Here is a 72,089-nt window from a genome sequence, read left to right on the forward strand (position 1 = left end):
GACATAGTATAAAAACAGGGAGGGGGACAAAACAGAAGAGAGTCATAAAAAGGAGAACAAACTGAGGGTTACGGGAGGGGTTGTGGGAAGGGGATGGGATAAATGGGTTAAGGGCACTAAGGAATCTACTCCTGAAATCATTGTTGCACTATATGCCAACTAATTTGGATGTAAATTTAAAAGAATAAAAAAAAAAAGAAATGACATAGTAAATTAGGTGATGAATGAGCTGTATCTTTAAAGGCATGCAAACCTGAACAGAACTAAATGGGGAAAGGATATTCTAAAGGAATCACCATGTGTGAAAGTACAGAGCTGGAAGTGAGCATCATGTGTTTGTTATACTGCAGGTAGCTCTGTAGGCCTCTAGAAGAGTGATGGATACTGGATACTGATGGCTAATAAGTCTAGAAAAGTAGAGACCGAAGCTTGGTCTCAGTCATGGTGCCAACTGAATTTTGATTTTATAGCCTAAGCTATTGTAAAGTCTAAGGGCAGGCCACTCCAAGATGAGCCACTTTGACATGAAGATTATTCTGGACTGAAGGCAAAGGAAGCTCTGTAGGCTCGAGAAAAAATTTTGCCCCTCACTTGATCAATAGAAGAATCTGAATTGCAAATCTTTCCCAGAATGAAGGTTATTAGCAGAAATAACTTTTATCAGAGTAATGTGTCTATGTGGCAGGGCAAATATCTTATCTAATTACCAAACATCTGTTCTTCAATTTATTGCCCTGTTAATTGCATTCCATTCCTCTGACGTCCCAGACTTCTACTCCTTTAATTCAGAATGACATTTATATCTCATTTTGCCTGTTTTTTGGAGTTTCCATGTCTGTGTGTATTCTCCATATGTAAGCTACTAAATCTGATTTTCTCCTGCTAATCTGTCTCATGCCAATTTGATTCTTAGTTCATCTAGAAGGACCCTTGAATGTGACCAGGAGTTGTTACTCTCTGACATCATGGAGACATATAGAGTATGACATGATCAAATTGGTATTGAAACACACACACACACACACACACACACACACACACAGCAATGTGGGGGAAAGAATGAAACAATTCATGAGATTGGAGGCAAGATAATGACCCAGACTCCCAAATGAGTACAGATCATTCAAAACCAAAGTAACATCTGAAACTAAAGATACATATTTGTAAAGATCACATTTGGTAAATAAATTATGTAATATATTTCTTATATTTTACCTTTTCCTATTTATTTTTCTTTATCTTCAATCAATTCTCCTTGATTCCATCCACAATCATTTCTGTAACATATTACATGTTCACATTTTATAATTCCTCGTTCAACTTTCAAATGGAAAATTTATAAACGTGGATGCCATAGTTTTGCTAAACAATTGACTCAGAAAATAGGAATACTAAGATGTGTCTCACCAGATTTATGGTGAATATATCTTTAGATACTATGTTTCCTAAATAATGGTTCTTGTATTTCACTGTCAAAATATAACATTCAGAGGAACATGTCATATCTCTAACTTTTAAATATGATTTCTGGTGCATAAATTCTATATTTGAAATACCAATAGTAATAAAGAAGCTCTACATAGAAGTAGATCATAACTACAACTATTAAAATATTAAAAGCACCAAATAAACTCAAAATTATACTAATTGACTCTTCTAAAGAGCTTCATTCCTGGACACATTATTGAATATTTCTGTTAAAATCTAAGAAAATTATAATTACATTGTCAACATAGCAATTTACTTAATTACAAAATAAAAATCTGTATCACATTGGTACTATATCAATGTTTAATTTGTATGATATAACCTGAATGGGTAATCCTTTATCAATGAGTGCATTTATTTTTTTTATTTTTTAATTTTTGTAATGTTTATTTTTGAGAGAGAGAGAGAGAGAGAGAGAATGCAAACAAGGGAGGGGCAGAGAGAGATGGAGACACAGAATCTGAAGCAGGCTCCAGGCTCTGAGCTGACAGGCAGGACTTAAACCCATGAGCCATAAAATTATGACCTGAGCTGAAGCTGGACACCCAACTGACGGAGCCACCCAGGTGCCCCTATGAGTACATTTCTAATTATTTTTATATTATAGTCCCAAGATTATTAGCCTTTTTAAAGTACGTTTTTATTAGGATGGAGGCAAAAAGCTAACGAGGTAATATTTTCTACGATTACTACATTAGCATTTCAGATTTGAAAAAAAAATTCTTGTGGTATGGTAAAGAAGATTACTTTACTGATTATTTCTGTGATATTAGGCAAGTTATTAAACTTATCTCTTTCTCAGTACCTTCCTCAGGGAAAAGAATATAATTTAAGTATATTTGGATTCCTTTTTAATTAGGATTTCATATGAATTTCTGAAATTTATTGTAATATTTAAATATTTATTGTATTCAAAATTACATAAGGAGGTTTACAAGAAAAAAAAAAGAAACAGTTCCTTTAATAAAAGCTCAGAGTGGAACTTAAATTTTCGTGGTTTTCAGTTATTCATGTTTTAAAAAGATGACTCTGGCAGTACTGTTAAAGTTGGGTGAGATTTTGGAAATGCAAGCTGGCGCAGCCACTCTGGAAAACAGTATGGAGGTTCCTCAAAAAACTAAAAATACAACTACCCTACAACCCAGCAATTGCACTACTAGGCATTTATCCATGGGATACAGGTGTGCTGTTTCAAAGGGGCACATGCACCCCAATGTTAATGGTGGCACTATCGACAATAGCCAAAGTATGGAAAGAGCTCAAATGTCCATCGATGGACGAACGGATAAAGAAGATGTGGTATATATATACAATGGAGTATTACTCGGCAATCAAAAAGAATGAAATCTTGTCATTTGCAACTACGTGGATGGAACTGGAGGGTATTATGCTAAGTGAAATTAGAGAAAGACAACTATCATATGACTTCACTCATATGAGGACTTTAAGGGACAAAACAGATGAACATAAGGCAAGGGAAACAAAAATAATATAAAAACATGGAGGGGACAAAACAGAAGAGACTCATAAATATGGAGAACAAACTGAGGGTTACTGAAGATGTTGTGGGAGGGGGGATGGGATAAATGGGTAAGGGGCATTAAGGAATCTACTCCTGAAATAATTGTTTCACTATATGCTAACTAACTTGGATGTAAATTTTTAAAAATAAAATAATAAAATAAAATAAAAAGTTGGGTGAAATTTGGGATACCTAGTGGTTGAAAGACTAGAGACAAAAAGGATGATGGATGTTATGCCTAATCATGACTTACTCACCCATGATATATAATCTGAAGAAAAGTAAGGAGAAACAGACATCAAATTTAAGAATATTTTTTAAAAAACCACAACAGCTAAGAATAATAGTTGAGAATTGCATAAGGAAATCTTTGGCCTAGTTGAAAAACATACCAAATTCTAATCCAATAGCAGTTTGGGTCCCAGAATGAAACTGATGGCAAAGTCAAGCTGGATTACTTTGGCGAATTTTAAAAACTGATTATTTTCAAATATTGGGGAGGTGAAGGAAGTAATCATAAAATAAGAGCATTGCTCCCAGTCTAGAAACATGGGTAGAAATCCATTACCAGAATTCAGAGTGAGAGCTGTATAGATCGTGGGACATAGGGATCCTCGTGGAAAAAAAAATAAAGAGAATAAATATCCCAGTCTCACTTTCTTCTTGTTTCTTTTGAACTCATTCTGATACCTAACTGACTGAATTTTAGTAGAAGCTAGATGGCAAAGAGGTCTGATATTGTCCTTAACGGTCAAAAACCTAGGGCACATAATGTAGTAAGAAAGGTAGATAAAATGTATTAAGGGTTAAATGGAAAACATTCAACAAAAATCACATAAAATGGTTACAGAAAGGGGATATCATCAGGAACACAGCCCTCTGGTAATTAGGGAATCATGTGCAATTGTACACATTATATTGCAGTTTTAAGATCATAGCCATCAATAAATCAGGCTACCATTGAATTCCAAATGCCAAATGTTTAGGAAGTATACAGTGAAGGCTTCATGAATGAATTAATGGAACAATGAGGGATTCAACTTACTTTTATCTTCTTACCATGCCCCATCTCTCATTTATGTCTACACTGTTATCTTGTGTACTTGGTGTGTGTGTATATATATATATATATATATATATATATATGTATATATACACCAAGTGCATATATATATATATAAAATGTTGAACACATGATATATTAATGTTGAACATATATGTTATACATGTGTGTATATATAGTGTTTGTGTGTGTGCATTTCTTTTAGTTCTGACTTGCAGCTTTACGTGAACATTGTCTGACCCTTCTGTCTCCCTCTCTCTGATTGCTTTATGTTAAAAAAAAAAAAGTCCCTATCGAATTCTGGTGCTGTAATCTCTGTTTTCATCTCAGTACTCACCTGAAAAGCATCATTTAGATAGAGTTAGACTCACATTAGAGCAGTGGGAGATAATGATCAAGAAATAGAATGATTTTAAGCTATTTAACAGGTAGAATCAATAAGATTTGACAACTAATGGAATTAGGGTATAAGGGAGACATAGAGCCATAGTGAATGCCATGTAAAAGGGGGCACAAATTGAAACTGCAAAATATAACTCTTTGACATAAAGATTATCTGGAAGTGATTATTTTTTAAGAAATAGTAAGCATAGGAAAAGTTCTAAAAACTGCGAAGTTACCCTTTTACAAAGGACATTTACATCTCTAAGGGAAATCTCCATTTGTGTTTTGCTCTCTCCTCTCTTCTTTCCCTCTGTATCAAGAAAAGGAGGGGAAAGTGGGTGATGGGCATTGAGGAGGGCACCTGTTGGGATGAGCACTGGGTGTTGTATGGAAACCAATTTGACAATGAATTTCATATTAAAAAATAAATAAAACAAAAAAAAAGAAGAGAAGGATGACTCTAAATCTTTAGAACCTTATCAAGGGAAAGACAATAACTTAAGTCTGCATAACAACCTTACTCTTATGCACTGCGCCTTCCCTGGGAACTTCGCATAATTTCTGCCCCCATCACCACCCCCCCCCCCGCAAGAAAAACCTTATTTTGTCTTTAGCTGGAGATGGTATTTAGGGTGATGGCTTAGGCCACTTTAGAGATTTACTCAGTTTTCTTGGGTCTCTCCCATGCATACAGGGGGCATACATATCAGTAAGCTTCTGTTTTTCTCCTGTTTATCTTTTATTATCAGAGGTGTCTCAGCCAAGAAGCTAGAAGGGTAGAGGGAAAATTATTTTTCCTCCCCTAAACATGGATTGTGACTTAATTAAACATTTTTATTGGTTGTTTGGAGCCCTATCTTAAACAAGCAAACAAACAACAGCAGCAGCAATAACAACACCAATAGCAAAAAACAGTTCGAATGTGTTTTTAACAAAACTACTTAGTAGTTTCAAAAAGACATTGTTGCCTCCTAAGTAGTCTGCATGAGAATTGCCATCAGAGCCCCATGGAGAAAATTGCATGACTGTAGAGAGTGTGCTGTGCACAGTCATGTTATTTAAGGGTACCCAACCAATTCTGGAGCTCCTGATGGTTAGCTCCTGCAAAATGAGATTGTAATCACTGGAGAAAGTGATGCACATGTTGTGATTTAAAGGACTCTACAATGTTCTAAATACAATCTTCCCTATTTGAACATCTTTTGTAACATTTCTCCGCTTTGGATTATAGTAGTAATGGTCAGTGTCTTATCTACCCCTTTGTCTTGGTCTAGGAGCACCCTGATGTCAAAGGCAATGTATTTATTTATATCTGAATCTTGTTTAGTAATGACCATGGAACCTCACATAATCTGCCATATATTCTTATGTCTATTCTTAAGGCAGCAATGTAAATTCAGTTCTTTTCCATCTTTGAAATGGATTTTAGAAATGGCCTCCTAAGTACTGTTCCTGACCTTCATCTTTTATCATTATAAGTCTCCTTTATGATATTTAATGCCTCATTATTATCCCCAAACCCACCGTTCTAGCCTTATCATCTTGTGTTTTGTCCAACCAAAGCTGGTATAAGCACCAATAACAATGACACTTGTTATTCTCTGAATATCCCTGCATTCTTGCCTTTGACTGTAGTCATGATTTTTCAAAAGCCTAGTCTCACAGTTATCATTTTTTACCCTCAATCTATTAAAATCTTCCTGGTCCTCAAGAACTATATCAAATAAAACTCCTATCAACTTTTAATCACATAGCATGTTGGTAATAATTAGACTACAGCTCGGGGCACCTGGGTGGCTCAGTTTGTTTAGTGTCTGACGTTGGCTCAGGTCACGATCTCACAGTCTGTGGGTTTGAGACCCGCGTTGGGCTCTGTGCTGACAGCTCAGAGTCTGGAGCCTGTTATGGATTCTGTGTCTCCCTCTCTCTTTGCCCTCTCCCGCTTGTGCTCTGTCTCTGTCTCTCTCTCTCTCTCAAAAAAAAAAAAAAGTTAAAAAAATAAAAAAATAATAATTATACTACAGCTTAATACATGGGATATATTGGATGTTCAATAAATACTGGTTGTACTAAATCGAGTTGCAGTATACATTTCATTTAGATTTGTTCAATAGATAGGTCTATATTTGCCACTGAATTACATGACTGTGGTCAAGGACCAGGTCTAAATCATATTTGCACATAAGACAATGTTATATATGTAACAGTCTTGAGATAAATTCTTGTTACTAATTGTACTAAATTTAAATATTTATTAAGTGCAAGGAAGGACATGTCCTTCCAAAGACTACCAGAAATACATCTTTAGCTTCATTAATTGGGTTTTGTGTTTTGTTTAATGAGGGAAAATTCACAGCTTGAGGAATGGTGGGGGTGTCTCACTAAGAGTGTGTCATAAAAGGCATGATTTGAACTTGTGTTTTAAGCTGTTCTGTGGATTGATGCTGGCAGAAAGGAGGAATAATTCTATGATTTGATACCTTTATAATTCTAGTCTAGGTTTAAAGAAGAATGAAGTAAATTTAAAGCTGTAATTTGTAAGGAAACAGCAGTTACTCATATCAGTAATGATATATGGAGGTTTGTTTGTTGGTTTTCGGTTTAGACAATGTTCCTGTTTTTGTCGGTATTCGTACGTGATCACCTAAGTAATCTTATTTTTTTCCTACTTTATCATGGGCACAAGTAGTCTTGTCTGATGTGGTATCTTTGGCAATTTTATGTGCAGCAGTAGTCCTTGGTCTGGCTTGTTCACCAGACCAAGTCCCGGCTGTCAGAAGCTACTTTTATTCTCACTAGTGAGTGGGAAAGCCAAATCTAATCTATGCCTCTATGGAGTAGCTGGTAATAAAGGAATGCTGGGCATAGATATGAACATCAGCAACACCACCTGCTGTTGCCAATATCATCATCTCTGGTAGAGATTAGTATTGCATATGTACTATGTGCCTAGCAAAGTACACAGAGGTCTGCAATCATCACCCCCATGTAATGCTCACAGAGACACTATGGACAAGATGCTACTAACCACGTTTACTTTACAGACCAAGAAATTACCCAGGTCAACCACATTGTAATAACTTGCACTTCTTTCCCTCAGTCACCTAATTTACTTCCTCTCCTGTCTTCAAACCCCTCAACCACCAGCTGTGTAAAACACTGAAGAGCTGTAATTTCTCTGAAATTTCACAAGTGTCAGAAGGTTAAGTCACCTTTAAGATATTTAGGAAATATAGAAGATTTGAAAACAGAACTCACAATACACTGATTCACTTTCTTTTCCCTCTAATACAGAATATGTGCAGTCATGCTGAGCATTTACACTTTCTTAACACGTAACACCTCCTACTGAACGTTATAAAATTAAAATAGTGAAACCCACTAATATCAATAATACACACTTTTTTCAGGGAGTAATTTATTCAATACTTTGTCTTTCCTGAGGCTATCTGAGTCCACTGGTAGACTTCAGGAAAGATGAATTCTTTTAAAAGCAAAACGCAGAAAACTCCCTGCCATCCATAATACTGAAGTACTTAAATTATCTCGGCCTGTTGGGACTGTGACCCTGAACCCATTTCTACTCTCCAGTCTCCCTCTAGAGTCTTTTTTTAGTCTCTTTAGAAAAGCAGTATCTGTATCACTAGCATACTGTTTTCAAATCAGCTGTAAAAACAGATTGTAGCATTTTTCAAATACAAATAACACAAGGAGGAAACTGGAGATGAATTATTTAAAATCATTTACAGCTTTTAAAACATAGTTAATTCATACTTGACTAAGTAAAGAAAGCGGGAGGGGAGACGTAGGCAAAATATTCCGGGTAGCAACTATGTTGTGAGTTACCACTTTTATTAATGCTTCTAGCCTTCACAACACCTAATATGATGCTTAACACATAGGAGCACTCAATAAAAACACTTGCAGAGGGGTTATAGCAGTTAGACCAGTAAATTGGATTCTGTTGTTCTGTATCACAATCTCAACTCACTGATCATCATTCAGGGTGACTTTGGGGATATTACTTTAACTCCCTGTGCTTCATTTTCCATACAGTATAATACTACTTGGGTTTTGTCTTGCCTGCTGTGAGGGTGTCAGAATGTTATAAAGACCAAGCTTTATTGTCAATTACATTTGTATTCAATCTTAGTCAAAAGTTTGTTCAATCAGTTCTTTTCAAAGAGACGCAGTCCCCATTTGAAACTTTGGATTTTTCTGTGAATGGCTGCGGTGTCAGTATAACTCCAGGTAGCTGTTTGTGGGCAGATTGATTTCCTTAGACAGCATGGAAATAAAGTACAGTGGATGTAATAGTAAGACATATAATCAAATAAAAATGATACAGACCTGATTTAGATACAGACTTATATGGTACATGGCTTTTACAGTCCCTTGACAGACTACCATACCATAAAAGGAAATGTGCCTTTGATCATTCAATGAGGCAATGCAGGGAAATATACAAAATCCCAATATTTATTATCTGAAACTGAACATCATAAAGATGAAAAATAAACTACAAGACAAGACTTAGTGTGGAATTGAACTTTGAAGACTCATTTAATCGAATGAACCCAAGGTTTGCCAAAGAGTGAAATCACACGTTATAAAGAGAGGAGGAAAAATTAAATGGACCAGACAGCTGCCGTCACTTTCACAGAAGCCAGAAAGAATAAAGTAAAATGGAATTTCAAATGTGCTCTGGAAAGTCCTCAGAGGTTGACGGGATATTTTATGTGTACTTTTGTACTATAAATCTATACACACACTATCTCTTTCGATCCTGATAAAAGGCTGTGCTTGACTCTAACTTTGTGACTTGAGAGAGAATATGGCAATCGACCAGGCTTGAGGCAAGTGTGTACCTATAAAAATTGGGTGTGTTTAACTCCATTTAAACACAAGAGGATCTACTGGACAGCACGATGATTATAGTTAGTATTGTATATTTGGAATTTTCTAAGAGAGTAGATCTTAGGGTATTCTCACCAAGCACATAATGGTAACTACATGAGTTGATGGGTATGTTAATTAACTCGATTGTTGTAATCATTTCACAATGTATATGTATATAAAAGCATGCTCTACACCTTGAAAAACTCACATTTGAAACTTAAATATATAGAATTTCTGTTTGTCAATCATACCTCAATAAAACTGAAAACAAATAAAAAAATAAGCAAACACACACAGGATTAAGAAAGACGAGGATTTTTTTTTTCTCAAAGGAAAATCAGTTTTTATTTTAGAAGTGATATAATGGAGATTGGATGGGCAAAAGATATTTTAGGTGATTATTTCTATTTATATTGTATTTGTATGTATGTTTTTGCATACATGTACTTAGAGTGTATTTATATATTATGATGTATAAATAAATATATGAATATGCATGTTTACTTATATATGTATGTATGCATACACACACACACACACATACACTACAATAACTCACTTCTTTTCTACTCAACTAAAACTATTTAAGTACCAGGTATTTATTGATAATGCTATTTGTGTGAGGGCAACTTTGGGTGGGATTTTGCCTGAGATTTCAGTTTTGATTTTACAAAATAGTTTGTTCAGAGGCACATTTGGGTGATCTGATTTCATGAGTCAGATAACCTGCAGTATAATTAAGACCCCTGACATTTCTTGGAGTAAAGGCCACAAAGATCTAACACAAATTATTTTATTCTAGGTTTTGCAGATGAATTTCAAAAAGTATTGGAGCAATTTTATAGCTCAATCTATCAGTGGAGACTTGACATAGTGAATATTAATGTCTTCTTTAATGTTGTTCTAATACTGCAGGTTTTCTGAGTGAGTAAATTAAAACAAAACAAAATAAAGCACAGGATAGTGTCTTCAGTAAAACATAAAAATTGGCAATTTTAAAGATGGTGAAATGCCATATCAACATATTTCACTGCAAAAGTGTTAAATTTGAAGAGCTTAAGGTAAGCTTAATGTCTTGATTGTGTAGCTTTCTTGTTAGCAACAGGTACTATAACTCTAATACAAGGCACTCTCAATAGTTGGTGAACATTAATATGATTAAGAACCTTAAAGAAATAAAAGAAGAAGTATAGCAAAACCAGGGCCAAACTTAATTATGCACTCAGACATTCCCCAAATTAAATCATAATCCCAACTGAATTATTTACACTGAAACCCTGATTGATGTAAACGTCTCCCAGTCCCATTAGACTATGGAGGGTGGGCTGTCAGTGTAAATTTTGGATTTTCCTGAAATCATTTTTTCTGGGTACCGGGGCAGAAAAATTTTCCCTTCTTCCCTTCTAGATTCTTTGGCTGGTCTAATAATTAAATTTACATGAGACAGATTAATAGGAGAAAAAAAACAAACTTAATTTTGTAGATACAGGAGACTTAAAGATAGGAAACTCCCAGAAGTGACCAAAGTGGACCATTTTAATACTTGTTAGACAAGGAAATAATATACTTGTGAAGAATTGACAAAACAATAGGGCTTGAGATTGGGGTAGCAAATTAGTGAAAAAGTATCAAAGTTTGTTTATACAGCCTTCTTATTCCTGAATTCGCTATCTCTGGCACAGAGAGGGTACCTTCACACGGGAAACTCATTTCCTGCTTTCATGGGGACAAAAAAGAGGTCATAGTGTCCTTCATGTACTGGCTGTTTCTTCAATAACTTTGATTCATATATATATTCAAATATATATATTTACCATAGAGACCTACTTCTGTTTTATATTTCATTTTTACTTTTTTATTTTGAAATAATTATATTTTCATGTTGACTGGAAAGATACTACAGAAAGGTCCTGTGTGCCCATCACCCAATTTTTCCTAATGGCTTTATCTCATGTAATCATTGTACAATATCACAACTAGGAATTTGACATCGCTCCAATGTGTGTGCAGGGTTCTGTGGTGGGTTTTTAAAAATGGCTTCCGGAAGACATAGTCAATTCCTGATCCCAAGAATCTGAAAATAGTACTTTATATTGAAAAAGGGCTGACTATTAACTTATAATGTAAAAGATCTGATGAAGTTAAGGATCTTGAATTATGGCAATCATCCTGGATTATCCAGTTGGGCCCTAAATGATATCACAGAGAAGCTGTGCTTGATTGTTTACAAACATAGAAGAGAAGGCATTGGTGAAAAGAAGCAAGAGAGATGTAATCACAAGCCAAGGAATGTCTCTAAGTCACTAGAAACTGGAAGAGGCAATTAAGGAATTCTCTAGAAGCTGTGGAGGGAGAGCAGACTTGCCAATATCTTGATTTTGGCATAGTGGTACTGATTTGGGACTTCTGTCCTCCAGCATTGTAAGAGAATAAATTCCTGTTGTTTAAGGCATCCTGGTTGCTGATGATTTGTTTCTCATTTGAATTATATGGAGAGATTGGATAACTGCAAATGCAATCAAGATACAGAACTATTTCATCATGCAAAGATCTCCCTTATGATGACCCTTATAGTTGCTGCCCTTAAGAATCTTTTTTATAATTTTTTTTATTTTTTAAAGTTTATTTACTTATTTCCAGATCGAGAGAGAGAGAGAGAGAGAGAGAGAGAGAGCGCACAAGCAGGGGAGGGTCAGAGAAAAGGAGAGACAAAATCCCAAGCAGACACCACACCATCAGCGCAGAGCCCTATGCGGGGCTTGAACTCACCAACAGCGAGATCATGACCTGAGCCAAAGTCAGAGGCTTAACTGACCAAGCCATCCAGGCACCCCAAGAATCTTTTTATGATTTTTTATATAATGTTTCATTTGTATCTAATGAGAAGAAAAGAGAAAATTACATCTAAATGTAATTTTAAATGTAAATGTAAATAAGGATGAAAGTATCCATCTTTCCTGGAAATAGAAGTCTCCAGAGTCTGTTGTTAACAAAGGGTGCTGTGGTTTTCCTCCCAAATAACATGGAAATCACATGAGTCCATTTGTGTATGCCTAGTTATATCTGTTGTGAATTCTACTGTTACCCAAAGGCAAGTACCCAGCTTGCACAACTACTCATATATTTTAATGGCTATTAAAGTCATTACGTCTGTTCTGTATTTATGTTTTAAGCTTAAATCTCATTAAAAGAAGACAATGGGTTAGGAAAACTGTTTCTCTTCAAAATAAAACTTTGAATAGGAGATGATATGCATGTGTTCCAACAAATAGCAAGTTGAATTTTTTTTTAAAGGAAATGAGATTTTTTTTTCAAAATAAAAATCGTTGAGGGCTGCATTTTTATAGGAAATTTGAAACAAATAAAAAAAAATACAAAGAATAATACCCCCAGTACTGCAACCCAACCTCTGTGAGTTATTTTTTATTTGATTATTTTTTATTTTTTATTTGATTATTTTTTATTTGATTATTTTTTATTTGATTTTTATTTGATTATTCCTGTGTGATGAGTCTCACCAGAGGAGAGGAGTCCAAATATGGAGTTGGCAAATGCCACTTGGCCTCAGTGTACATTTCTGGATGTTGTTCCCTCCTGCTCCCTAAATCCCTCAGAGTCTGTCTCAGATTACCACGCCTTTTTAATCAAAACAATATTTTAAATACTCTCTTTAGAACACTGTTCTTCCAAACACTGTGTACTCAGGTGAGGGACACCTGCCTGGGACTAAGCGTCTGATAGTCCTGCCCAGTGAATTCGGTGCCCTCTCCTGCGAAGTACTCAGGTTCCACTACTCGCAGATTGGATTTCTCTTCCCCACCCTGACTGACCGTCCCCATCCCTGACAGCAACAGGAATGAACGATCGGCCTCATTGGGTGTGCAGCCGGGTGACCGGAGCGCGCAGGGCCAACGCTGGGCTTCCCCTCCCTCTCCGGCTGCAGACACAACGCACCCTCGGGCCTGGGGAGCAGCGGCAGGCGCCCAACAATCCCGGGCAGGGCTCTCGTAGGCCCCCAATGACATCACTGGCAAAGCGGATTCTAGACGCCAGGCTCCTGGTTCCATCCACTAATCTATCCCTGTCGGCCGCTGGAGAGGGCTCAAGGTAGGCTCGGCACCAGGAGTGACAGAATGTGGAGGAGGGAGAGCAAAGGCAGCGAGGGAAGGAGAACCCAGGCAGGCGACAGCGTGCAGCTCAACCCGGCGGGTGCACTCCTTTGCTCCCTCTTCTGCTGGCGCTGGGCCTCAGCCCAGCTGGACCAGGTGAGTCCAGGAACGTGAGTGAACCGAGCGGACAGGAGGGGTGTTGCCGGTGCGAGGCTGGTCCTACTGAAGTCACTTACGGGAGCTGAAGGCACCCAGTTTGGCTCTATGCATCTCCTTCCTCTGCTGGAGAGTTGCTAGGATCAGGATTCTGATCTACTGGGGCAGCAGAGGCCTTTTGGGAGAAGCCTCAGGACTGCTTCCTGTTAGGGACAAAGCTTTTTCTAACCAGACATGTTTCTCTCCAGCTGTAAGAGCAGTGCTACTATCTAGGAGTTACGGAGAGCAAAGAAGTGGAATACAATCAAGATACAAGGAGGAAACTGTTACCAGAGGAGGTCCCTGTAACAACTTCCTAATGCAGGTGTCTGGTTTTAGGATGTAGAGAACCAGAGAAAGCAGATTGGTTCTAGGATACCTGAAACCTTGTACAAAAAGAGAGACAGAGAAGCAAGCAAGCAAGCAAGAAAGAAAGAAAGAGGGAAAGAGGAAGGGAGACGAAGGAAGGAAGGAAGGAAGGAAGGAAGGAAGGAAGGAAGGAAGGAAGGAGAAAGAAAAAAAACAAGGAAGAAAGGAAGAAAGGGAAAGAAAAATGCACAGTTCTCTGAAATGACCTGTTTTAACTTCTGGAGGAGGCTAAGTGGTGAGACAATGCATACTTTTTTCATTTGTGTGTCCTCAGACCTGAGCTAAACAGCGAATAGGGCCACTTCTAGGTGGAAACACATTCAGAGTGCTGATGCTCTTTCACTGACTCCAGATGTGACTATTTAAAGCTATTATTTATATATAACAGAATACACAAATTTTAAGTGTATAGCCAGATTCAGTTGGGGCAAATATATGTAGATTAAGATACAGATACAGATATTTACATCACTTCAGAAATTCCCTGAGTGTCCCTTTTTAGCCCAAACCCATTCAAAAGTAAACACTTTTCTTATTTCTACCACCATAGTTTAGTTTTGTGAGTTCTTTAAATTTTTATAAATAGAATCATACAGTGTATACACTTTTGTGCACAGTTTCTCTGACTTAGTAAAAAGTCTCAAATTCATCAATATTTTTGAATCAGTAGATGACTCCTTTTTCGTGCTGAGTAATATTCCATTGTATGAAGAAACCATAATATGTTTTATCCTTCTACTTGCTCATGGGGCATTGTTTTCAGCCTTTGTCTTATGAAATAAAGTTGCCAGGAACATTCTTGTAAATCTGTTTTTGGATATTTGTTTGCACTTCTTTTGGAAATCTCTCCTCCTCTCTCATTTTGATTGTAATTGCTGGGTTATAAAATAGGTATAGTTTAACATTTTTACAAAACACAGGCCACCTGTTTGTGAGAGTGTTTGCACTTTTTTTTTGTTTTTTACTGTGACCAGCAAGGTGAGAGCGATCTAGCTTTTCCACATCATGCACTGCTCTTGGAATTTTAAACTCTTTAATTTTAGCAACTCTAATATGCAGTTTGCCTTTTCTTTTTATTTATCGTACTCTTTGTAAAGCAAAGAGTTTCTTTTTTCATATTGGTGAAATCCAATAAATCATCTTTTAATAATTAGTGGTTTTTGTTTTCCGTATCTAACAAATGTTTACATAATCAGAAAGTTGTAAAACCATTTTGCATATATGCTTCTAAAAGCATCACTATTTTAGCCTTTATCTTTATGTGCATGGTCAACTCTAATTATTTGTGGTTGGTATGATATAGGGGTCAGCGGTTTTTTGGTGTGTGTGTTTATTTCATTTTTCCATATGGATATCCAGTAAATAATTTCAACATTATTTGCAAAAAAAAAAAAAGACGCGATTCATTTCCCATTGGATTGCATCAAAGCCTCTGTTGAAGACCAATTCCGTGTAACTGTGTGGGTCTATATCTGGCATTATGATTTTGTCATTGACCTATTATTTGTACATCCTTATAACTTCAGATTATATATTTTAACAGACTTTTATAGTAGTTCTTGAAATTAGGTGGTGTAATGTCTAAAATTTATTCCTTCTCAAAATGTTTTTATTTTCCTAACTTTTTTGTATATCTACATATATTTTAAAGTCAGCATATTAGTACCTGTAAAATGTCTATTGGAATTGGATTGATATAACATTGCCTCTCCTGAAAAGTTTGAGGAGATTTGACACCTCAACAATTATAAATCCTCCAAGCAATAAGCCTGATATCTTTTTTTAATGTTTATTTATTTTTGAGAGAGAGAGAGAGAGAAAGAGAGAGAGAAAGAGAACAAGTAGGGGAGGGACTTAGAGGGAGAAAATCCTAAGCAGGCTTCATGCTGTTAGCACAGAGCCGAATGTGGGATTTGAACCCTGAGCCGAGATCAGGAGTTGGACAGTTGACCGACTGAGCCATCCAGGAGCCCCAGCCTGATGTATCTTTCATTTACATATATTTTTGAAAATTTCTCTGTGCAATGTTTTATAATTTTTAGTGTATCTGATTTGCACATTTTTGGTTAAATTTAATTCAGTGCAATTTATGTATTTTGCTCCAATTGCAAATGGCAATACATTTTGCAATTGTTTGTTGACAATTTTTAGAAATATGATCAGGGGCGCCTGGGTGGCGCAGTCGGTTAAGCGTCCGACTTCAGCCAGGTCACGATCTCCCGGTCCGGGAGTTCGAGCCCCGCATCGGGCTCTGGGCTGATGGCTCAGAGCCTGGAGCCTGTTTCAGATTCTGTGTCTCCCTCTCTCTCTCTGCCCCTCCCCCGTTCATGCTCTGTCTCTCTCTGTCTCAAAAATAAATAAACGTTAAAAAAAATTAAAAAAAAAAGAAATATGATCAAATATTGAATATTTACTTTGAATCCTTCAATCTTGTGACATTTGCATTTTATTCCTACAACATTTTGTTGTTGAATCCTTAAAGATGTCGTATATACACAACTGTTTTGTCTGGGAATAAATATGGTTGCGTGTTTTTCTTTTAAATTATTATGTGCTTTTCATTTTCTTGCCTTATTTCACTGACTTGTTTCATTTGACTAGGTTCAGTAGCACAATGCTGACTAGGAGTGTGGTGTGGACACCTTTGCCTTTCCTTGGTCTCAGAGAGAAATCACTTAATATTTCACCATTAAGTTTTCTGGTAGCTAAAAGGACCCACCACCAGACTCACAAAGTCCCTTCTTTTCCTGTTTTTGCTGAGAGTTCTTATGTATGGATGTTAATTTTTGTCATTTATTGCATCTGTTGTAACTACATATTTCTTATTTATACTTTTATTATATTTGTTGAAATGATCATGCATTCCTGGCATGAACTTAATTTGGTCATAATAGCTTGTCATTTTATATACCACTAGGTTTTATTTCTTCTTTTTGTTTAAAATTTTTAAAAATATTTATTTATTTTTGAGAGAGAGAGAGAGAAAGAGAGAGAGAGTGACAGGGAAGGTGCCAAGAGAGAGGAAGACACAAAATTGGAAGCAGGCTCCAGGCTCTGAGCTGTCAGCACAGAGCTCTACATGAGGCTCGAACTCACAGACCACAAGATCATGACCTGAGCCGAAGTCAGACACTTAACCAACTGAGCCACCCAGGCGTCCCCCCTAGGTTTTATTTCTAATGTTCAATTGATGAATTTTGTATTATGTTCATGTATAGTATTGCTTTGTAGTTTTCTTTTATTGTAATATCCCTTTCATATTTTGTTATCAGTATTATTATGGTTTCAGAAAATAATTTGGAAAATGATATTTTTTTTTATTTTCTGAAAAAAATTTTATAAGATTGGGATAATTTCCTTCTTAAATGTTTGATAACATAGAGCAGTGAATGAACTAAATAGTGCCTAGTGTTTTCTAGTTGAGAGGTTTATGTTTGTTGTTGTTGTTGTTGTTTTTGTTTTTTAAGTAGGCTTCATGCCCAGTGCAAGCCAACGTGGAGCTTGAACTCACAACTATGAGATCAAGACCTGAGCTGAGATCAAGAGTTAGATGCCTAACCGCCTGAGCTACCCACGTGCCCCTAGTATTTCTTTGACAAAAGACAGAAATAATTCAATTTTTCATAGATATAGACTTTCTATTCTTAATTTCATTTTAATAAATTTTGTTCATTAAAGGAGAGTATATAAATTGTTGAATTTAGGGATCATGATGATGTTGATATTTTCTTTTAAAACTGTAATGTTTATAGATATAATAGACATATCTTCTCATTCATAATTTTAGTAATTTTATTTTCTTGATGCATTCTACTTGGGATTTTTCAACTTCATTGATGTTTTCCCCCCAAAAAGCTTCTATTGGCTATATTATTTTCCCTTCTTGTTTGTTATTTTTTAGTTCATTTAATTTCATTCTCTTATTTTCTTTCTTGCACCTACACTGAATTTTCTAGTTTTCTTAGAGTAGAATCTTTTAAATTGGTTTCAAATGATTTTATTTTCTAAGTATTAAATCTAAGTATAAATTTTCCTCTAAAATTGTTTTAACATTTCCTCATAAATTTGGGGGTATTTTTTTGTTTATCTTAATTCAGGTTGAAATATTGCTTAATTTTTCTTATTCTTTCTTCTTTGATCAATGGTTATTTAGAAGTACAGTAAAAACTTGGTTTGTGAACATAATGAGTTCTGCAAACATGCTTGTGACCCAAAGCACTTGTATATCAAAGTGAATATCAAGAACCATTGGCTCAGTTGTGACCATGTGACATTAGGCCTCATACTGCTTGTATCGCAAGACACTGCTCATTTATCAATTTAAAATTTGTTAGAAATGTTTGACTGTCTTGCGGAACACTCACAGAACAAGTTACTCACAATTCAAGGTTTTACTGTATTCTATTTAATTTCAATCACTTGAGAATTTTTCTGATATCTTTTTGTTACTAATTTCTAGTTCAATTCATTTTTCCTGAGAATATACTGCATGATTTTAATCATGTAAAATGCATTGAGACATATTTTATTGTCCAGCATATGATCTATCATGGTGTATATTCCTTATGTGCCTGAAAAGAATGTGTGTGTGTGTGTGTGTGTGCTTGCTTTTCATTTAGTGTGTGAGGTATTTCATAAATGTAAAAATAAGTTAATTTCTGTGGTAGTAATATTCAAAGTTTTGATTTTATTTATTTATTTACTTATTATTATTACTTGAAAGATAGAGTGAGAGAGAGAGAACAAGAGAGGGGCAGAGAGAGAGAGGGAGGGAGAGAGAATCCCAAGCAGGTTCCATACTGTCTGTGTAGAGCCTGACATGGGGCTCGATCCCACAGTGATATCATGACCCGAGCTGGATGCTTAACCAATTGAGCCACCCAGGAGCCCCCAAAGGATCGATATTCTTATAAACATTCCCAACTATGGATTAAGGATTTAGTACTGTTAATTTTTTTTTCATGTTCTTTGAAGTACCTTTCTGAGGGACAAATTTTCTTAAGTTTTCCTTCACAGTGATTTGACCATTTTATCATTAAGAAACTTCCCTCATATCTCTGGTGATATGCTTTCTTTTGAAGCCCACTTTACATGACATTGATATGGCATCCCCAGCTTGCATCTTTTCAAGTCAATAAAACTTTATTTTCAGGTTTTCTTGCCAATAATATTAGGATAGAGCCTGTTCTTCCCTCTGGGATCGTCACTTATTTTATGCAATTATTCTAATCGCCTGTAAGCACTGACTAGAGAAAAGCTACATAATGCACCTTTATCCTTGCACTTACTGCTTAGGTTTGGTAGGTAGGGGCACTAAAGTAGGATAGACAAGTTCTTAACCTGCACCTCAGCAGGTGGCCACCTAAAGATCAGGAGACCTGGCATGAGCCCTTTGAAATTGTTTGCAAATTCAAAGATTGTGTGTGTGTGCATTTTTCTAGGTAGGAGATCTGAGCTTTCTCCAGAGGATTTCTTACTTTCCTAACTAAGGACATCATTGAAACAGCATTCTGAAATCTGTAAAGATTCTGATTCTGATTTTGATTCTGATTCTGATTCTTAAATCAGATTGTGTAACTCGAGCCACTTTGCACCTAGTGCTACTCACTAAAACTTATTTGTGCTAATCCCTCAATGCTGCATCGTTGTAATTTTGGTTGCTACAGTTTATGCCTCAGCAGTTTTTATGCCCTTAGGTAGCCTTTTTTCTATTAAGAAAGTTTTAAAACACATTTGAGCAAAAGAGATTTTTGATAAGGCCATAATTATCTCATGCTAATAGGTACAAATTAGAAATAAAATGAATTAAAGAAATACAATGATCATTACATAAGGAACAACTTCTGCTAAAAAAGAGCACCCAGGCCCTGCCATACTCCCTCTTATTTCATGTCCTTTATAATTATACGTCAGAGTACACAATATGGGTGCATCCTTGAATTGGGAATTCTTACAGAAGAACAGTAGCAAGAGCATCCCTGTTATGGAAGTGGAGTCAGGTGACCTGCATTTGGTATCAGCCCACGCACTACCTTTCATCATGATTATGGGCAGGTCATATTACCTACCTAAGACCCAGTTTCCACATCTCTGGGACCAATGCTATCCATTGGAAATATACTGTGAGCCACACATGTAAGCATATAGGCATTTAAAAACTTTATAGTAGCCATTGAAAAGAGTAAAAAGATAGCAGCAAAATTAATGTTAATTATATATTTTAGTTAACTCAATATCAACATTATTATCATTTAATATGTAATCAATAAACATAGTATTAAAATGTTATATATTTTTCTCAAAATAATAACCAACTTAATATTAATGAAGATTAATTAAACTAATAAATTATTAATTAAAATAATAACTAATTTAATATTCCTATCTACTACATCAATCATCTGCAACTTTTATGGCTCAGTTTGGACTGACTGAATTTCTCATTGTGGATTGTGCTTTCCTGCCTCTTTAAATATCTGGTAATTTTTTTATTGGATGACATGGCTTTGTGAAGTTTATGTTATTGGGTTCTGCAGATTTTTAGGTTTCTAAAATTGCCCCTTAATCTTGTTCTAGAATGCCTTAAAGTTATTTGGAAACAGATTGGTCCTTCTAGGTCTTACTTTTATGTTTTACTAGATAAGACCAGAAGGATGTTCAGTCTAGGTTTAATTTCCTCCACTGACAAGACAAGTTCTTTCTTAGCACATTGCCATGTGAATTATGAGGTTTTCTACTCTGGTTTATGGGAGCTGGTGTTATTCTTGGTCTTGTGTGAGTGCTAGAAACTGTCCCCTGTAATCCATTTGGTTGGTTCTTTCCTCAACCTAAAATAGTTTCCTTCTGTGCATGTAGTGATCAATATTCAACTAATACTTGAGGAGGCTTCTTTGAATATTTCCCGTGTCCTCTCTGTGAGAAGTTCTCTCCTCTCTGTATTCTTGTCCTGGGAACCCCAGCAGTCACAGCTTCCCCAAATTCCCAAGTTGACGTGCTTGACTTTGACAGCCTGAGGGGCTCTGCCTCAGTTCCCTGTCTCTACCCCATGCAGTGGAGTGGAGCAGAATGGTGAGCAATCATATGACTTGTGTTTTTCTCTCCTCTCAGAAATTTTGTTGCCTGATGTCCACTGTCTAAAGAACCATTGTGCCATATAGTAAGTCTGGTTATTTAGTTGTTTCACATGGAAGGGTGAATCCAGTGTTTATTAATCCATTTGGGTAGAAGAATAAGTACTCAGACACAGAATTTAGGGGAGTTGATCCCCTCTGTAGCTTTTTGCAGTCTAGTCCCTCAATTTGGAGTAGCTTTAGAGGCCCCGAATGTCATCCTCTCCCTCATCAGTCCAATAAGACTGAATTTTGCTATATGAGTTTGTCCACTGTGCACTGGATGGATGGTGATTTTTGTTATTTGTCCACATTTTCTTTTAAATATTTGGTCCAGATTATGTAATTTTTATAGTCAGTAAATTTAGCCCTATATAAATTATTCTACAAAGAATGTAGAATGCCCATTGAAATTATTTATATTCTGAATGTAGAGGAGCTATAAATATATTGAAAACTTAAAATTCAATGATTGAAGACCTTTGTGATTCTTCTCTTAAGGTCCAGAATTTGTGAGAGGTTTACGTTCTTATTCCAAAAAGGCCACATAGTTTTGAACCATTTCATTTTCCAGGGCCTTGTCTTTTGGCTTTTGAATACCTTGCCATTGAAAGATATCACTTTTCTTGTGGTGCTCATTTAAAACAAAATCTGGGGGCACCTGAGTGGCTCAGTCGGTTGAGCGTCCAACTTTGGCTTAGGTCATGATCTCAAGGCTCATGGGTTGGAGCCCCGCGTTGGGCTCTGTGCACACAACTCAGAGCCTGGAGCCTGCTTCAGATTCTGTGTCTCCCTCTCTCTCTTTGCCCCTCCCCTGCTTGTGCTCTCTCTCTCTCTCTCTCTCTCTCTCTCTCTCTCTCAAATAAAATCAAATAAACATTAAAAATCATCTGTAGAAGATAGAATTTTCATGAATAGAAACATTATCTACTTGTGCATTGGAGGCAAGCAGGAGAATGAAATTAAAAACAAAATATAATATGAAATTTCAAGATGATGTAGAAATTCTGTCATCTTCTAAGAAATGAGAATTTACAAGTCTTTGGTCCATTCCTAATCTATACTCTAGAGCGGGAGCAGAGTATGCCATACAAGTGTGCCACATTGACATGTGAGTTGTTTTGAGCATAAGGCAGTTAAGACCCAGCAGACTTAGGAAAGCTTTATGCCTTCCCCCTTAAACTGCCTAAAAGAATTTAGATAGGGGCCAGAACCACAAAGCAATTACCAGAGATAACTTTAATCCCAATGACTTTTCTGTATGTCATGGCAACCATTTATTTACCAAACTTTTGCTCTTCTTGTCTCTCTGTGAATTGTCTTCCTCCCTTTGAAGTCCCAGACCTCTGCCCCTTCTCCTAAGCTCTGGATAGTATACAAACCTCAATTACCTGAGTGCCTGGGAGTCTCATACTTCATGGGGCTCCCATATGTATGAAACTAAATTTGCTTTTCTCTTGTTAGTCTTCCTTTTCAATTTTATTATTAGACAAGCCAAAGAACCTAAAAAAGAAGGAAAGAATTTCTGTCACTCAACCTAGCATAACTGGGCTTTCCTTTCAGTGTAAGGATAGTTGTATCATTCCCAAGTTTTCTGATTCATCTTTGTTTGCATATGAAATCCAGATGAACTTCACAAAATAAAATATGAATATACATTATTCACTCTCTGCCTTGGTTTCCAATAAAGTTAATGCAATATAGATTGTCTTAAAGAAAGCATGCTGTTCCTCAATGTCATTATATCTTGCTCCATTTATAGATATTTAATTATTTTCAATTGGCTCTATAGACAACCATGCAATTTAAATCAGAGCTATTCTCTTGAACTGTTTAGCACTTTTATCTAACTCTAGAGTGGAATTTAATAATCTACTCTTCTAGAAAAAAATGTTCAAAATTTTGGACTTTAGCTGATGCTTCTCAACATATAACACTTATAAAAATTGTAAAAAATATTATAAAATACAATTTGCAATCCCTCGTGATGCAATAATATTCAAGAGAGAAGAAATAATATTCTTAAAGTTGCAGTAGTATGTTTGAACATGCTATAATTTGTCTCAGAAATCTTTGTAGTTCCTGGCTGCCAGAATATTAATGATGGTTAAATTAGGTAAAGAAAAAAAACATAATTAATTTTTACTGTGAGTTTTTACAGGATAAAGAATAAAGTATTTATTTTAAAAATTTACATGTTTATTGGAACGGAAAATTAGAGTAGATGGGGCACCTCGGTGGCTCAGTCAATTAAGCGTCCGACTTTGGCCCAGGTCATGATCTTGTGGTTTGTGGGTTCGAGCCCCATGTTGGGCTCTGTGCTGACAGCTGGAGTCTGGAGCCTGCTTCGGATCCTGTGTGTCCCTCTCTCTCTGTGTCTCCCCTGCTTGTGCTCTGTCTCTGTCTCTCTCTCTCAACATTAAAAAAAAAAATTAAAAATTAGAGTAGTCATTCCTATGAGCTAATTTGGACAAGAAACTTCTGAAATATAAATGTATATGAAGACTGTGATTGTTGTTCCTTAAGTTATCCTCCACTGACAATTCATTGAGAGAACAGAACAAAATGAAAGAATGGTCTTGAAAAAACAAAACCCAGAGAATCAAAGCATACCTTGTTGGTGTCGTACTGTTTAATTACTTATATAACTGACTTCTTATGGTCTTCCATCCCTGGGAGGAAATTTGAAAATTTGAAAATATGGGGCTCTCAATGTTTCATTTTGCAAAAGAAGTTATGATTTAATTGACTTTAACAGAAGGCCACTCTTCTCCCTCTCTTCTTCCTCCTATTCCAGTCCTTCATTTCCTTCTAGAGTTCCTATACACATAGAGTTATGATGCACGGATTCAGACAAGACCATTTGCAAAAACTGCTGTAGCACTAAGTGGCAAATTCATTTTCCTGACACTAAAATTGCTTAGCTCTTCAGTGGTCACTTATAACAGACAGTTTTGTAGTTCAAAGAACTTCTTGTAACCTAAGTTCTATGTAAAGCAATATCTGTGCTTAGCCAGTATCAAATTCTTTTCAGATTTGGGGGAATGTGAGATTGAGGATCCTGATTCAAAAGCTTATTCTATTACATAGTATTTGTTGGTCTTGATTTAGTAGGTCAAAACATCAGCATTGTTTTAAAGTAAAGAAATGTGTTAACTGCAATTAGAAAAATTATAGTCATTGTATAATAATGACCGGGGTTAAAGGTCTTAATTTAAATATGAAATCTTATGTAATTTTAAGGTTTTGCCCAATCCTACCTTTTCATGAACAATTTTAGTAGCTGAAGCCCTATTGCACTCATTAGTCCATAATTTTTCCCATATTGAACATACATTAGGGCCCCGGTGAGACTTTCTTTGTTGTCCTGCAGGCAAACTCAATATTCAGCTTTCAGCAAAAGCCAAGCATTTTGCTTTTTTTGAAGGGGTAAATCCCATAGAGATGAGAAAGCTATTTAATCTTGACAATTGGCTGTTCCCCTCAGGAGGTGGCAGGTAAATTCAGTAAAAGGCAATTTAATGACATGAATAATGTAACCAAGATAGAAACTCATTTAAGGTGTGCACAAATAACCACGGTCAAAGAAAGTAAACATGTGTTGGTTTAATAGATGCAGCAGAGAATTACTGCACTTTTTAAAAGAACTTCATTCTGAAGAAGTATTAAATTGCTATTTCAAGGCAGCCAGTAATTTACTTAGCAAGGGAAAAAAAAGTTTAGATATTCAAAGAAAAAGTAATATGAAGTGTTCTTTAGTTCTCAGTGGAAAAGGACCGGTGGGGTGTTTGAGGATGCTTGTGTTTTATTCTGTGCAACTTTTTTGTTCCTTTATGCTGTGTTTCTACTGTTTGTTTCTTTGGTTTCATAAGTATTAAATGACTTGTTAGGGAAGGAGTGAAATTCTACCAACTTTTGGTAATTTTTGCATCAAGCAAGTGACTTTAGCAGATGAGTGATTGTAGCCCTCTCAGTCGGGGGCACTTTAAGCATCTCTCATGGGCCCTCAGATCCTTAGCAGTCATACCACACATTTATTTGTGTTCTATTTTTTAAGCTTTTTAAATGCTTATTTATTTTTGAGAGAGAGAGAGACAGAGAGAGAGAGAGTGCAGGGAAGGGACAGAGAGAGAGGAAGGCAGAGGATCTGAAGCAGGCTCCATGCTGACAGCACAGAGCCCGATGTGGGGCTCCAGCTCACCAATTGCAAGATCATGACCTGAGCCGAAGTCAGATGCTTCGCCGATTGAGCCATCTGGGAAACCTTGTTAGTATTCTATTTTAAGGAAATGTTATATGTTGGTGATATCTCAGGCTCCTCTTTTGCCTTTCCTTAATCTAACCTTAATATCAAGCAAATGAATTTGAGGTTGGAGCCAGTTCCAATTTAATGTCTCTGAAATACTCTCAAAGAAATGTGAGCTAGTTTTACATAGTTCTCTTCACAAAATAAGGTTTCCACACACCACTTCAAGTGAATCTATACACATTCATTTATTTATGATCCGTTTTATACTATTCTGAAGAGTCAGGTTATGGAAGTTTATTTTTCCTATATTTAGAAGACATTAATATGCCAGTGAGGTTTCTTTTGGGGGTGGGAGGGTTACTTTCCTGGACAAAGAATGTAAAATGTTCCTAGGAATATGCATTTTCCCTTTACCACTAATCTTTCATCTCTGCCAACTAAAGTGCTGGAGATATTGTTTTGTTTGGTATTATTTTAAGAAAAAAAATGGAAGCAAATTAGATTTCACATAAAAACTTTGAGTAGCTAATAACCAGTCCAGTGTTTGTTTTGTTTTTGTTCTGTAAAGCTGAAAAGTAACACATTTATATAAAAGGTTTATCATTTTCCTGGAAAAGTTTGACATGGAAGAATATGCAACGGGAGAAACCCATAGAACCACCTTGCTCTCCCTCATGTCATCAAAACAGGCACATCATCTTTGGTGTAGCCGCCTTTAAATTGTGTCAAAACATATATCATCTTATATCAGAAAATATAGATTTGGGCATGAATATCAATATGTTTTATGAAATTAATTCTAGAGACTCTGTCAAGCATCTATGTCAAATTGTTGGGTGTTTTTCCATTTTCCCAAAAGTCAAAAATCAGAAACATGCATCTGATCATATGAATTAAAGATAACATAGCCCGGACAATGTTAAGTGTATTGTAAGCAATCCCAGACATGTGAAGTAAGTAGAAGCTTCCCCCATTAGGCAGAAAGTCTTTTGAGGGCAGGGTCTAAGTCATGATTCTTAATGCCCCACATGCCTCATTTGCAAGAGTCTGACACTTGTGCTCAATATATACATATATATATGTATATATACATATATATATATGTATACACACATATATATGTGTGTATACATATATATATATACACACACATATATATATATATGTGTATACATATATATATGTGTGTATATATATATATATATATATATATATTTGAGAAAACAATCAGAATTTTTTGTATCTCAGGTGACCTCTAAGCACTATTCCTACTTTTATAAAATTCTGTGTCTTTCGGTGTTTATAGAATACATTGAGAGAATGTGATCTGTGTGGTAGAGTCCCATAAGTCTTATGATCCTACTTTTGACAAGAAATTCCTTTTCAGTTGTATTTCTAGTTTTAGTCCTACTCATATAATTATGATAATTTTCAAACAAATTATACGAGGTAAAATTATTCCAGATTTCTGACCTCAAGGAGGAGACAAACACATTTTTTTACAATATCCTGCTTACTCCTACTCGCTTAAGAATTACTTGGTTTTTATCCATCATATTCTCTCTCTCTACCTATCTCTCTCTGTCTTTTTCTCTGTGAGTCACACACATACACACACATAATGAAACTTACTTCCTACATTGTTTCTTTCACCCATGTAATAATTTTTAACTGGACACATCTTTCTGTGCTACTGAGGTAGGGAAGCTGAAGGGACTCCATTTTAGAAAGGTTCCATCTCTACTGTTTTTCTATTAGGCCCCATTTACTCATGTTCTATATTTTGCATCTGAATAAGCCAAAAAAAAAAAAAGCTATGTTTCCACTCCAAGGGGAAAGCAAGAAGTTAACTATTCTCCAGGTTTTGTTCTAGGGCCTCAAACACCTGATAACATCCAAGAGCCAGATCCCAAACATGTTCCAAGACATTAGCTTCAAGAAAACCTCAGCTGATGTTGGCATCATTACCCCAAAATAACACCTACTATTCACCTGTCACTCACCTTGGATCAGACCCTACCCTGGATTACTGTAAGAACATGTACCCTAGACCCCTTTCTCATATAAACCCCCAGCCCCAAGCGATGGAGAGACTCACTCTCCTTTTTCCTTTCTGAGACTCTCAGTTACTTCATTTGCTATACTCTATCACTTATACTATTTAATAAACTCTGCTTTCACTTTTTCTGGTTTGTGTTTGATTTCTATCCTGTATGAAGCCATGGACCCTCTTGACTGGTCTTGTAGGACACCCCCAGGTTCTTGGACTCAGCCTGCCTACTCCATCCAATTATACTTCATCTTTCTTTCAAGGCAAATGATTGTCTCTAAGAAGTGTCTCCCTGATCAGCTTTCAGCCAACATCAAGTTATAGAGTGAATCTGCCATACACCTCCTATTTATTCTAATATTAAACTCTTCAGTTTATATATTTCTCATATAATTCTATTTACTCTTGTATATAAACTCTTCACGAGATATAATTCTGGTCTGTACAATATGTCCTAGTGAACCATACCTTATGTTAATCAACCTCTTCAAATATACAACCCTAAGAAATGAGTTCCTTTGGTTTTAAAGAATCATTTAATTTTCAGAATACTATATATATATGTATATACATATATATACACATATATATACATATATATGTGTATATATACATATATATACACATATATATGTATATATATTCAGAATACTACGTATATGTGTGTGTGTATATATATATATATATATATATGTAAAGAAAAGTATAAAGACAAAAATTAAAGACTCCTGTAATCCTAGTACTTTAACAGTTTCCATTTTTTTAATCAGTTCATAATAAGGAGATCAATATATAATTAAAGTTGAATAACGATTTGTGATTAGATCAGTTCACTTAACAAGTTGCAAATGCCTTGATATAAATCAAACTCTGAATTTAGATTAATTCTAAAAGCTGATTACTTTCTAACTTTGATAGTTCATGTTTAATAAGACATTACAATGCAGACTTTGATAATGTTACTTAACCTATTAGATTAGCACATTTAGATTATTTACTTCTTTGCAACTAAGGGTCAGGGTAATAAGGATTTACAAGTAAATTAACCAACGGAAATAACGTATTATCTTCATAGCTTAAATGAGGTTTAACCTAATTTCTCTGAGTGGGTAATTTTTAGTTGACGTCATTCTAAGTATATGCCTGCATCAAAACTTAGTAATATAATGACTCTGATCTTAATAAGGCATCTCTAATCTTGGATTTTAGAAGCAGTGCAGTGCAGGAGAAAACATTATCCAGAGATGCAACTATTATTTATAGGTGTGTTTTGTTTAAACAATGTAAGTTGAAGATTTTGAGATGTATTCTGTTTGTGTGAAAACTGCTCAAAATGCTCCATGTTAGGTGAGGCAAATGGAGAAAAACAGGTTGAATTGATTTTTTTTTATTGCTAGTATGACAGGAATGAGACAATTTAATTTACCCTAAACAAAACTGTTGGATACATACTTATATGGAATAAGAGTCTGGCTCTCAAATTAATGATTTGGATTCTGGAAGTGCTTCAGGAGTTAAGCTGGACATTTTCATCATTTTCTGCCAAGTGATAGAGATTTTAATTGCTACATTTCATTTGGGAAAAGAATACAATAAAGAATATTTCAAAATAAAACATAGTTATTAGAGGCCACACACTGCAATTTCAGGCAGGACTTTTGGCCTCCTGCAGTGACCACACAATGTGATGGCTTGAGACTTATGCACCAGGCATGGCCCAACTCGAAGGTCCTCTTCTATAGAAAGATTCTACCCTATCAACTATTGTGACATTGAGTTTAAAGCTTATCTATTTTTTTTTCTTTTCATTTCAGTTCCGAGGTTGATCCTTTTATATAGACTCTAAGTAACTAAAGAAGAAATGATAATCTATCCTGTTCCTGAGATCTACTGTACACAATAGCAACAATACATTTATTGAGCAGAAAATAGCATAGTTGGCACTTTATTCCATTAACTGCTTCATATTCGTTGGTTTATCATACAGGGAAGAAGCAAGCCATCAACTGACACCACAGCTTCAAAATGAAATCAATCCACCATATTAGCTATAAAAATAGTATTGAAAAGCAATTTTTGAGGTTAAAAGGCTAAGCAGCAATAGGTTAGGCTTGTGAGAAGGATATGAAGGCTGGCCTCAAATATCATGCAGTGGAAATGTATTCTTTGTTAGTTTGCAGAACCAGAAAGGAAGCATTTCACCGTTTTGTTGTGTTCTAATGTTAAGATCTCAAAGATCATTCAGTTTTAAGCATTTGAACCTCTGTAAACTAGTTTACAAAGCTCATGAGGTAAGCTATCAGTCATGGAGCAGAGACAATTAAGGCAACCTTAAAAAATGTACAGAATCTTCCTGACTTTGTTCAACTGAAAGAATCCATCTCTTAGCTTTCAAGAATTTATGAAGCTCCCATGAATAATAATCTTTGCTTCAGGGAAAGTGTCCAAAAGTCTTGTTAAATCAAACTCACTCTTGATTTGAAAGAGACAATTATAATGATGTCATCTCCTGAATTATCTTAAATAAATTTAGAATCTGAAGGAACCATAATGATTAGTGAGCTCATACAGATTAAGGACATCTGCAAATATCAGCAAGGACATCCCCTCCCGTTCTTCATCACTCAGGCAATGCTCATTCTGCACAGAGTAATTCAACAAGTATTTTTATTTTTTTGTACTTCATCTTGTCCCTAAAATTATGTATTTTTATATTATAGTTGATGACTTCTGTAGTAGATGAGCAAAGGCATAGATAGATGATAGATAGAAAAAGTTTGCTGGATGTGGTTCCTAAAATAATCTTAAAAAATTATGGTGGCCCTACAAAGACAAAAACATTCCAGCTCTCATGCAATTAAAATCATTACTATCTTCTTGATAAAATTTAGACTCACTTTCCTTAATGTTGTGCTACGAAGTCTGGCTTTCCAATTTAAAATCCAGAGTTATTTTAATATGGAAAGTTTAGTGAGTATTATATTGTTATTTCCTTTTATTTTGAGTTTTATTTCTTTGATTTTCAAGCATCCAAACACACACACACACACACACACACACACCTACACACATGTGCACTGGTCTTTTGCCCTGTTGTTTGACATATATTTCTCCTTATGATTTTTAGTTTATATTTTTATTTTTTAAAATTTTTGTAACTTTTTTCAGTATTGAGAGACAGGGCGTGAGTCAGGGAGGGGCAGAGAGAGCAGGAAACAGAATCCCAAGCAGGCTCCAGGCTCTCAGCTGTCAGCACAGAGCCTGATGCAAGGCTTGAACTCATGAGCAGTGAGATCATGACCTGAGCTGAAGTCGCCCACTCAACCAACTGAGCCACCCAGGTACCCCTATAGTTTTCTTTTTAATTACTCAGGTTTCAATGAATATTTCACATATTTAACACTTAGCACATTGATTTATAATAATTATAATAAAGTCTTTTCATAAATGTATGAAATTGGATTATTTACTGAGAGTTACCTTTTTTTACATGAGGACAACTCATTAGTAAAAATGCCATTTTTCTCTTATTTTCAAGAGTCTATAGATTGAAATACTGAGCATTTTCTTATCTTTTAGCTTTATTCATTTGTCTACATTTTTCTTAATCCCACTGAGTGAAAGGATTCAGTTCTAGTGATGTCTGATTCCAAGCTGATGCGTAATTGCTACTTTCCTACCATTATACAAAGAACTATATTGTTTACATTTCAGCACTCATTCATTTAACTGAAATACCTTAAAAATTACACTTGACTGAAATGAACCATTTTGACACCTGAAAGTTTTCATATATGTTAAGTCCTATTCTTTCCTTGAGTCTTTTATCTTTATATTTCTTGAGTCTAAGAATTGGTGACCTTAGCAGTGCCTCAAGTTAGGTTCTCCTCCAAACCTTTATTAGCTTAATAGATTTCAATTTTATAAAATCCACTCAAGATCCCATTTCCTTTTTACAATATTCTTACTGATTTCTGATAATATTCAGAACGTTATCTGCTTTTCTTCCATGTTATATTTTCTGATACATATATTTAACTTCAAATATAGGAGATTTCTTCTACTAATCAGTAAAGTAAATTATGGCCTTTTGATCTTGATTTCAGACTACTAGAACATTACATAAAGAAGCAAGTATAAGAAGACTTGCTAGCACATATACACATGCATGTGGGTACCATTAATGCTTATGGCAAGCAGTGGGCCAACTTAGAAAAAAAATAAGCATAAACAAACACACAGGAATAGTTTAAATAGTACAGAATTTTAGGCAGTATTAAAAATGATGATTTGTACTGAAATGAGACTCCACAGTTTGAGAAGCTAAGTAAACATATAAAAACATCTGTTTGACATATTTTATTGAGCATTAAAATGGTATATTACAAAAATATCCATAAAACATGCTCATAAATATAAAAAATCCAGAATTGCATTTATATTATTATATATTTCAATTGTATAAATACAATAAACTTGCATTTATACATAGAATACATAATAAAGTTAAAAATAATTTTCTTTCATTGTATAAAGCTTGGATTATACAGAAAAATTCATATAATAAAATTGAAATTAACCATAATATCTAATGGCACAAGATTTTTTTTGAGTTTTATCAAAAATTTTATTCTAGATTTTTAATTTTTTCAAAGAATTTCAAAATAGAGAAACAAGAAACACTTAATCAAGTAGGTCTTTCTGGAAAAAAAGTCTAAGTTAATGTAGCAATTTCACCTTAATTTTTGAGCAACTATGCCAAGAATTCTAATTGCTAGCTTCTGTGTACCACATTTGACATTATGTGTTTACAATTCTTATTTAAATGCTCTTTGTACATGACCAGCTCAGCACACTGCCCTGTCACCTACACATCTGATGGCTGTTCTTCCTGTTGGCCCACAATTACTTAATTGATTAGGTTGTTTCTTGTGTAGGATTTTCCCATATATGGATTATCTTGCAGATTTTTCATGTGGTTTTGGATGTGGAAATTTCCATATATTTTTCATTACACCCTGGGAAATTAGTCACAAATTCCAAAAGTGATTTTTGTTCTTTGTCTATGTTAAACAGCTGTTTCTTTTCAGTTAAATTCTCTTTGTTTGGTGTGCGTGCGCGCACGTGCGCGTGTGTGTGTGTGTGTGTGTGTGTGTAAGAAAGAGAGAGAGAGATTATTGCTTGCCTCCTTATTTTATTTTAGTTTAGCTTTCCAAAGATTTATTGAAGCAGAAATGAGTTGGTCAGATACTTGTTGGAAAAAAGTAGTTTTAATGGTATTCAAAAATACTTTTCAAAAAGCATTCTAGCACAAGTTTTCTTCATAAAGTAGATTATGTTGTAAACTTTTTTTCTCAATCTTTTAGGAGTGTTGATAACTAGAGGCTATTTCTATTCCAAATCTATCTTGCGCTCCTGAAAAATTGCAGAAATGCTCCTGAAAGCTGTTTCTTTAAGATAGGGATTTCCTTTTTATTCTTGCTGGTTATATATTGCTGCACCAGGTGTGTGCAATTTTCACTCAAGGTCATCATGATTCTGGTAAATTTCATTGATAACCTATATCTCTAGTTTCAACCATCATAATCAGAAGGGTTCTTTTTGAGAGAGTGTCAACCAGAAAGAGTGAATCCAGATCGGTTTCCCTCAGGTTCAAGGAAGAAAAGTTTGGAAGGGGCAGAGCAATCCTGCTCTCCTCACCTTCCACCAGTTTCTTATAGTTGGCAGTTTCAATGTCAAGAGCCATCTTAACATTCAGTAGGTCCTGGTATTCCTGAAGGTGATGAGCCATTTCTTCCTTCTTGTTCTGAATCTCACCCTGCAGGTGGCCAATGGTGTCTTGGTAGTTAGCAACTTCAACAGCAAAGTTCTCTTCTGTTTCATGTATCTGGCATTCAGAGACTCACTAGTTCCTTTGAGTACAACTACTTCACAGGTGAGGGACTGCACCTGTCTCTGGTACTGATTTGACTCCTGCTTCACCTGGCTCAGGGCATCATTACTTAGGTTAGTGGTCCCAGAGGTTAGCAAACTTGGACTTGTACTATTCTGCAGTCGCCTGAAGGTTCTTGGCAGCCATGCTTTCATGGTACATATATTTCATACATACAGCAGGTGTACATCATGTAGGGCTTGCCTACTTATTTTAAACTTAGTTTCACTTATAATGAAAATTCTGAGATCTCAATTTATTTTCTTTCCAAACACTTTTCTCTCTTTTGTTGATATTCTTTTAGAAGGACATACCTGGAATTTTACATAAATATTCGTTGTCTCAACAAGTTCTAGCTGAACATTATCATGTATTTCAGTCACCTAACTTTGTGTTGCCATGGGATTTCATGAGGGCTTCTTTTAATATTTGTTTAAACAATAACTTTTTGTTAGTTATAGTTTCATTACTGATGTTGCCAGCTGCCTATGGTTATTTTTTCTTTTTTTTTTTTTTATGGTTATTTTTTCAAGTGTATTCCCTCACTCTTGGTTTGTGTATATGTAAAACCTTATTTAATAAAAGCCACATTGTAGGAATTAGGATTATTATGAGATATGTGTATGGCACTGAATCTATATAGTTCCCTGAACACATTTATATAATTTATTTGTGCCCTCTTTCCCTATTCTTCTCTACTTACCTCCACCTTTACGGTACCATACATTTTTCCTATTCTCTTTTGTAACATTATTCCTAAGCTTCTTTATTTCTCCAGTACATGATACACAAGGAGGGGCATTTTTGAACTAATATGTATTTGTTTAGATTTTTTGAATTACACAGGAACATTTTTGAATGAATATGTATTTGTTAGATTTTTTGCCTTTATTTACTGCAAAAGGCATATCTTTATATTTTCTTAATATCAGGCTAGAGTTGAAGATTTAATAGGTGAATTTACCTTGTTAATTTTTATGATAAATATGCATATTAAAATATATATACATACATTTTATTGTATATGACACCTTTTTGTAGAAAGGATTTGAAGTAAAGTACAAATTAAATAGATGCACACATATGTATATATGTATATGTATATTTATGGATTTGAAAAATTAGCAGAAAATAAGGATCATAAAAAGGAGGAGGGAGAAACATCCCAGAAGGGCAAAGTAATTGAATATTAAATTCATTTCTGAATATTGTTATAGACAGGAATATTCAATAAGTTAATATTAATCATTTGATATAATCATCAGAATAATAAGAAAAGATATTTTCATGACAACAAGTTGTCAAACAATTATTTTGTAGACTTATCTTTAGTCAGTGTTGAGCAACACAAAGGGTAATGTCATCAGGAAAGAGTTAAAATACGGAAGTGACTATTTCTCTGCATGACCTTTGGTAATGCAGACCATTGGAAGTAGGTCAACTGAATTTCTAAACTTCTCTTTAAGATATTTCCCATCACAAATTATATAAAGATTGACTCTAGCTCTGTTTTGTTTGTAATAACCTCTGTTGAAACAAGTCAATGTGTTGCTGTTTTCAGTGCTACCATTGTGGATACAATAAAACTGTTGGCCTTATAATGATGTAGTTAATACATAAATACTGACAAATTAATACAAGCCTACTTTCTACAATAAAAAAATTTTGGGTTATTTCTGAAAAAGTTCTCTGCATATGTATGTAAAAATCTCTTTACATATTTTTTTAATTTAATGTTTTACTTATTTTCTTGGAATGCTTTTTGAAAACACTTCCAAATTCTTTTTTGTTTTAAAATTTGTTTTTAGATTTATTTATTTTTGAGAGACAGAGTGAGACAGAGGGTGAGCAGAGGAGGGGCAGAGAGAGGAGACACAGAATCTGAAGCAGACTCCGGGCTCTGAGCAAGCATTCAGCACAGAGCCCAATGTGGGGCTTGAACCCACAAATAATGAGATTATGACCTGAGCCGAAGTCGGACACTTGACCGAATGAGCCACCCAGGCGCACCTCCAAATTCTAATAATGGCCCAAGATGGCTTTTTTATTAGAGATATGCTTTCTTAAACTGAGGCTATGTGTATTGAAATTAGAAACATATTTATATTGATAAAGAGAGAGTAGTAAAAATAAAGAGACCATTTTTTCCCTTAAGGACAGCTTCATTCTTTATTGGGTTAGCATATTTTCTAACATAAGAATCATAAAATAAGCTTTCTTCTTTGTATAGGTGGGGTCTACCTCAGTTTTTAGCTTACAATTTGAAACTTTTATTTTGCTGCCTAGCCTTATTTTTAAATAAGGCAAGCTGTGTTAGATAAAAGAAATACAATGTTGAGCTACCCGTGTGTTTGTTTTCTTCAAGAATAGTAATTTTATTTATCACAAATATGCTGGTATAGCATTTTTGTTGTTCATCACTTTATACTTCTATAAAATACAGCAAAAGGTCTTACACATATTCATCCTGCTCTAAAATGATTAAAATTATTTATATGTCATTACAGAAGAACTGATCAAAAATATGAATAGTGAAATCATAAAGGGTGCCTGGGAGGCTCAGCTGGTTGGGTGTCAGACTCTTCAATTTGACTCAGATCATGATCTCAGATCGAGCCCCACATCGGGCTTTGGGCTGATAGTGTGAAGCCTGCATGGGATTCTCTCTTCCTTTTCTATCTTCTTCTCTCTCTCAAAATAAATAAACATTTAAAAAAGGAAAGAAAAATCATAAAGAAAATAATAAAAATAAATTAGATATATGAATATATTCTTATTCTTCCTAATAATGCATGAAGTACAAGTAAAAACAAAGTATAATGTTTCTTATACAACAAACTTGCAAATTAAAAAAAATTCAGTGCTGACCAATAAGTAGTCACAAGCAAATTCTTCTGTATAGTCAAGGCAGAGTACCAAATGATACAACTTTTGAGAGGACAAGTTGTAATGTATTATTAAATGTTAATGCATATACTGTACTAATTATGCTTTTTGCAGTTTATTTTATGTAAGTATTTTCACGAAAGAGAAATTATATAAATATGCTAATATCTGTAACACCCAGAATAATAATAAGTTAACAGTGCTTTACTTCTCAGAAAATTTATTTTATTTTATTTTTTCATGCTAACAGGTATATAGACCTCACTCAAAAGAGCCAATCAATCAAATTGTGCCAAGATTATAAATATATAGAAAGTTTATCTATCTATTGATCTGCATGAGATGAATTTGTAACTGTAACTTCAATTGTCCTCTTATTTGTATTACCATTACACCAGTCACTTTACCCAAGATTCTAACTGGCTTCTGCCAAGTGCATGCCATTCTCACATGAAGTTAATCTGTAGCACTTGCTTATGCTACCTGTATTACATAGGAAATAACTCAAATAAACTTAGCTTTATTGTCACCATCATCTCCATCATCTATATGACTTTCCTTCATCATCACTTTTCATGCACACACACTCAGACACACACAACACACACACACACACACACACACACACACACACACACACTCACAAGACATTTAAAGCTAAATGGATCTTTTAATATTTTCCAAAATAGAATGGAGTATTATGCTTGCAAGGGACACTTAGAATACTTTGATAGATATGCAAGATAAGCATGTAAATATTCTTACCATAAGAAACTTTTATCTTTGAAATATATATAGTATTTACATTTTGTATTTTTAAGAGTATAGCAAGATAATGTCATAAGCACTGAAATGTATAAATCATCTCTATTTTCATGCTTCAGTTATACATAAACCTCAGGCTAAGAACTCAGGGTGTCTTCTGTAAGACTTTATTGAGTATGGCATCTCGTTCAGTGAAGAGCACAGGGATGGAGGCTGGGAAAAGATGAATTTGAAGACTGATTTTTTTCATGATCTTTGTAGCATGGTTATTGTCCCATTCTAAAATGTTAAATAGATTATCATGAAGACAAAACAAAACAATACAGAAAAAGTCTGACTAAAAAATGAAACTTGTGTAGCTATCACAAAGCACAAAGTAAAACAATCAGCCGTGAGTTGAGGGCATCCTCTCACAGATTTCAGTCCATATGATGACTGCCTGCAGAAAGGAATATTAAATAAGGAATATCTTAGTTTGAAGTTTGCAGTGTATCTTAGTTAACCTACTACCTCCTGGTGTTCCACGCTTCTAATCATACAGTATGGAGACTTCCTGAAAGAAGATCGACGTTAAGGAACAGCTTGCCTCTAGACAGAAGTTTCACTGAGGGAGATTCAAAAGTTCTTCAACTTTTTGTATTGTTATCATCTTTCTTTACTTTTGCTCCATCATTTATCCACTAAGGAGTGTGGGCCTATGTCCACTTTGACCTTTCAGCTCGAGCAATTCAAAGGTCAATATATTTGTACCTTTATCTAGTCTTCTATATAAGACAGTGATGCTATACTTTCGTGTAGTGGGTGTGTGTGTTTGTGGGTGGGGTGGAGGTGGAGTTGAGGTTATATAATTTGGCACCAAACAGATCTGTGTGCAACTGTTATTTTTTCATATGCTACCTAATTCCTTCGTGTCAACTGACAAACGTAAGGACAAAGACCAATCTATTAAGGATGGCAGAGCAGAAATAATAGTAGAGCACAAAATATTGAGTAGCTTCACACTCCATAGATCTCCTACCTTTGCATTTTTTTAAACGTTTATTTATTTTTGAGACAGAGAGAGACAGAGCATGAACAGGGGAGGGGCAGAGAGAGATGGAGACACAGAATCAGAAGCAGGCTCCAGGCTCCAAGCTGTCAGCACAGAGCCCGACGCGGGGCTTGAACTCACAGACCGTGAGATCATGACCTGAGCTGAAGTCGGACGCTTAACCTACCAAGCCACCCAGGCGCCCCTACCTTTGCATTTTTGATACATGAGAAAAACAGTACCGTATTTGTTAAGGTTTAGACTGATGCCTCCCTTAGAATTATAATAGGTTTATTTTGACCCATTAGTGATGTTAGTTTGCCATGTATGTTTCTTTAGCTGCCTAAGTATCATATAAAATATATTCTGGGGGCGCCAGGATGGCTCAGTCAGTTAAGCGTCCGACTTTGGCTCAGGTCATGATCTCATGGTTCGTGGGTTTGACCCCGTGTCGGGCTCTGTACTGACAGCTCAGAGCCTGGACCCTGCTTTGGATTCTGAGTCTCTCTCATCTCTGCTCCTCCCTCACTCACACTCTTGTCTCTCTCTCCCCAAAATAAATAAACATTAAAAAATTTTAAATATATTCTGTTTGATATGCATTTGTGATGTTATGAACAAAACAAGTGTGTGTGTGTGTGTGTGTGTGTGTGTGTGTCTAATGCTGCAATTCATGAGTATAGCTACCTTCCTGGGACATAGAGGTAGAAGTTAAAGGACTAACTGTAAAGGAAGGCATGAGATAACATTTTTTCTTGTAAAAGACTAAACCCATACAGATATTACAGGGCAGTTGAGCAGAGGAAGTGAGACCAGATATTAAATTTCCAAAATTAATGAAAATATTTACCTAAGGACACTCTGGAAGAGTACTCTTTATAGAGTGTGATAGATGATTACATAAAACAGTTTCCATACAATATTCTAGTTAATTGGCTTAAAAATGATTAGGTAATAGTCACTTCCAGTCATAAAAAGATTTGGTCCACAGTTCTGATGAATGGCTGGGTCACTTTTAGCAGTTCAGTAGGTATTTATAGATCTGTGCTGAAGATTAATGCACATTACATTTATTTGTCCTGACGATTTAGGGGGTTGATCAGCTAGATTTTCTCAAATACTGTGGGAAGAAATATCTGGAATTGGACTCAAGGAAAATGTATAAAGGGTAATACTGTCAAATCTCTGCTCCAAGAAAATTAAAATAAAAATAAATGTATTTCCTTTATGTACCCACCATGCCAGAAAGAGTAAATAGTAATAAAAAATCCAAATAGTGGCATTCTTAACAGTTTGATACTTTGTCAAAAAAACTACATTTGTCGGGGCACCTGGGTGGCTCAGCTGGTTGAGCATCCGACTTTGGCTCAGGACATGATCTCGTGGTTTGTGAGTTCAAGACCTGTGTCGGGCTCCGTGCTGACAGCTCAGAGCCTGAAACCTGCTTCGGATTCTGTGTCTCCCTCTCTTTCTGCCCTCCCATGCTCACACTCTGTCTGTCTGTCTGTCTCTTACTCTCAAAAATGAATAAACATTTAAAAAAACACCCTACATTTGCTTACATTGTTTCATGCTAGGGTGAATTTATTTATTTATGCCCCCACCCCATCTTCTAAGAGAGATGACATATTAATGACATATTAGATGGATGTAAAATAGTTGTACAGGAAAACTTATTCATTTAAGGACAAAAAGTTTCATGTGGCTCATTTTATTTAATTAACATTGTTGTGAAGGGGGAGGTCTTGGATTATTCTGCTTTAAAAAACCTGCTAGAAACCACTCCAGACTGAACATATCTGATAAAGATGAAATATACTTTTGCTCTATTTTCAGATTGGAGTAACTGTCTAACTGACCATGTCCTCAGGTAGCAGATACACCAGATCTTGAGGGTTACTCTAAATCCAACGGGAAGCATGCATAGTTGGTTCACCATTTCATTTGGAAAGCAGACATGGGCATATAGCCACAGCAGAAATAAAAAATTATTTCTGTGAAACTTTTCCTTCTTATACGAAAGCTATATACTGTACCTTTGTGTGAGACCAATTATAGGACTTTATCTGAAATTTTTGACTAAAGTAACTATTCGCGTTACTGTTAATGGCAATTTTATGGGTATCAGTTGGGAAATTCACAATAATAAAAAAGAAACAAAATTGCAGTTGCTCAGAAAAGAGAGATCAGGAAAAGAAATAGAAGCACTGGTTTAGAAAATCTTATGAATATTATTCTGAATGATTGAATTTCTAAAATTGTGGTATCTTTTTAATATTCAAATTACTTTATGGAACTTCTTGATTTAAGGTTTATGAATACCTATGAATCAATTTTATTGCTTTGATGTACAACACATCACTCTCATTACACTGACTCATAGATATTTTCTATTAATAATTCCTACAAAAGTCACTCTGGAGTAAATAAAAACAGAAGCTGCTGCATACATTCTGTGTTAAAAATATGAGCCAAAATCATGTTATGGATGTTCCGTTGAGGAATACTTTTGGAGTTCTATTTTATGTTATTTCAAAACATTTTACTAGTTTAATCCATTATTCATATTATTTTAGAATTAGATGAGGAAAATTATCAGAGAATTTCATTTTACTAAATAGACAAAATTAAGTAGTAGAAACAACTTCATTAGAACAATGCATCTAGACTCAAAACAGAATTTTAATTCATTGTTCCCCCAATTCCTACCCATTACTGAGTTCCCTGTATGGAAACTAAACAAATTAAAAACAAATAAGTTGTTTTTAATCTGCTACAAGTCCTTTATAATTGCCACTAACTTGTTCTTATTTTATTATCTGGAGCCAGACCAGTACTTCTTTACTCCCTGTGTGAAGTTTCTCCAGTATACATTCTTAGCTGATACATTTTTCTTTAGAGATAGCCTCAAATAAATCTCAGGATCCATTAATACTTAAAACAGAGATTTTTTTTTTCTCATTCAAAGAGAAAAGTGAGCAATAAATGAGTTTCTTATCACCTCATGTCCCCTTGAGCTTTTGAATACAATTGTACATGGAAAGTCTATTTCTAAAATTGCATGATTACTTTTATTATGACTGGATACTTGAATTGATTCCATAGCTGTATTTGGAACAATTTTTAAAGATTTGAAAAAAAAAATGGGGAGCGCCTGGGTGGCTCAGTTGGTTAAGTGTTCAGCTTTGGCTCAGGTAGTGATCTCACGATCTATGAGTCCGAGCCCCACGTGGGGTTCTGTGCTGACAGCTCGGAGCCTGGAGCCTGCTTCAGATTCTGTGTCTCCCTCTCTCTCTGCTCCTCCCCCACTCGTGCTCTGTCTCTGTCTCTCTCAAAAATAAATAAACATTAAAAAAATTAAAATAAAGATATGGGGACATCTGTGCTCAGTTGCTCCTTTCATGTAGAATTTTAAGACTAACTTGTAAGTTAGATATCAATATGTGGCTATGCCTCTATTGTTTCTACAATATAAAAACTAGAACAACTCAAATTTTTTCACCAGTTGTATTCTACGAGTGATTTATTTGATAACTGATGTCACACCACTACTGACATTAACTGAGCTTAACTCTGTCCCCACTTTTAAGTGAAAAAAAGATGATATGAACATGAGTCACTAGGGCAATTGTCACAGTACCAGAAAGTGAATTGAGATTTTTAGACCCAAAGTAACATAAAACTTTTGAAATGATAAATCACATCTATAGTTATAGTCTTATAAATAAAAATCATTGTTTTAAAGAATAGTGAAGTTCATGCTAAATCTTGCTTTTATATTTTTACAGCCTTAGAAAGGGAAAAAAATAGAACTGATGATAATGATAAAGCAAAAATTTTGGCATCTCATTTCAATTTGAATGACATGTTATGTTGCTTTCCTATAAGATGAATCCTTAAAAAATAATATTTCTTTTTTGATTCAAATATGCAATTGTGTGTATTTTTAAATCTGTCGGTTTGAGGAGGAAAGGTTAAGGTTGCAAAAGTTTTAATTTTTCACAAAAAAGTAATTATTATATTGTCAGGGATGAGAAAATTTTGTTTTATTAGGCGGGACCTCATAAAAGGAAATGTGGTCTATTATTTAGGGGATGGATATTATCTCAATATATAAGATCCTTAATTTTACTAACATTTTAATTTATGGAAACACTAAATTACAAAAATCTGAGCAAAGGTTGACATAAATGGGTAAAAATTAGTTACCCCAACCTCTTTATATCCAGCCAGATTCTCTTTTATGTGTGATTGACAAAACATAATTTTTTATGTAATATCTTGAAAGTGTATACCCACGTGGATTCCCTTGGGAAGAAATAATTTGGATGTGCAATAAACTCAAAAATGAATAAAAGTTTTTATAATGTGTGAAAAGGGTTAAATAATATTTTTAAATTGTTTATTCCATGTTTTAAAGAAACTATCCAAAGGAAAATTTTCAAAATATATTTTGTGCTTAGGATTAATTGATCTTCTTATATCTGTGGGTTTGTAGTTTTCATTACATTGGAGACATATATTTTTTTATTACTTATACAAGTATTTTTCCAGATTTTTTCACTGAAAAGGATATATGTAGGTGTATGATTATCCCATGGCTCACTGATGCTCTGTTTATGTTTTATTTTCTAATCTCTCTTTCTTTTGTTTACTTTTTGTCTATGTCTCATTTTAGATACCTTATATTGTTATGTCTTCAAGCTCACTAATATTTTCTTCTGCAGTAAATAATCTGCTCTTATCCTCAGCTATTGCATGTTTTATTTCAGACAATGTTTATTTTTCTAGCTCCCAAAGTTTGACTCAGGTTATGTTTGGGATTTTCTATTTCCTCCATTCAAAATCTCAGTATTCCTCTACTTTCTTGTACTATGTATAGTTATAATAACTGCTTTCCTGTTTTTGTTTATTAATTCTATCATCTGTATCATTTTAGGGTCTCTCTCTACTTTAAATTTTTTTTTAATATTTATTTCTTTTTGAGAGAGAGACAGAGCACAAGCAGGGGAGGGGCAGAGAGAGAGGGAGACACAGAATCTGAGACAGGCTCCAGGCTCTGAGCTGTCAGCACAGAGCCCACAGTGGGGTTCAAACCCTTGAACTCTTGAACTGAGAGATCATGACCCAAGCTGAAGATCAGATGCTTAACCAACTGAGCCACCCATGTGCTCCATCAGGGACTCTAACTATTAATTCAGTGTTTACCTCTTTATGGATTTTCTGCTTTTTTACATACAGATAATATTTTGATTTGAATACCAAGTGCTGTGAATTTTGCTTTTTTGGGTATTGGATGTTTCATATCCCTATAAACATTCTTGATCTTGTTCTGAGGCATAGTTATTTTGAAAACATTTTGTCCCCTATAGGCTTGTTTTTAAAATCTGTTGATGAAACCAGGGAAGCTATAAGTTAGGACTCATTTTACCCCACAACCTAGCTAAAATCCTTCTGAGAACTCTACCTGATGTTCTGTGAATCATGAGTTGTTTTCCATTTTGGCTTGTGGCAATAAGAATTATTCCTGACTATGGTTTTGTTTCAGATTAAGTGGTAATATAATCCTTATAGATTGTTTTTTCATTAGTTTGGGTTAGTAATAGTCCTCACTATTATATGTGAATCATTTCTCAGCTAAGAGCTCTAGGAATTGTTTTTGCAGGTTTCTGGAGCCCTCTCTTGCATAGACCTCTTTTCTATGGTATTCTGCACACAAGACTGTAGCCACCATGACTTACACAGATACCAGTTCTCCTTCTAGGTAATTGCATTTTTACCATAGAGACTTTTGAGATTTCCTTTCTGTATTTTGGTCACATGTCCCTGACCCCTTTTGGTTTGAATTCACTATGTAAGTTGTGTCTGTTAAGTTCCTGTTATTTTTCAACTCAGCTTCTCTTTTGAAACCTGCATAATCCATAGGTAAAAAGTTAGGAAGAGTTTAGATAGTTGGTTATCTACTCCCTCTAAAGTCCCTCTAAACTGATGTTGTTTTCTCTTGCTTTTTTACAAAATGTTTATTCATTTTGAGAGAGAGAGAGAGAGAGAGAGAGAGAGAGAGAGAGAGAGAGAGAGACAGGGAGTGAGCATGAGTGGGGGAGGGGCAAAGGGAGAGGGAGAGAGAGAATCCCAAGCAGGCTCTGTGCCGTCAGTTTGGAGTCCAATGTGGGGCTCGATCTCACTAATCATGAGATCATGACCTGAGCTGAAATCAAGAGTCAGATGCTTACCAAACTGAGTCACCCAGGTGCTCCAGTGTTTTAACTTTGAATTGTATTAAACAATTATTCCTCTTTATGTTAACATTTAAATTATTTTTCATGTTATTGTGGCAAAAGGTAAAAACTTATTCCAAGTTTTGCATTATTTTAAGCCAGGGGTATGGAAAGTACCACCCACAGGCCAAATCTGGTCTTCAATCAGTTTTTGTAAATAAAGTTTTATTGGAACACACCCATACTCTTTGATTATATATTATTCATGACTGCTTTCACATTATAATGGCAACACTGAATAGCTGTGACAGGGCTCATAAATCTAGCAAAACCTAAAATATTTACTTCCAGTCCCTTACAGAAAATGTTTGCCAACCCGGTTTTATGCTTTTTTTAGTACCTGTGTGTTAGGGGTGCACTTATATATAGTTAGTTTTCATGTATCAAAGCCAAAATTGCATCTGTATTACAATTCAGCTATATAGCTTATAAACTATTTAATTTTATCCAAGTTACTTGACCTGTTTAAAACAGCCAAAATTCAAAATGGGAATATTTATACATTTAGTACTTATAATTAGGAGTAAATAATAAAATGCATAGAAAGTACTTCATTCTAGTACACATTTACTAAAGACGTTTATTTCTCCTTTTACTAGAATGAACCTCATCAAGAACAAAATACAAAATATATACATGTTATATACAAAATAAAAACATATATACATCTGAACCATCATTAGATTGGAAGTCTGTTCTCTTTCATTTTTGTCTACGTGTCAATGTTAACCTGGAAATACTTAAGTTCTTCTAAGAAGCAAGTACTCATACAAAATCTTTAACAAGGATCCAATTTTTAGACTGAAGCTTATAGGTAAATTAGATAACCTTTATAGCTATGAGATATTATAAAGACTCTTTTTATAAGTCCGGACATGTTTTATAGCAAGAATCACTTTTTTTCCCCCAAAAATCCATTTGTTTCAAGGTAGTTTTCTCTTTCCTTTTTTCTTCCAGAGGTTTATTTACCATTCCATACATATTGTGTCAGATACCCAGAGGCATAAGTGAGAATGTCGGTTGTGAGCTGGGCTGCAGTACATTCATGCCCACACCATTTCTGTAGACTCCCCCACTTTTACATTTTAAGTGCGAAAAATCCATTTTCACATTTAACAGGCCATTTCCCTAAGTGGTAACTCTCTGCCTGAGACAAGATGAGTAAAACTGCCATAGTCATGAGTGTCCTCTACCTCTCCTGGGACTGAAAAGACCTTGAAAGTGTTTTTGTCTACAGTTCTGAAGAAGAAAGATTTTGGGCAGACCACACAGGAAACTGTTTTTCCTCCTGGTGCAATCTCTCTCTGTGGCATCCAGAGACTGGAAGTCTGATGTTTTCTTTTCTTTGTAAATGTGACACTAACGTGCGGATGGCTGGGTTTTAGCTTCTGTGTCCAGTCCAAAGTGCCAACGGGAAGAACATGAAAGGCTATATTGAGAACTGCAGCTTCAGAAAACTGAAATCATTTGGGTAGGCAAAGCTTGATTTTCTACGAGGCTGCTTTGCTTCCTGAATGTTCTAAAAATAAATGTATGAAATGTCAGACATATCCTGTGAAATATAGTAACGGAAATAAAGACAATATTTTAAAATATGTATGTATATTATTCATGTATTTGGATCAAGGCTAAAAGAAAACAAGAAAATGAAAAGTCTGTTTGTTTGGTCTTGGGCTTGTAACACAGTAAATAAATTTCTTGTTTTGAAATGTCTTACTATGTTTCATAATAAAATAAAACTTATTTTAGAAAGTGTGCATGTAAGGTTAAATGGTAAAATGTGAAATTGTTTTGTGAAGGAATATGTTTTATACTGTGTATAAAACTTTAAACTACCAATTTACTTTTTATTAATAGTATTTGTTAGGAAAATGTTTTCCTTTTTAAGTGTTTTTCCTTAGCCTTAATTTAGCCCATTTTAAGTCCTTTGAAAATACAATTTGATCCCCACCATTTTCACTAAACTATCAAAAAAGTATTGACTTTGTTTCTTTAAAATATTTTATTCATTGACATATGACTTGTTATTGATTTTATGAATGCCTGGTGGGATATCTGAGTTTGTGTACCAAAATGCTCTTAAATTGCAGTGTGGACTGTTCACTGCCATCAAAGATTGTTAGCTTCAGAGTCTAAAAGGATGACAATAGACTCGAGTTACCTTACCTTTGATCTTATCAGAATCAGCAATAATAGCCAAAGTAGAAGATGTACATGTAGTATATACTGAAAACATCTTAGGCATCTTAGTTAATTGAGGATGTGGTTACACATGAGTGTAATGTAGTTGCCAACAAAATTAATATAATCCAACTGGGAATTAATAGAAAAACAATATCTCAGAAAAGAAATATTCTCTATTTACCAGGCTGACCTGACCTAATTGAACTAGTTTAACTGTCAGAGATGATTGTGAAATATCAAGAATAAGAGAAATATGCTCTGTTAGCGTAAGATACATTTATTTTAGGTGCTTGCATGAAGTCTAAGACCACTATAACAATGTGGATTTATTGCTATTTCCATTCCCCATTTTTCTGAAGCATACAAGCATATTTCTGCAGAATTATAGGAACAAAGTTATTATAAATACTCAAAACTGCTTTGTTCTAACGTTTGATTTGTTTGTCTTACAAATCCATATTCCTGACTCTGATCACACCTTAAATCATGTTGGTATTGAAATTATCTTAGGATCACTAGAGATTATTTTTTTCTTGGTCCTGGCTTAAAAATCAAGGCATTTTATATATTATATTGATAAAATATATTCAATAGCAAATCAAAGTCATGTGGAGCTGGGTTAGCTAAATATATTCCTTCTGCAGATAAATATATTAAAAAGAAAATCACTTCTTTGTTTATTTCATTTACTTTTTTCACTTATTTTTTAAAAATTTCTGTTGGGGATGCCTGGGTGGTTCAGTTAGTTAAGCGTTTGACTTTGATTTCAGCTCAGGTCATGATCTTGCAATTCGTGAGTTCAAGCCCTGCATTTGGGCTCTGTGCTGACAGTGCAGAGCCTGTTTGGGATTCTCTCTCTCCTCCCTCTCTACTTATTCCCACTTGCATCCCCTCTCTCTCTCTTTCTCACTCTCTCTCAAAAAAACATGAATAAATAAACAGAAATAAAAATAAATAAATAAAAATTCCGTTGTACGTTAGGAATATAGCAGTTTAGAAAATCAACTTACGGTGTTGACTTTAAAACATTATGAAGAAAGTACTGTAATGAATTTGGTCAATTCAAAAATTAATTAATTTTACTCTTAAAAAATCTTTCAAAAAACCTCTCAAGCACATGTCAAAAGCTAGAAGTCTATTATCGGTATTTACTGAAGCTGCTGATATTGTTTAAGCACAATTTCCCTACCAGTCAATAGGCTTCTATTCTACTGGAGACAAATTCTAAGTTATATCTTTAAGTTCATCTCTGTGCTGCCCATGTACAAAATTCTCAGAACTTTTCCATAAAGTACATGACTTTAGAAGAATTTGAGCCAACAGGTATGTGCTGTTCCTTATAGTTTTTTGTGTAGCATTTAGCATCATGGCTGTCATGTACAAGGAATTCAAAAAATACAAACAAATCAAAAAGTGAATATATTAAAAGAAATGTATGACAGAATTTCTAGGATAGACATATTTTGTGATATTTAAAAAGAAGCCTAGGATATTCTTGCTGTTTCAATTCTATGCTTATTTTATAATTTAAACTACAATACATCCCTTGGTGTTTCATCATATTTCAGTACAGTTCACATATGTTTGCACATACATCTTCAGAATTCTTCATATTTTTATTTAGTTCAATGACACTCACCAACTTATTGAAACAAAACTTACTTGAGGTATTATATTCTGGTTTAGTTTAAGAACAATATATTTGCTTCAAATCTAGAACAGACAATTAGAAGCAGGAGAGATCTGCATTTGTTGCCTACAACATTAGGAAGATTCATTTTCTTTACCCATTAACTGTCATATCAAATAAATAGGCTGAGAGTTTCTTTGTGATAAATGCACTCTGTGTAATGCAATGAGACAGTCTCTTAATTTGAGAACCTAGTCTAGTGTCAGTTAAATCTCCTCTGCTGATTTAATTAGCAAGAACTCAATGTTAATTATTTTGCACTTAAACTTTTGGAGTCTCACAGATTAAAAAAAGACATATAATCCTTTTTGGAAATGAAAAAAAAATAAAATTCCAGTAGTAAAATCAGTTTGTATGGTTTTTAAGGGTGTGTAAATGTGTTAAACAGCTAATGAATTATTCAATGCTGTACATGTTTGGAAGATGTACAGATTTTAATGAGCCTCCCTAATTTTACTTTCATACCATCTTACATTTTTATTCCAAGTTGTTATTGAATATAGTGCTCATTAGAAAAAAAAACCCATCAATTTTCCATATCTTGAAAATGAGGAAAGGTAAAATATTTCTCACAAATTCATACTGTAGTTTTTTTCTAGAATTCCTTCTATTGATTAAAAAAAGATAACTGATACATTTTACTGCCCTATAAAAGGTAAGAAAAATAGAAATAGAAATCTCATTTTGATTATGTTTTTGCCCAGAGGCTATATGTCAATTACATAAAGTCTAATTTTCAATGTGTGTCAACATTCTAGCCTATTTTGCTAAGCTTCACTTCTGAATTCCTGGCAGAGACAAAGCTCAGTAAGGAGACTGCTAGGCATAAAAAACTTTGCTTCATCCTAATTTTTTCAGAGGGACAGAAAAAATATCTCTTATTCCCTTTACTGGCAAAGTGACATTGGGATGTATTGGCATGGTTCCAAACATTTAATGCTAGGAAGAAATGTGCTGGGTTTTTGTTTTTTTTTTTTGTTTATTTGTTTTTAAATTTTGAGTGCAAAAAATTAAACACAAGCTCAAAATAAAACTGTGTTTGAGTGTGCAAGGAGATGTCATGCCTCAGAGGATAGAGGACATAATCTCACACCAAAGGATCTAGAAAACAATGCACCAAGGACTTAACTTTCTTTCCAGATAGAAAGAGTTTAGAGTTTACTTGCTTTCTTTGTTGTTATTGTGGTTGTGGTTGTGGTTGTTGTTGATGATGATGATGATGATGATGATGATGTGTTTTTTTCTGCAATAAACGTGTTCTGTCTTCTGGAATAAGATAGATTTTTTTTTTTAATTTTTTTTTCAACGTTAATTTATTTTTGGGACAGAGAGAGACAGAGCATGAACGGGGGAGGGGCAGAGAGAGAGGGAGACACAGAATCCGAAACTGGCTCCAGGCTCTGAGCCATCAGCCCAGAGCCTGACGCGGGGCTCGAACTCCCGGACCGCGAGATCGTGACCTGGCTGAAGTCGGACGCTTAACCGACAGCGCCACCCAGGCGCCCCGATAGTTAGATTTTTAAGAAGGCATAGGGACTTCTAAAGCTAAAGGCTCAAAGAAAAGTAGATGAGTATCTAAGAAATGCTATTTCAGAGCACAAAATTCCACCTATTTCAACCTCAAACCTCCATTGGTGGTTATATCTCTGTGTTGGTTGCTATTTCTAAGTCAACTATTGAATGATCAATTAGTACCAGTTAATGTTATAGTCTATCCTTGGGTAGAACATTGATCTATGGAGAATTAGGTATTGAAAATTAGGAGCAGGGACTCAGAGAAGTATTCAATAAAGGCATTAGATCAAAGAGGGAAAGGATGGCCTAACATAGGAAGTAAGCAAATCCCAAACTTTGTTCACTTAGTTTGGCTAAATTCAAAAGAATTTTTTGCCCATTTCCAGAGAAAGTCAAGTGTACTTAACATTAATCCATGCTATTATACTCCAATTTATTTTATTTTAATTTTGGAATTGAGCTTCTTACAGTAGCTTGGGATCCTTATCAGGAACAACAGCTCACTTTGCATGGTCAGAGGAGTTATTGCGTAGGAGTTAAGCACACGAGCTCTGGAATATGACCTTGTAAGGGTTGTTTAATTTCCTCATAATGTCTTTAATTCAAGTGGACTTGGGTTTTATAATTATTAAACCATGGATTGCATAAAAGTGGTAAGAGATTTACTATTAAGACAAAAATAAAATAATATCAGTAACCCTTGCTGGGCATTTCTTCATTTTATTTTCTTCAAAAGCAAAACTATGAAGTAAGAATATTATTTTCTCCATTTATTTTCTTCTTTTTAAAAAGTTTTCTTGAGGTGAAATTGATATAAATATTGCACACATTTATTATTTTTTATTGTTTATTTATTTTTGAGACACAGAGAGAGGGAGACACAGAATCTGAAGCAGGCTCCAGGCTCTGAGCCATCAACACAGAGCCCAATGCAGGGCTCAAACTCATCAACCATGAGATCATGACCTGAGCTGAAGTCAGATGCTTAACCGACTGAGCCACCCAGTTGTCCCCATACACATTTAATGCATATAACCTGATGTTTGGACATATGCTTACATCTGATACACCATCACCACAATCAGGGAACTAAACATATCCATCACCTCCCAAAATTTCCTTGTGTTTTTTTTTTGTAGTTTTCTTGGGTTTTTTTGTTTGTTTGTTTTGTAGTTGTTGTTTGTGAGGACATCTAACTCTAAAAATATTGAAGTGTACAATACTATATTGTTAACTATAGATACTATGTTATATGATTTTGTCTCCATTTCACTGGTGAAGAGCTGATGTGTAGAGAGGTGAAGTCACCCATACTCTACCTAGCCATTAAGGAGAGGGACAAGGAATCACATCTTGCTACTATCATCTGCAAACCATGCTGGGAGTGCATCCTACCAAGTTCAAGCAATTATTTTGTTCTTGATTGCTTTAATTCAGGGGATGTAAATTGTTTCTCTAACACATAGAATATCATCATGTGATATTCATCAGGATTCTTGCTAACTTATAAAATGTTGACTTTCTCATAGAACTTAACTATAGCCTATTTGAACGTTTTGAAAATATTTTCTCATGAAAATTTTTCCAAATGAGTCCAAAGTTGGCAGTCTACACAATTATCAATGCAAATTTTGCTCACTTTTATCCTGAGTTTGTTTTCTGTAAGAAGACAGATTAGAGAGATTACACTACAAATACACCAATGCTATAGTTTGCAAGGAGATATATCTGATCTTTTACTGTAAACTTCTGGCTTCAGCAATTTTAAGAACTAGATATATAGAACCAAAAGTCATTTTCCATTTTAAACAATCTGATTTTTTCAATGTTTTTAATGTTTATTTATTTTTGTGTGACAGAGAGAGAGAGAATACGAGCAGGGGAAGGGAAGAGAGAGAGGGGGGCACAGAATTCGAAGCAGACTCCAGGCTCTGAGCTGTCAGCATAGATTCTGATGTGGAGATTGAATTCACGGACTGTGAGATCATGACCTGAGCCAAAGTCAGATGCTTAGCCAGCTAAGCCACCCAGGCACCCTTCAATCTAATTTTTTAAATTTTATGTAGATATAAAAACTTCTTGAACTAATCTTAAAAAAGTATTACACTCTTGCCTGATCTATGAGTTCAGTGTTCCAGTTGTGACTCTGTTGCTGAAGTATATACATTTTTAAAAATGTCTTTGTCATTTATCAGTGAATTTACAAGATGGTAATATAAAGACTATTTCTTTAAGTATGAGGAAGTAGAAAAAGAATATATGAAACCAGTCCAAATCCTTCCCATGGATTTATAGCTGACATGTGGTAGACAGATGAGAGCATTTGAGAAGTCCGACCATATGCAGCTGTTTCTCTGATTTGACCAAGGAAGCAAAAGGCAGTCATGGCTTGAAAGAGAGCACTGAGTGTGCTTTCATGTAATTCCCTGTGGCCAACTCTTGGCTATCTTCTCCCCTCGATTACCAGCCTTTCTTTATACTTGGCAGAATAATATTTAAGCAAACATCCTTAACAGACACTCACTGTGTCTGGACTATTTATTCCACAGATATAGGGCTATTGACACATCAATTCAAAATTCAAACAAGCACATAATCAAACAAGCTGTAATTTCATTTTTTAATATTTATTTATTTTGGGGAAAGCATAAGCAGGGGAGGGCCAGAGAGAGAGGGACAGAGGATCCAAAGTGGATTCCACAGTACAGGCTGACAGCAGCGAGCCCGATGTAGGACTCAAACTCACGAACGTGAGATCATGACCCAAGCCAAGTCAGATGCTCAACTGACTGAGCCACCCAGCAGCCCCAAACAAGCTATAATTTCTTCATTAATTCTTAGGAAATGGCTTACCCTGTCCCCTTATTCTCTGCTCTGCCTGTGGGCTCAGTTCCTTCTTATAAACTGGTCTAGACCCATATCAGAGCGTTTATGTTCAGAGTGATAGTACATCATATTGATGAAGGCTCAGAGGCTGGAACTAGATTGCTTTGTTTAAATCCTTAGCTCTTTTTTTTTCAATGTAACAGTTTTTTTTAATGTTTTATTTTATTTTTGAGAGAGAGAAAGAGAGTGCAAGCAGGGGTAAGGAAGAGAGAAGGAGACAGAGGATCTGAAGTAGGCTCTGACAGCAGAGAGCCAGACATGGGGCTCAAAGTCATGAACCATTGAGATCATGATATGAACCAAAGTCGGAGGCTTAACCAACTGAGCCACCCAGGCGCCTCTCAATGTAACAGTTTTAAGTGTATATATTTGAAGAGTTAACACTTTCCCCCAATATCTCTTACATTTGCAGAACACTTCCATATTGAAAGCAACTTATTGTTATTTGATAAGTCTGAGGGGACTTAGCCCTTTTCATTTCCAATTCTCCTTTGTCCTTATCATTCTCTGCTTATCTTCATATGCTTTAATAATGAGGGTAACTTCTGTCTCTCATTGCATCTGGTTTTGACTCTAAGACTTTCAGAAATGACTTAACCTTACCATATCAGTGCCTCATCCCTCAGATGAGGAACATGACAGTATCTATCTCAAATTTTAAATACATACACAAAATATTATTATTATTATTATTACTATTATTATTATCATTATGAATTTATTTAGTTTTGAGAGAGAGCAAAAGCACACAAGTAGGAAAAGGCAGAGAGGGCGAGAGGGAGGGAATTCCAAGCAGGTTCCACAGTGTCAGCACAGAGCCTGATGTAGAGCTCGATCCCACAAATTATGAGATCATGACCTGAGTCGAGATCCAAAGTCAGACACCCAACTGACTGAGCCACCCAGGTGCCACACACACAGTATTATTTTTGTAGAAAATTTAGAATAATAGATTTTACATAGAATGTACTGTGTACTCATGTTGGAAAGATCACGGTTCAGGATTCTTATGACTCATTCTAAATATTATTAAACTTTATTCTTTTGCTAGTGCACTATTAGGAGAATATGAACCTTTATTTCCCTCTTTACTTTTAGTTTCTTTCACTTTACTCTTTTGCCACTTGGATTACCTTAACCTATTTCCACTCCCACCCATACTCTCATTTCCCACATGGTCTTGCCTTTATCCCTGGCCCCACCACTGACCACCACAGTCCCCTGGCTGATATTTTGGTATGACGTTCAGTTGTCCTTCAGTACCTGAGATATTTTTAAGTTGCTCTTTATATCCCTAAGCTTTGTGCTGAAATTGACATTCATTTATTATTGTTCATCTGGAAAGAAAAGCACTAGTCTCTATCCATTCTCTAATTATACTTCTGATATATTGCTCTCCATGTAGTGAAGGGTGAATGAATGCCTTAACTTCTCTAGATCAAGCAGAGAGCCCTAGGTAACCTAAGTGTTGTTGCAGTAGTAGTTTCTTCACAGTTGTTTAGGTCTCTTAATTAAAGTTATTAAACTACCACCATATTAGGAAATAAATTGTACTCTAATTTTTTGAGCTTCTTGATATATGGGCAGTGGGAACAGAAGAATCTTTAGCACATAGCCTATTGCCTTACCATATTATACACTTGCTAAATATTTACTGAGTTATATTACATTTCATAGGAAAATGATCTTGCAAACTGTAGAATGTAAAAGTTACTGATTTGAAAAAGAGCCTGACGGGGCGCCTGGGTGGCGCAGTCGGTTAAGCGTCCGACTTCAGCCAGGTCACGATCTCGCGGTCCGTGAGTTCGAGCCCCGCGTCGGGCTCTGGGCTGATGGCTCGGAGCCTGGAGCCTGTTTCCGATTCTGTGTCTCCCTCTCTCTCTGCCTCTCCCCTGTTCATGCTCTGTCTCTCTCTGTCCCAAAAATAAATAAACGTTGAAAAAAAAAATTAAAAAAAAAAAAAGAAAAAGAGCCTGATGAAACGGTTTAAATATATGAAGTGTTTTTTTTTTTTTATGAAGCTTCGGTTTTTTTTTTTTTTTTAATTTTTTTTTTCAACGTTTATTTATTTTTGGGACAGAGAGAGACAGAGCATGAACGGGGGAGGGGCAGAGAGAGAGGGAGACACAGAATCGGAAACAGGTTCCAGGCTCTGAGCCATCAGCCCAGAGCCCCACGCGGGGCTCGAACTCACAGACCGCGAGATCGTGACCTGGCTGAAGTCGGACGCTTAACCGACTGCGCCACCCAGGCGCCCCTATGAAGCTTCGGTTTTATAGGTACAGTTATCATTCTGAAAAACAAAAATGGTAACAGTTGGTCTTTTCCCTTGTGGAATTCATTGTTTAGTTTCACCAGATGTTCTAAAATTCACAACACACACACACACACACACACACACACACACACACACACACACACCACATACACATATACACGCATCTACACCAATAACACAACACAACACAACCTCAAAACATCCTGATAAGGGCATGAAGCATTTTGCATTTAGAAAGTATGGGAAGAAAATGCCACTATTTAATAATTACTCCCCTTAAAGGCTAACCAAGGACAAACACCAATCTTTTATGAATGTTTTACTATACATTTTTATCCATATATCTTGGGTTCCTCCAGTTACTTCTTTTAAAATAAATGATTCAATTTTCACAAAAATTTTCAAAGAGCTATAAATGCAATAAAACTTTTCCTTTTGGACATATTTGTTTTATTTTTTGGATCAAAGGAACTCCAGATCTTGCTTTTTTTTTTTGAGAAAACAAAAACAAAGACAAAAGACAATAACATATGTTTTATTGAAATTAGGCCAATTTTTTTTGAAGCATGTTTTTTAGAGCAATAGTCTTAAAGGATATTCTTGGGAAAGGAATTTCTTCATCAAATAAGTTTCACAAACACAACACCCTATGTTTCTATCTTGGAGCTTGAGAGTGGATTTAGAAATATTGAAGTATCTGAAAAAATTTTTAATTAAGAAACATGAATAAGATATGTTGGCCAAATGATTTTCAAACTTACTTGACCACAGAATTCCCTTAATTCCCTTCCTCCTGTTTGTAGCTTGGGTAACACTGATATTTTGAGAATCATCTTGCATTAGGCTGAATGGGTAGCAATTCTGTGGCTTAAAGGCTGAGAATAGACATTTAATCTTTTCATATTATTCATAGAGAATTCTACAATGACCTTTTAGATTATTGGATGATCTTTGCTTGTATGTGAATGCCTACTAGTTGGCCGCTATATGATATATAAAGAAATTTATTTTATTAGTATTATTATATTGTTATGATTATTATTATGATTATTAGCTATTGTTAATATCATCTAATCATGCTCCTGTGTGAAAAGTGCTGCCACTCAAATACCTGTTCCATATAGCGTGAATGCTGAAACATTGTAAAAGGAATGTAAATATGGGTAAATAAATGAAAAACAGGGAAAGCACACAAGAAGACTCTTTTCTTCCTTCACATTGTCTACTCACTTGACTTATATGCCTTGAAAGACTGTAGGAGCACCACAGTGAATGCTGCCTTTAGGTTTCTAACAATCTGTACATCTAGTGAAACTGTGTCTGCCTGGGTTTGTCCTAATGCTACCACACAGAATCCAAGACTGAGGCTTACTTGTGAATCAATAGCCAGTGCCAGATTCAAATTCAGTGTAACTACTATTAGCTTTTTGAGTTGTAATTCAAGCCTCACTGTGTCACTTAAACCAACAGAGATGATTTCTCTAGCTTACGTTTTGGAAAGTATCTTATTTGTTCACTTCATAATGTTGTATTCACCACTCTCTGTCTTATTTAAATAATATATATCCCGCTCCTTTTTAATTGAGAAATAACGAACAAACTTCTGACCTTTTGTATTCCTAAGTCTCTGCTTGAAAATAACTTCCTTGGGGGTCATTGATAAGACCTTTTTGGATAGCATATTCAATGGACAAATAAGAGAAAAATTGCTAAGGTGACTCCTGGTTTTTTGACTGTTGTATTGACTTCTATCATTCCATTTTTTTCCCCTATCACAAAATTAAGGTAAAACTTTGACATTTGATCCTAGAATAATGTTACTAAATGTAAATGTTAAATAGTTCTAAAGGTTTATGAGGAAATTTCAATGGCTGAAGAAAAAAAAATAACCAATTTTGGATAGCACAATAAGAAGAAGAAAAAAAGAATTGGTAGCACAAAATATTCAACATATAAGTTCTTTTTTTACTTTTCCATAAACAATTCTAAACTCTTTTCATTTTCCCCCACCAGGAACACTTCTGCTGCCAGTTAAACCATAAAAGAAAAGAAAGACCTTTGTTCTAATGGTAACAACAAGAAAAATAGCAAAATATAAATACAAATCATATTTCTCTATGAAGCAGAGAAGACTGGTGGATTGGAAGAAGCTAAATGAACTGAATTTTATTGAGAAACAAACCCCTCAGAGAGGAGGAGAGAGCAGTAGCCACTTCTATCTGTGGGTCATTGCCAGGTTTGGATTCAGAGTACGATACCAGGAATAAGGATGCTGAGATCTGGTTGGAATGGAATGTAGACTGGAAGAACCCCAACTCAGCGAAGCCATAGTACCTCTCTCCCCACCCTACCCTTGAGAAAGAAATGCTGGATAAAGGCCTAGTAGGTAAAGAGAAGTAAATCACTCAGCCTTGGGCATTCTCTAAATAACTAGATTCCAGGACTTTGTGAAATTGAAGGCTGTAGTATAGCAAACCTGTCTGAAACTTCAGCCAAGTCTTCCAACTCAAGGGCAGACACCATCAAAAACTAGAAGATCGTAGAAGACATCAGAATAGAGTTGAGAATTAGATCCGTACTAATATAACCCATTGGTTTCAACAAACACACCAATGCATTTAAAAAGGAAAAGAAAGTCTCTTTAAGAAATGTTGGAAAAATTTCCTTTTTCCATATGGAAAAAAACGAACTGATTTCTATCATACACCAAACACAGAAATGAATTTGAGATAGATCATACCTTTAACGTAAATGTTAAAATTATATAACTTCTAAAAGAAATACAGGTGTTGTAGGAGTCTGCCTCTCACTCATCATTCCTTACAGTTGTTATACCTGCCGTGGGACAGACATTGCACCTGTGTCCTCACCAGCTTTAACCTCTCTGTCTGTGACATGTCCCCACATCTGGGATCTGCACAGACATGTAGACTCCACCCTGGGGGTAGCTACTCCACAGGATCCAAAACTGAGGAAAGGTAAGACTTCACCTTTCTTCGGAGACACCATTTAGAAGATTGGAAAATACCCTTGGGGCTAACAGCCAGGAGAGAAGAAGCATTTGCATCATTCCATGATGTCTCTGTGGACTTCACCCAGGAAGAGTGGCCGCTGTTGAGCCATGCTCAGAGGCTGATGTACAGGTATGTGATGCTAGAAAACTACAGCAACCTGGTCTTCCTGGGAATTCCATTTCCCAAGCCAACACTTGTCGTTGTGCTAGAGCAGGGGGAAGAGCCCTGGAGAGAGGAGAGAGAATGTCTCTGTTCAGGAGATTCAAAGCCAGATATTCAACTTTATTCCTACTCTGCTCTGGACTTCTGCAGTCAACAATCATGCCAACATGTGCCACACAATTATTGCCGTCCATTGTCCATTCTGCCCAGGCTTGTTTGCAGGAACTCGCTGCCCAGCATATCAGAAGCAGCAGAAGCAACCACTTTCTTATGAAAGCTTCTGTGATGACAAGTAAGAAGATGAAGACAGAGAAGAGGGTTCCAAATCTTTGAGAGGACAGGAGGGATGTTTATTTCTAGAATTTTCTCCAACCCACCTGATGGACAGCTAATAAGCTTGAGGGAAAGCAAAAGAGTGGTGGAAATAAAGCTCAGCTCAGCTGAGAAAGCAAACCGTTTAGAAACAGACAAAGTATTAAAGAGGGTAGATCTGTCCAGATTTGAAATAGTGAGTTGTGGAAATTATGGGCTAGGCTTTAACAAGAAATCAGCCCTCTTTTTTCATCAGAGAACCCTCTCAGGAGAAAAGCCTAATTTTTGCAAGGAGTGTGGCCGAAGCTTTAGCTATAAATCAGCTCTCATCACACACAAGAGATCACATACGGGGGGAGAAGCCTTATTTCTGCACAGAGTGAGGGCAAGCCTTTAGCCAGAAGTCAAACCTAGTCACACACAAGATGGCACACTCTGGGGAGAAACCTTTCATATGTGAGGAGTGTGGAGGAAGCTTTAGCCAAAAGTCAACCCTCATCAGACACCTAAGGACACACTCGGGGGAGAAGCCCTTTGTGTGCCAGGAGTGTGGGCGGAGCTTTAGGGATAAGTCAACACCTATCACACACCAAAGGATCCACTCATGGGAGAAGCCTTATGTATGCAGGGATTGTGAGAGGCCTTTTAGAGACAAACCAACTCTCAGCAAACATCAGAGGATTCATTCAGGGGAGAATCCTCATTTGTGCAATGAATGTGGTCAGAGCTTTAGTCATAAATCATACCTCATAAAACACAAGAGAACACACTCAGGAGAGAAGCCTTTTGTGTGTCAGGAGTGTGGACGAGGCTTTAGTGATAAGTCAAACCTTACCACACACCAGAGGACCCACTCAGGGGAGAATCCCTATATATGTGCAGAGTGGGGACGAGGCTTTGGTGTTAAGTCAGCTCTCGTGACACTCAGGAGAGAAGCCTTATGTGTGCCAAGAATGTGGGCGAAGCTTTAAACATAAGTCAACTCTCATTGCACATCAGAGGACACACTCAGGAGAGAAGCCTTTTGTGTGTGGGGAATGTGAGAAAGGCTTTAGACAGAAGTCACACCTCATCAATCATCAGAGGACACACTCTGGGGAAAAGGCTTATGTTTGCACTGAGTGTGGGCAAGGCTTTAGCCAAAAAGCGAATCTAGTCAGGCACAAGATGGCCCACTCAAGGAAGAAGCCCTTTGTGTGCAGGCAATGTGGGAAAGGCTTTAGGCAGAAGTCAGCCCTCATAAGACATCAAAGGACACATTGTGGGGAGAAGCCTTTTGTATGCAGGGCATGTGACAGAGGCTTTAGTGATGAGGCAACCCTCAGCACACATCAGAGAACACACTAAAGGGAAAAACCTTATTTGCAGTAAATGTAGGGAAGGCTTTCTGTTGAAGTCACTCGTTATTAGACACCAGAGGACACATTTGTTGTAAATAAGCTTCATGCACAAGGAGTGTAAGCAAGACTTTAGTAATAAATCACAAATCATACCTCATCATGCAAGAGGAGACAACTTTAGAGGAAATCTCCTGTATGCATAGGGTGGGACTTCAGGAGTATTTACTTTCATCAGAGGACAGGAGAAGACCTACTTGCGTAAAGCAATGATTCTCAGTTAGAAGCAGCATTACCCCTTGTGTAGGTGACATATGGTGAAATCTAGAACATTTTTTTATTGCCACAACTGGGAGGCTGCTACTGGCATGTAATGGATAGAGGCCAAGGATGCTGCTAAACATCTTATGATGCACAAGACTGTCTCCCACCCCACAGCAAAAGTATCCTAGCCTGTAAGACTTGGATTCCTGGAAGGCTGGCTTGGACTCCAGGATCCCTGCCATTGGCTTGAAGGAAGATTTCTTATACTCTACTTCAGCTGAGTCTCCTGTCCAGGCATCTTGCCTTCCCTCTGTCCTTCATATCCAGATCTGATGCCTCTCTCTGCCTTCTCTGACTCTTTCCATTATTTTTTCCATATATGGTTTTCCCAATAGCCTCTTGTACATCTAATCCCATCCTCTTTTTCAGAAGACGCCAACTCACACAATTACAAAGTGAAAATAGTAAATTTACAGTGAAGCGACTTGGCCTACATCACCTTAAGAAACAGAATCACTAATACTGAAACACATTGTCATCATAAGCCTCCTAATAGGATTTACTGAAAAAGATATCATGTCATTTTAAAAATATATTTCTGCCAAAATAGGTGTTACTAAAGTCTTGTCATGAGAAATCATTAGATAAACTTAAGTAATATTTTACAAAACAACTCTCCCCTACTTTCCTGGCCACTATCAGGCCAGGAAAAACAAAGAAAGGTTGATAAACTGTTCTAGATTAAAGAAGACTATGGAGACATGGTCATACAGTGCTTGATATTAGATTGGACTCTGGACTTTGAAAAATATAGCTACAAATGACTATGGACTAAAGAATATTGTTTAATCAATGTTAAATCAATGATTTAATTTGAATTAAATTAAATTTAATTTCCACACTGCGGTATGGAAATTCCATGTGGTCATGGAAGTCACATCTTTGCTTTGAAAATACGCAAGTGAGTTTTTGGGGTTAAAAGGATACAATGACTCTAACTTATTTACAAATCATTCAGGAAAAAAATGGTCTGAAAGTGTTCATAGAAAAAAATGCAGATATAAAATATAAATACATTTTCCAGGAGTGGGGGGAGAGAGAGAGAGAGACAGAGACAGAGAGAGAGAGGACACGAGTGGACCAAGTATGAACCATTGGTAAATCCAGTAGATAACAGTGCCTTATATTCTTCTTGCAACTTTCCTCTTTTTGATATTTTATCAAAATAAAAACATTAACAAAAAAAAGAAGGAAGGAAAAAATAAATAGAAGAAAGTATGCTTCCAGGATGGTGGGTTGGTTTGTGGTTGGAATAGTCACAGTTAGAATTACATTTGTGACACAGCCCAGAATAACACAACTCCTGAAAAAATTAGAAAGATTACCTGCCCCATGTCTTAACTGTCATATATAGGAAAGACCTTACATTCTTTGTGAAACACCCACACATTAGTCTCCAATGTTTTTTTTTTTAGATACAGTGTTCAGAATATAATTAAAAATTACCAGATATTGAATAAAATAGGAAAAAGGTAACCTGTATTATTTGTTTTTTGGGTGTTGAGTTTGGTAGGTTCTTTGTAGATTTTGGATACTAACCCATCTGATATGTCATTTGCAACTATGTGGATGGAACTGGAGAGTATTATGCTAAGTGAAATTAGTCAGAGAAAGACAAAAATCATATGACTTCATTCATATGAGGACGTTAAGAGATAAAACAGATGAACATAAGGGAAGGGAAACAAAAATAATATAAAAACAGGGAGGGGGGCAAAACAGAAGAGACTCATAGATATGGAGAACAAACTAAGGGTTGCTGGAGGGGTTGTGGGAGGGAGGATGGGCTAAATGGGTAAGAGGCATTAAGGAATCTACTCCTGAAATCATTGTTGCACTATATGCTAACTAATTTGTATGTAAATTTAAAAAAATAAAAAATTATATTAAAAAAAAGGTAACCTTACTCAAAAACAAAAAATAGAAGTAGATCAACAGGTTACCTAGTTATTGGAAACAGTAGCAAGGGCTTTAAATCAGTCACTACAACTACTTTAAAGAGTTTAGAAGAAAATTGGTAGGATATTTCAAAAGGAAAATCAAAACTTGAAAAAAAAAGAACCAAACATGAATACTAATATTGAAATATGCAATGTTTGAATTTTTCCATGCCTGCCCAATGCAGTAATTAACTGCCATTTTCCTTCTATTTCTTTCTGATAACTTTCATGAAGATTCAAATGAGTGATTGAAATAAACCCAGAAATAACATTAGAAGGGAGCCATCACTTTGAAAGTTATTCATTGGCTCATTCTTTAGAACTAAGAAAACCAGTCACTAAACCCTGATCTAGTCAACTATATTATGAAGAGACACTAAATTTAAAATTTGTTTTTCATATTTTGGACTCTAAAAATTATACTATTCCTCTCAACTCTGCCACTTGCTTCTAAAGCAGATATGCTTCTGTGATTCTTATTTAGAAATGTTTTTATTGCCAAATTTTCAACAGGATGTTTGCTTTCTCTTAAGGCATCTGCATAAGTAGTTTTCTTTTTCAGAAATACATTTTTTAAAACTTATATAGTCTTCTAGATGAGCAAGATCCTCTGTCTCTTTTTTTCTCCCCCTTTCCCTGTCTCCCTTTGTCTTACTCTGTTTCTCGATTGCATTTAGACCAACCCTGTCCCCTAATTTAGTAAATATAACTTTTTAGCTTTTGTGATTCAATTTCAAAGGAGCAATAACCATTAAAAGTCACAAATTTTCATGGTTGGATTGTTGTCATTAATCAATATTCCCATTGTAATAACAATGGACTGGCCAGATGTGATACACTCAGTGTTGGGATTAAAATGGGTGAAATTTCCAGGGACTGATTAGTGTTTATTATGGAAAATGACACTGTCATGAATATAATAATATTATGATGATGTTTTAGGCAACTATAATTTGTGTGCTTTTTCTAGTTTTCTTTGACATCAGAAAATGATATGAATCAATTTCCATTCACTGTGTTAGTATGAAACAATATTTATCAGTTTGGGGTCATTATAATTTAGTTTTCTCCTTTTGGCAGACAGTATGAGCTTATGTTATGTGACTTTATTTTTTTTTATATCTCAAATAAACCTTTTTGAAACTGAAGGGATTTTACCTGTCATGTTACACACACACGCGCGCGCACACACACACACACACACACACACGCACACACGCACACACACTCCAACCACAAAACCTATGATTTCATACAAGATTGTTAAGACTACTTTCCTTGGAAAGGTTTGGCACAAAGTGAGCAGCCAAAGCATAAGGACTTATTCTTGTAAGTTTTATATTATAGTATAATTTGTGTGATCTTGGATCTTTCTAGGATATCTGCTTAAGCTCAAATATACACTGCTTTATGAGTCTACCATGTGGAATTAAAAACAAAATGTGAAATAAGAGAGCCATAGTTGGTGTTAATCTGCAACTGTGGCATGAGAAGTGGTGGTAAGTTTGTCCACAATATCACGTTTTCAACCATTTCTCTCTGGAGCCTCCTCTAGCAAGAACAGAAGGAATTAGATAGAGCAGTTTCTTTCTAGACATTTGGTCCTCAGAGAAACATTTCTATGGATTCTCCATCTGTTAAATCTGGTTTGGGGGACAAGATTCTCTGTCAACTTCAAAGTGCCAGCTGTGATATACAACAGTAGGAGGTTCACAGGAAAACACATAGAATGATTAAAGCAAGCTGCCTTTCTGGGTTGGAGTATAATTTGATAGATTTGGATACCAATGGATTCAATCACCTCCTACTTCCCCCACCTTCTTACACACAGGTAGCTAAGTCACAGTTGCTATTCCTATGCAGTAACCTTGGCAAATAAAAACAAACTGTTGTAATAGTGAAGATCAACATTCAAAATGCAGTGGGAAGAGTCATAGGGATCATCTTGGTCCACATTCTGGCTCTACCCTTCAATTTTCTCCTTAAACTTGAAAAACATGGGTACCTTAAAAGCTTAATTTTCTCATCTGCACCATTATTAAGGATAAATGATAATATGCAAACTAGGATTATGGCAAGTAGTCATTTAAAAAATACACTTTTCCTTCTCCTGAGCCCTATTTGACTGGTGTCCTCTATTTAAATTAATAAGAAACCTAGTAGGTCCATGGCAGCTGTAGCTTCAGATCGCTTTACGACCTTGATCAAGTTGTGTAACTTCTCAGAGTTTCTTCTCACCATCTGCAAAACCAGAATAATCATAGTTGACACCTGCTTACCATGCTGGGAAGATGAATTCAGTAACAACCACAAAGCAGGCTGCACTTTATGGGAAGCCAAATGCCACTTGCAATAAAAATAATAGCAATAATAACATTAAGAAATATTTATTTCCAAGATACTCTCTGAAGAGATTCGGGCATCTGTTGTCCAGGGCATATTGGCCTCTAATGAAAAACAAATACTTGCCAGTGTTCATTAAAGTCCATTTTAGCAAATTGTTACTGTCCTACAATATACCTATTGAGCCCCTTGCAGATTAACAAAGAATGGTTGGGAAAAAGCACTGTACCATGCAGGCAGGCAAGAGAAAACCACACCAGGTTTTTTTCTGTACACAGTTGCTATTCAGCCAGCAGCATTTCCCACTAAGATTTTATATGCCTGGCCCTGAGCAAATATTAAGCTTTTTAACTGGGAGGTTTTGCCAACATTTTTGATTACACATTGCCTGATAGCAGTGTGTGCCAAATATATATGGTACCGTATATCTCTTTATGTGTTGCATTTAAACAGATCTATTATTGTCTTGGCTGTTTGTAGTATTTGTGGGACCTTTTCATATTTAATTTGAGGTTTTGAGTTTTCAATATACCTCTAAGAAAAGAACTGTCAACATTAGACTGTTTTTTAATGCCATCGTATATTTAAGAGACAAGCAAAATAATGTGTGCAAAACCTTGATGTGTGCTGATTAAGGAAGCCGTAATGTTTTATGATATGTCTTTAGTTTTAGAAATTCTTCAGCTATTATTGTCTACATATGGTTTTCAATATATGGCTTATAAAATTGTATCTGAAAGTCTTCCTCCCAGACAGACTTGATGCCTGAACATGTTCTACTGAATGCTAAATTATTCAATAAGACTTATTTAAGCATGGTCCATATATTCACGCCTAGTATGCTGAAGAAACATTTTATCTGATTATCATTCTCTGAATTGAAAGAGAAATCATAACATAAACGACCTTTTAAATGTGTTGGTGGTCAAGTCATTACCTAGTATGTAAAGAAGGAAAATATTTCTTTTAAAAGTCAGAGCCAAATAATACTAGGAGTAGAGGAAGATAAAATTGGAAAGAGAGGGGGGGAAATAAATAGTCTTTCAGGAGAATTCTTTGTGCTTTTCAGAATAAAATCCATTGAAGATATATATCAATGATGCCCAAAATTCAGATGATGCCTGTTCTTCTGTTTTCTGCTGACTCAAATGGACTTTTAGCATTTTCCCTGTCAGATTTGAATGTAACTTTAAAATAGACTGATATACCAGTGTCTGTTTTTCTTGCTTCAGAAAACAAATTAAAAGGATAAGAGAATAAAAGGAATCCTGTTTATAAGGCTGCGTATGTTCAGAATTTTAAAGGCTTGCTCATACTCCATAAAGCTCAGGGGGACAGTGTGATGGTCTCTCAGTAGGACTGTCAGCTTCTGCCCATGCTCCCATCCATCCTCCACAGAATCACTGGGCTAATCTTCCTGAAGCATGCTACTCCCAATTGTTTTACAAATAAATGCATTCAAGGCCTTCTAAGATCTTATCCCTAGATGAGTTTATAACCTCTACCCACTATTCCCTTATAAGTCGTTGACTTTGTGCCTAAATGACCTACAGATTGATTCATACCTATGCTTCCTGACTTCCATCTTTTTTCTCAATTTCCCATGACAGGGACACAGTTTTGACTGTTTAGTATTCATACATAATGTGTGTTGTTTCTTCTTCAGCTATTACTCAATTTCTGCCTCTTAGACCATAACTACTTTTACTCCCTTCAGAACTCTCATAACAGTGTATCTGGATCTTTAATAGACTGTTTCATCATATCCTCTAGTGCACACTAAACCACTTATATAGATACCTCATGTCCTCCACTTGGTCTGTTATCCATATATTTTATAATATCCTTGAGGTCAGAGTTTAATTTTGGTGGGGGCGCCGGGTGGCCCAGATGGTAAAGTGTCTGACTCTTGATCTCTGCTCAGGTTATGATCTCACAGTTCATGAGATCAAGCCCGACATGGCGATTGGGCTCTGCACTGACAACGTGGAGCCTACTTGGGATTCTCTCTCTCTCTCTCTCTCTCTCTCTCTCTCTCTGTTTCTCTCTCTCTCTGCCCCTCCTCCAGTTGTGTGCACACTTTCTCTCTCAAAATAAATAAATAAATAAATAAATAAATAAATAAATAAACTTTAAAAGAAGATAAATTTAATTTGTGGTTATTTCAGCTCTGTACATCTGCCTCTGAGCATGCATTACATTTAGTGAAAACTACATAACTCATCGAATAAATACAAAAGGGAATCTTTTTATCCTAATTCCATCAGTTCTTCTTTCATTGGGTACAATTTTATATTTTGTTCACATTTTTCTTCACTTGTTGAAAATGACAGTTGCTTCAGAGCACAGAAAGAGAAGATAAATTAAAATGTCCTGAAGAAAGTACAGAAAAGAAGAAAGCTCGAAAAACAAGCTTTAAAACCACCAGGATCCAGGTAGTAGGGGATAGGGACCCGGATGGCAATTCCATAACAGGAAAAATCCAGTTAAAATACTCCTGTCAGAAGAAATGGAAAACAAACCATTTTCTACTGAATTGTCATATTCTAAGAAAGAAGCATCTAATTGGTCTAATTGGTCATGCGAGGCTTGCGTTTGGGAAGCTATAACTACTGTTTACCCTCTGTGTCTGAAAGACTTCTTCCAGTAGTGAAGACATAGTTGCAGGACAATAAATGAGAGGGCTATTAGGGAGGAAAAATAGAGGCTGTCAAAAACAGGCACACATCTGCTACTGAAGATTCATCATGTGGAGACATTAGGTGAAGTGTGAGAGATAATTGTTATTATTTTTTATAATCTGTAATTAATGAGCGTGTTCTTCAAGGGTTTTATTATACTTCATTGTGATGCATCAGACCAGGGCTTGTGTTTGCTGCACAAAGGGAATATCTTGCGTAGTTTTCCACATGACTGCCACAGAATGGCTTTACTTAAAATACCTCCAGATACAATACAGCACTGTTTAATTTTCTTTAAGCAGATTTCAGGGTTGGCATGTCCTAAGAGGTGTCAAACTTTCTGATTCTATGTATAGTGGGCTGGATGGTGTGGTTTTGCATCTCTTTTCTTGTTTTTAAAAATTTTTAATGTTTATTATTTTGAGAGAGAGACAGAGACAGAGAGCAAACAGGGCAGGGGCAGAGAGAGGGAGACACAAAACTGGCAGCAGGCTCCGGGCTCTGAGCTGTCAGCATGGAGCCTGACATGAGGCTCCACCTCACAGACAGCAAGATCATGACTTAGCTGAAGTTGGCCGCTTAACCCACTGGGCCACCCAGGTGCCCCTGAATGTCTTTAAATACAGGAAGATTTAAGGATGTAAATAGTAACTAATTCAAGAAGAGGATGAGACATCATGTGCCTATAAAGGAAGTTGTTTCTTCTGTTGACAAAAAGTGCACATCTAGTCAAAGCAGCAGACTCTACATGGGCTCTACTGGCTGGTCCTCATGGCAAGAAATCCTATGTTGTATAAAGCAAAGTAACAGTACTTTTCTTGCAATATCCACTTGGATAGGCCTTCCCACTGCCTGTACCTCAGAGAGCAGTTCATACTGTAAGAAATAATTGTTGACTCATTTGTTTCCTGGCTAATAACATTCACCAAGTGCCTACTCTGTCTTGTAGGAACAGGAGTATTGGGCCAGATTCTGAGAACAAAATGAGGAAATCCATCATCAGTCTTGTAGGAGATGAGTAAATTGATGATTTCAGTGATTATAATAAGGGGTTATGATTCCCAGAGTTTATAGGAGCCTAGAAGAGGGCTCGTAAGAAGTAAAGGAGAAACACAGTGTGGCATAAATGACTTCTAGGGAAGATAATGCTTGAGTAACATATTTAAGCGGGCTTTGAAATAATTCAGATGAAGAAGGTATGTATGCATGTGGGTGGGGTTTAGAAGAGGTGAGGATGGATAGAGACTAGAAGTTGAAGATATGCATCTCTCATTTGTTGATGAATGAAAAATAAATCCCGCCACATTGTTCCTGAAAATAAGCTAAATTAGTTAGAACCAATGAGTACATCTTTTGCAAAGACAACTCTCAGGCAAGTTTTTCTCTTCAGACAAAAGAGCTTTGCAAAGGTAAGAAAGCAATATAGTTGTGTCCATTTAAATGAAACTAGATGAGATATGGGAAGGCTGTATACAGCTGTTGATAACACAGTGGGCATTTTTGCCTCCAGAGAAACAATCCCAAAGATAGATTTGTTGCCAGTACAAAAGGATCAGGAAAAAATAAGAAGTTGGTGTAGTAATCATAGTGAAATCACTGATTCTGTACAAATGGTCAAGTGATTGTTTTCTGTCATATAAGCCAGACTGTGGCCTTTGGAATTTTTCTTCTAAATAATAGGCTGTCTAAGTAGAAATTTTACAGCCATTATTTTTTTAAGATTTTTTTTTAAGTTTTACACTTATTTGGGTTAAACTCAGGTTTATCAGCCTCCATTTAAGACAGATTTTTTTTAACCCATCAACAAAGCAATGAGAACATTAAGACAACCATCCCTTTGTCTTTGAGGCAGTTAGGTGGAAAGAAAGGCACTAACACATAGACACCAAAGGAGTTAGGTTTACTAGAGTTGAACCAGGCAAAACTATTAAAGTTATAGATACACATTTCACATCACTATCATCACCCCAACTCTGATTTTATCAGTGTATCCATGCCAGCTCTTCACTGCTAGCTGGTCAGCTGATCTCTCTAGTTATTTCCCTCTTAGAAGACAGACCATTTCATATCTGGGACACTTTAATTGTTGGGAAATCCTTCTGTATTTTGCTTGCAATTATCTATCGAATCTACCTTTAGTATCTTGCATGTTGCCTAATTGTTCTGCCTGCTGACCCAATGCCCATATAGAGCAAACATAATTCATAATTTTTTACTACCTGGGTTAACCAACTCCCAGCCCCTCAAATGTTTCTCATGTGACATCATATGTGTTCTCTTTACCCTCTCTTTTAGAATATGTTACATTCCTTTTATATTCTTCTTAAACTGCGAGATCATTTGTGAATCTCACTAGTCTAAGATATGTATCAATAATTTCCTTAAAGTTTTAGAGACCCCATGGAATTTGGGAAGGAATGAAGAGATTAAGGCTTCTTCTTTTTTTATTTCCATTGTATTCCTGCAGCTGTAATCTGCAATAACCCAAATGTTTCTCAATCATTTACTCACCAAGTATGGGTTTCCATTTGCGGATGGGGGAGAGGATATTCAAATTCTAATATTCTCATCTCTTTTTTCTTGAGAATTTCAAGGTTCACATGTTAAGAAATGTTTACCTGGTGTTTGAGAATTGGAATAATGTAACAAAAAAGCCAGTCCTCAGAGAGATCTATGTGTAAATCCCTGTTCTGTCACATTTAGCTATTACCTTCTCTGATTCTCAATGTTTACATCTATTAATTGATGACCACTTTCAAGAAATTATGTTAACACTAAATGATAGTATATTTGGAAAATATTGAGATTAGAGAGTGCTTTGTTCATGGGAAATGCTCTATAAGTGTTAGCAATGTTGGGGGAAGAACATTCACCTCTAGTTTATCTAATTCACCTCTAATTTAATTCACCTCTAGTTTAATAATAAAAGCATATTCTATGACATGACAAAGAATGAGATCTTCAAAACCAAAATGCCTTGCCCAGGTTGCGTGGAGCCCGCTTGGGATTCTTTCCCTCTCCTTCTGCCCCACCCCACTTGTGGGCACTCTCTCTCTAAAAATAAAAATAAAAATAAAAATAAAATAATAATAATGATAATAATAATAAAGATGACAACCCTAATCTTCAATGTTGCATCTTGCTTTCTTCCCATGACCAGTTATTGTCACAGAGATCAAGAGTTGGGTGCTTAACCAACTGAGCTATCCAGGTGTCCCTGAAACAAAAATTTTAGAAGGCAGTCTGATATAGTAATAACAATTATAAATATTTATTAGATAATTACTGTGTAAGCACTTTACATGGGTTAACTAGCTATTCCTATGTATTTTGCTTCCAGTAGCAGTACTGTGGTGTCAAAATAAATAAATAAATAACCAAAACTTGTCACTCATCCACACATATACAAACATATACAAACATTTCCTAAATGCTGTTGCATGGAAGGATCCTCTTTTATCTGACACATTGACATTAGTTCTTTTTTTTTTTAATTTTTTTTTTCAACGTTTATTTATTTTTGGGACAGAGAGAGACAGAGCATGAACGGGGGAGGGGCAGAGAGAGAGGGAGACACAGAATCGGAAGCAGGCTCCAGGCTCCGAGCCATCAGCCCAGAGCCCGACGCGGGGCTCGAACTCACGGACCGCAAGATCGTGACCTGGCTGAAGTCGGACGCTTAACCGACTGCGCCACCCAGGCACCCCACATTGACATTAGTTCTTATGAGACACAGCCCTTTTTATTTCTTCCTAATGATAGAGTTCAAACAATATGTAGATTCATGAAAAGAGGAGATTAAGCACAAGTCCAATACACTGGAAAAAACCCTTGAGAAGGAGGGAGGGGACACAGGCTCAGACCTATCCTTGCCACTGACTTGCCATATGACACTAAGTTGCTTAGCTGCAAAGATGGAACTTTATCTTTCATTCTAGGTGTATTTCCCTGCATGTAAAATGCTTATAATACCCTTCTGAGTACTGCAGGAGATTATAAAAAGGTTCAACTATAGGAGAAAGGAAAATAGAGCTATGGAGACTGAGTTTAACGTGCCAATTATGCCTATTAGGTGAATAAACTATAAATCACTTAACTGACCCCATTTTCTTCATCTGACAAATAAAAAGTTGAAGTAAATCTCTGAGAAACTCTTATGCCTAATGCAAAATATATAACCACATACACACACAGCTTTATTTCCATATGCTTTGTCTAATAATGAGAGAGACAGTTGGGTTTCTAAAAAAAATTTTGTTCACCTTACAGTGTAGGTTAATATATGTTGTAATTGTACTTTAGCAATACACAGATTGATCACAATATAATATTTTATTGCTTAGAAAAAATGCAGACTTTTCAGAACCTCAACTATTGGTAAGTATATGATATGGTGCAAAGAACAGGAGATAGGGAATAAAGCCCAAAGTTAAGTGCTGTTGCTGTATTCACTTATCCTCCTCAAGGGTTTTTCTTCCTCTACAAAATGGGCCCAAATGAGAACTTGATGTTTTGGGGAAGATCTGATGGAGTCACATTTGTGACAACTTTCTCAGGTACAAGTGGCTGGCTATTTAAGGTAACAGTTAGCCAACCTTATTCAATGTTTGATATGGATGGATGCCAGAAGCCTGTTATACTTTCCTATCTCCCTTTTCCTAGAATGAAATCCAGAGGAGCCATCTGAGCACAGAAGACTAGGAAATTCAAGCTGGATCAGGTTAAAATGTCCTAGACTGGGATAGGCCAGAGTAAATATAGGCCATACGACAGGGGGTGAAATACAGAGATGTGGTCAACATTGTCCTCAAATTGAGTTGTCTATGAGGGCTGTCTACCAAATATAAGGCTTTTTTTTCTTGCTGGCCTAAGTGTTATTTTAAAACTCTAAAGGGACCTTTTCTCTCCATCTGGTGGGTGATGTATGTTGTAACATTTTAACAGTGGCCTTCAATCAATCCAAAGCAGAGGAGATTTTATTGATGAGATGTGGAAGATAGATGCATTCACACAGAGAGTGGTGGCCACTTCCTTTTCTAAATTCAGGGTTCAGTTTTGCACTGTGTTCAACTCTCGTGAGCACTAAATGTGTGTT

General features: G+C 35.7%; 1 pseudogene; it reads right to left on the minus strand.

The window, feature by feature from the left end:
• Positions 1 to 32,954: 32,954 nt before the first annotated feature.
• LOC125146519 (vimentin-like) lies at positions 32,955 to 33,531 on the minus strand (annotated as a pseudogene).
• Positions 33,532 to 72,089: the final 38,558 nt, after the last annotated feature.

This window comes from Prionailurus viverrinus, chromosome D1 (assembly GCF_022837055.1).
Source record: "Prionailurus viverrinus isolate Anna chromosome D1, UM_Priviv_1.0, whole genome shotgun sequence".
Classification (NCBI taxonomy): Eukaryota; Metazoa; Chordata; class Mammalia; order Carnivora; family Felidae; genus Prionailurus; species Prionailurus viverrinus.